This window comes from Oncorhynchus gorbuscha, linkage group LG10 (genome assembly GCF_021184085.1).
Source record: "Oncorhynchus gorbuscha isolate QuinsamMale2020 ecotype Even-year linkage group LG10, OgorEven_v1.0, whole genome shotgun sequence".
NCBI lineage: Eukaryota > Metazoa > Chordata > Actinopteri > Salmoniformes > Salmonidae > Oncorhynchus > Oncorhynchus gorbuscha.
The window spans coordinates 62544788-62616876 of NC_060182.1; the positions used below are offsets into that span (position 1 = coordinate 62544788).

The window sequence follows — 72089 nt, forward strand, 5'->3', positions numbered from 1 at the left end:
CACAGGAGACGTCTGACTGATGAACATCTTCGCTCGATACTGAGGATTTCTTCAGCTCAGAGCTTGAGCCCAGACATTGATGAACTAGCATCCAAGAAGAGATGCCAGGTATCTGGCTTGGGCACATCAGATTAGACCAGTGTGCAATAATTAACGTTTTCTTTATGCACTTTTTCTTGCTACAAGGCATGGGCTTGAATGGTTGATTGATTTATTATCATTTTATTTGTAAAATTATTAGCCAAAATTATTAGCCAGTATTTTGGTATTTAAATCAGAAGGCTGCAAATAGAAAAGAGGCATACAATTTTTATTTAAATTTTATTTATTTAATAAATGAATGCCATTGATGTGTTTTTTCATTTGAAATTTGATTTTCCATGTCTCCACTATTAAATTATATATTGTATGGGGCTTGTACCAGGCTTCCTGTGCGTGTCCTCGATCCAGTACCACCAGTTCCAGCACCACGCACCAGGCCTCCAGTGCGCCTCGTCTGTTCAGCGCAGCCAGCGCTTTTCTCCTCTCCTGCGCTGTCGGAGTCTCCCGCCTGTTTAGCGCAGCCAGAGCTTTTCTCCTCTCCTGCGCTGCCGGAGTCTCCCGTCTGCCCAGCGCCGCCAGTGCTCCCAGTCTGCCCAGCTCCACCAGTGCTCCCAGTCTGCCCAGCGCCGCCAGTGCTCCCAGTCTGCCCAGCGCGCCGCCAGTGCTCCCAGTCTGCCCAGCGCCGCCAGTGCTCCCAGTCTGCCCAGCGCCGCCAGTACCGCCAGTCTGCCCAGCGCCGCCAGTGCCGCCAGTCAGCCCAGCGCCGCCAGACAACCAGTCTCTTCCAGATCTGCCAGACAACCAGTCTCTTCCAGATCTGCCAGACAACCTGACTCTTCCAGTTCCGCCAGCCAGCCAGGATTTACCGGAGCCTACTACCTGCCTGAGCTTCCTCTCAGTACTGGGCTTCCTCTCAGTACTGGGCTTCCTCTCAGTACTGGGCTTCCTCTCAGTACTGGGCTTCCTCTCAGTACTGGGCTTCCCCTCAGTACCGGGCTTCCCCTCAGTACCGGTCTTCACCTCAGTACCGGGCTTCCCCTCAGTCCCGGGCTGCTTCGGCCCCGAGCTGCCCCTCTGTCCCGAGCTGCCCCTCTGTCCCGAGCTGCCCCTCTGTCCCGAGCTGCCCCTCTGTCCCGGGCTGCCCCTCTGTCCCGAGCTGCCCCTCTGTCCCGAGCTGCCCCTCTGTCCCGAGCTGCCCCTCTGTCACGAGCTGCTCCTCAGTTATGTGGGGATCTGGGTGAGGACTATTAGGCCATGGTCGGCGGAGAAGGTGGATTATCCCAGGATGCGAAGGGGAGGAAATAGGACATTAATGGAGTGGGGTCCACGTCCTGAGCCAGAACCGCCACCATGGACAGACGCCCACCCGGACCCTCCCTATGCTCTTGAGGTGCGTCCGGGAGTCCGCACCTTAGGGGGGGGTTCTGTCACGCCTTGGTCATTGTATTTTGTGTTTTTGTTATATGTTTGGGTAGGCCAGGGAGTGACATGGGTTTATATGTTGTTTTCGTATTGGGGTTTGTAGTATTTGGGATCGCGGCTAATTAGGGGTGTTGTATAGGCTTGGCTGCCTGAGGCGATTCTCAATTAGAGTCAGGTGCTTATCTTAGTCTCTGATTGGGAACCGTATTTAGGCAGCCTGAGTTTCGCTTTGTATTTCGTGGGTGTTTTTCCTGTCTCTGTGTTGTAGTCACCAGATAGGCTGTAATTAGTTTCACGTTCCGTTCTGTTGTTTTGTAGTTAGTATCAGTTATTTCATGTACCGCGTTTTCATTCATTAAAGGCATGAGTAACCAACACGCTGCATTTCGGTCCGACTCTCTTTCTTCAACAGACGAACGCCGTTACAATGTATATACTGTTCTATACCATCGACTGCATCTTGCCTATGCCTATCATTAGTGACTTTCAATAAGGCCACTTTAATAATGTTTACATATCCTTCATTACGCATCTCATATATATATAATGCTCTATACCATCTACTGCATCTTGCCTATGCCACACAGCTATCGCTCACCCATATATTTATATGTACAGTGGGGAGAACAAGTATTTGATACACTGCCGATTTTGCAGGCTTTCCTACTTACAAAGCATGTAGAGGTCTGTAATTGTCATGTTCTGACCATAGTTCTTGTGTGTTTTCCTTGTTTTAGTGATGGTCAGGATGTGAGCTGGGTGGGCATTCTATGTTGTTTGTCTAGTTTGTCTATTTCTATGTTTGGCCTGATATGGTTCTCAATCAGAGGCAGGTGTTAGTCATTGTCTCTGATTGGGAACCATATTTAGGTAGCCTGTTTTGTGTTGGGTATTGTGGGTGGTTGTTTCCTGTCTTTGTGTTTTCTGCACCAGATAGGGCTGTTTCGGTTTTCACGTTTATTGTTTTGTGTCCTGTTCACGGTTGAGTTACCTTATTAAATTACCATGAACGATAACCACGCTGCGTTTTGGTCTCCCTCTCCTTCCCAGGAAGAAAGACGTTACAGAACCACCCACCACAACAGGACCAAGCGGCGTGGTGACAGGCAGCGGCAGCAGGAGCAGCGCAAGGAGGAATGGACATGGGATGATGTGTTGGACGGCAAGGGCTGCTACACTTGGGAGGAGATCCTGGCGGGAAAGGATCGCCTCCCATGGGAACAGGTGGAGGCAGCTAGGAGAGAGGAGCCGGCGATACGAGGGGAACACGGCTGGCAATTTTTTACATTTATTTTACCTTTATTTAACTAGGCAAGTCAGTTAAGAACTGAATTATCAGCATACATGGACACATGCTTTGTTTAATGCCAGTGGCAGGTCATTAGTAAAAAGAGTACAGGGCCTAGAGAGCTGCGGTACAACACGCTTTACGTGCTTGCATTAGATAAGCTTCCATTAATGAAAATCTTTTGAGTTTCCTTTGAGTTTTATTAGATCGAAAGGTTCCCAATCTTCCAACCGAATTATCTACCTGGCTAGCTAAAGCCAACTTCATGAAATTGCTAGGCGGCTGGTATTACTGAGAAACAAAAAACATTGTTTTTGTATTTATTCATCAAGAAGAAATCAATAGCTTAATCAAATCAATTTACAAACATACCTCCTGCAAGGTCCTTCCCATCACCGGCAGCTACAAACACTCTACTGTAAGGCGTCTAGGTGTAGCAGGAAAGGCAGAGTCAGGCGCAGCACACAGAGATGAGTAATAAACGTACCTTTACTCAAAACAACGAATATTCCAAGAAGGAAAAATAAACAAGCTCACAAATGAGACCAACTTACAATGAACAAACACACACAAAACCATGGGGGAACTAAAGGGTAAAATAAGGAACATAATTATGGGAAGAGAAACCAGGTGTGTACAATGAAGACAAAACAAATGGAAAATGAAAAGTGGATCGGTGGCGGCTAGAAAACCGGTGACGTCGACTCCCGAATGCCGCCCGAACAAGGAGAGGGACCAACTTTGGCGGAAGTTGTGCCATTACACTCCCTCTCCTCCTCCACTGACGATACTGCACACACTAGAGTCTATCCAATGGCCTGCCTAGCATTTCTTTGCTCAGTGCAACTTGGAAATAATCACTTACTAGGGAGAATAGGGGGGTCCAGTTAGTGTGCCCCTCCAAAATAATTCTGATGAATTATGATAAAACGTGGACTTAAAAATTAAGTTTAGTAATTATTTTAACATAAACAGGACAAATCTGAGTGGGCACAATACTAGGGAGTGATTATAGTACACAATACTATAATCACTTACTAGGGAGAATAGGGGGGTCCAGTTAGTGTGCCCCCTACACAATAATTCTGATGAATTATGATAAAACGTGGACTTAAAAATTAAGTTTAGTAATTATTTTAACATAAACAGGACAAATCTGAGTGGGCACATGCCCTTGTGCCCCCTATGGGCATGACTCCACTGTCCATGCTAGATGCTGGGAGGATTCTATCCTCCCGGTCATGGACAGAGGACAGAGTCAAAGAGAAGGTGGCATAGCCGCGGGAAGTAGTTTTGAGCAGGGGGTGCTGACTGAAAAAAATGATTATCTTTATAATAAAGCACTGCATGCATGATGCATCTATGCCGGCTAACAAAATCAAATTCCTCATGTGATGAGTAGCTTAAGCATGGGACAAGATTCGGTAGCAGTATCACTGCAGTCTAAATACATGGAGAGCTGAGGGCAAGAGAATGCCATGTTCCTTACTTGATATTATTCCCATTCCCTTTTCTCCATGTTTATAATAGTAAATTCATAGAAAATCGAAGTGAGACTATTGCGAGCACTGGGGAGAGAAGAGAAAAGAGAGAGAGGGGGGAGAGAGGAGGGTGAGAAAGAGACCTGACTCAACTCAACCCCCCACAATTGAATAGATAAGAGCATAAATATCTATGCATAGTCACTTTACCCCTACCTACATGTACAAATGACCTCGACTAACCTGTACCCCTGCGCGTTGACTCGGTACCGGTAACCCCTGTACATCATCTAATTATTGTTATTTTATTGTGGGACTCACCAGTGTTTGTCAAACAAATGTCTCTTGACCGTAAAGTGTCTGATAACTCTTTCAACTCCTTTCATGCATCCATCATGAGACCCATATTCTTCATAAAATGACCAAATAAAATAAAATGTTACTTGTCACATGCGCCAAATACAAATGCTTACTTACAAGCACTTAACCAACAATGCAGTTCAAGAAACAGAGTTAATAAAATATTGACAAAATAAACAAAAGTTTAAAAAATCAAAAAGTAACACAAGATATTTACATAACAATTAGCGAGGCTCTATACAGGGGATACCGGTACCGCGTCAATGTGGGCGGGTACAGGTTAGTCAAGATAATTTGTAAAGTGACTATGCATAGATAATAAACAGCGAGTAGCAGCAGTGTTGATCTTCACTGGCAGTACACAAGTCATTGTAAAGTGTTCTATATGTAGTTCTATATGATGAAGCCACCCATCGTACCCCTAAGACATTATACTTGACATTAAACACTGTATAAAGACATTACAACTTGTCTATAAAACATGTTAAGTGATTGATTTCTGTACAACACTTCACTGCATCCCTAACAGACAACTCTTTCGACAATTTAAACAATGGCAGCCAATCAGATGTGGAAACTGGCCATATATCAGTTTCCAGTTGAGCGTTGCATTTGTGACTCTCCAGTTCCAGAACATCTGGGAAAAAGGTCAGTGGTTCTGAGTTGTGTGTGGATGTTCTAAGGTAGACAACCAAACAAGACCTCTTGCTAAGATAAGTGCTCTCATTGATGAGAACAGTGAGTTTTGGCCTAGTGCTTTTGATACTGGCCACCAAAGCCTGTCTCATCTCTTTTGAAATGAAATGTATATTGTCTGAACATGTCACGTTTGAATGTAGGACTCGACCCATGTTACCACCGTTGACCCTCTCTAGGTCTATCAGCCCAGGATGGTCCGTGAAGGGACGTTTTTTTTAGGTGACATAGTAAGCCGTTCTGAAGAGATTTGGTAGAAAAAATATACAAATCTGAGGGGGCACATACCCTTGTGCCCCATATGGGCATGATGCCACTGTCCACTCTAGCCACTGGGAGGATGCTCTTGTGCATCCTCTGCTGAAGTAGGTAATTAATGGGAGGAGGACACTCCTTTGTTCACCTACAATCATTTAAACTATCCTAGACCCCTCGACTACTTAGCGGTTTACGAGTTACGGAAGAGAGGAGCACGGAGGAGTCAAGGAGAGGAAGGCATAGCTGCGGGAAGATGTTTTGAGTAGGGCGTGCTGACTGAAAAAAAATCACCTTTATAATAAAGTTACTACTTTTCCAATATTTCTCTATTTTCTTTCTCTCTGCATTGTTGGGAATGGCCCGTAAGTTAGCATTTCACTGTCAGTTTACACCTGTTGTTTACGAAGCATGTGATGAATAAAATCTAATTTGATTTCAACTCCATCTCCACCGCAGCACCAGCACCCCTACTTCCTGCGGCTATGAAGGATGGGCTTTAGACCATGCCAACCATAAGAACACAGTGATAGACATTTTAAATGCTACTGCTCTTTCACAATTTCAGCTACAAACATTAAAACAACTTCAACATTTTCAAAACTTTATAAAAATTATAACTATTTAAATTTTCATTAATTAGCATAAATAACCCACCAACAGTAATATTATAGGCCTAACTCTAGAACCGTTCAAGCTAGAGAAACCCAACCAAATTTCACCAGTTCCAGCTATCCTTTCTATCAACCATATTACTTCAAGACAAGCTAGCAAGCACACATATTTTCTTTAGGAAATGTACTTTTCGAGTATTCAGTTGACCTTAGTCACCGCGGGTGAATTATAGCTTCCATGTAAGACCAATAGGTATAGTACTACGAACGGGGAATGGACATATGAACCGAATTGCGTTGTGGTTAAAAGCTTATATTTACCGCAAAAGGTCGCCATAAGAGCTGCTTATCTGTAAACCTTTTCTTTTCCATTTACCAGGCAAAATATCCCCGTAAATATATTATGAACAACATAAACTAGACTAACTGTATAATTATTATTGTTCGAAAAATGTTCCCATCGTGCTCATGGAATCAACCTCCTCTGAGGAGGAAGGTAGAGAGAATAATTGTCTCAAACTCTTCAAATTGTAAACCAGTGAATTCTTATCAAAAGACAATGATTATAAACACAAATGCTATTTGTATTGCTGACAGTCACACCCCAAAATCGTATAAGAATAGGTCTCAGAGGTGTAGTTTATGGGATGTTTCTGATAAACTGTAGGTTTCCATTTGATTGGAAGGCTGAACAGGTGGTTTGGGAGATGCGCAGTGTTGCCCGACGTCACACTCGGTGGTGGTATAAAAAACCCTGGGTTTCTCCTCCAGTCATTTATCTTGAGAAAAGCCTGAGACAGGATAGCTACATTACGAGCAATTGTTGCTGGGACAAGATGACTCAAATGTTGATGGCTTACATTGGATTTCTTCTCCTTGCCATGCATTTTTCATCACAGGTAGGAATTTTTCTTCTAATATGTACTTTTTTTTAACCATGTTTTGTTTCAGAATAACCCAGATTTTAATTAGACTACCCATTATTCTGGAGAGTAAATGTATTTCAACAGGACCAGTGCAACTTTCATTGTGGCTTATTAATCAGGCATTTGTTACCATAAATGTATGATTTTCGACATTGACAATCGAATGATGGCGCGTATAATTGACCGCAGATGTTTTCATTCAGTATGATTGACAACATGTTGGCAAAATCTAGTGTGCCAGCGCAATGTGGAACGGTGACGCCTCTTCAGATAGGTGACTGAGTCCTTGATGTGACGTTACTACGTCATGCGTAGGCTGGCTAATTGTATTTTAAGCGCGACGGTATTTTTTTTAAATTCTACCGTGCGCAATTCAAATGCAGGACGTTGCCCATTATCCTATAGGCTATGGAAACCGTTGTCCACAAGGTGATGGCACTTACAACCTGTCTTTATTAAGTTAAGGTGCATATTGTTGGAATATATTTCCAAAGAGCTGTTGTGTGTTTACTGCCTAGGCTACTCCGTGTGCCTAGATGAACGTTTGCCCTTTTAAAAAATTAGTCGGACGAAAGTGAAGTCCTATTGATAATTGTCTCGATTCGTCAAATGTTTCAGGTTTACCTGTTTCACATGTGACAAGCCCCTCTGCTCTCCCGTTTTAGGTCCACGCGCAAAATGCTACAACACAGTCCCCTGCCATGAATACTACAACACAGTCCCCTGCCATGAATACTACAACACAGTCCCCTGCCATGAATGCTACAACACAGTCCCCTGCCATGAATGCTACAACACAGTCCCCTGCCATGAATGCTACAACACAGTCCCCTGCCATGAATGCTACAACACAGTCCCCTGCCATGAATGCTATGACCAGAGCTGGCGGTGCGAGTTCCAACATGACAAAGATTCCCGATGTCACCAAGAACAACACCATTCCCAAAGGAGCCAGTGCATCCTTGCAGTCCAGCTCGGTTGCGCTCATCATACCCATCATGGTGGGGGGCTCACTACAGGGGCGCTTCTAGAGGGCTGTTGCGCAGTGAACTGACACCGGCAAGACTTAACCTCAGCGGCCGAGATGGGGCAAACTTTTTTACTAAGAGCACATTTTGTATATACTTTCCAGAAAGGCAGTCATGTGCACTCCTAACCGAAGAGATTCGATGGAGTTCCGTGCTGGACGAGAACCCACTTCAAACCAGTAGGCCTTCACACCTTGCACACTTTCCCCATGCCCATAGACCGAACGGTACGGTTCTCTCCATTGAGGCAGTCCATGATGAGGATGCACTCTGCTCTTTAAACCGTTTGGTCCCGTTGTTCCTGTGTAGACACCAGGTGGTAGTTTAGTAATTTGTTAAGAAGTTAACATATCTAAAGAAATGTTGGTTGAGGCACTTTGAAAATAAGGTATAGAATCTGGCACGTGCACGAACAGTGGCATTTCTACACCTGCAGTGAGTATTTTGTCAGAGGCTTGATGTACACTTGTGATTTATTTCTAGAATATGGAATTGTATGGGTTAGCATGTGAGATCTAATTGTTTAAATCATGATGTGATATGCTTAGATTTGTTTTTAAGGCCAGGTTCAATTAAACTTTAAAATTTAGCATACTTGTGACAATTTTCTTGTATAATAAAAATACTTTAACATGTTTCTTCTCCTGTCTCTAAATTCTAAAGCTTGACCTGACACATAATTTGCTCTGTTCCACTTGTGTCCAGCCCCTTTATTGATCACATAGCTAAACCCAGGGATTTCTTAAGGAAGACTTGGTTTGATGTGCCACAAATTAAATCCTTATTTTAGAATGGGGTATAGGAATGTTCAACTTTGAGTTGTAGCATTTATGCCATGTCAACTAGGACATGTCTTGTCTTAATTCCTTGTGGCCAAAAAGTTGGCTCACTTGCAGGCTGCTTTAATTAGATGTACTTTACCCTAGCTACATTGACTAACTAGCCTACAAAGATGTTCAGGGGAAGGCTGGCTGTAAAGCATATTTTAACTAACACCAGACTCTTGACACTGGGTCTTTGCTGGTTGGCTCTCAGCCAAAGGGATGCTTAACTTTTTAGACACATCATCCCATAAATATAAACCAGGGGTTTCTAAGCTATATTGTGTGGTTTAAGATCATACCAAGGATATTTTTCCATTTTCACACCTCACTTGACTACTAATGTAATTATTTACGATTAGCCCATAGTTTGTTCTGTCTGTCCTAGCTAGATCTGAGAGATCAGGATACTTTTCTGGCACTAAGTCTATTCAACTGATACTGTGGGACCTTCAAGCGATGTTTGAGTCTGACCTTTCCAGAGGAGTTGTGTGTAGACTGTTCATACGCTACAGACAAGTTAGGAATTTCAGACTAGTCCCAAGATGGTTGTAGAGAAAATGAATGTGTTTGCTAGTGAAGCGAGTAGACTGGTTTTTGGGGCGTCTCATGGTCTTACAACACACCTTAAACACAGGCAGATGCGTTGGATTGAGATGCAGTTTGGTGGGAATTTAATACTAATCGACGTTAGGGGGTTTGAAACGATGCTGTAGATTTGTTGTTTTCTATTTGTTTTTTTGGACTTACCTATTTTGCATGTTGGGCATTAATGTGTCGGTTTGTAAAAATAAATATTAATTTAAATAAGCTGCATACAAACGGTCTCTTTTGCTTTCTTGAGTAAGGCAGATTCAAAACGCAGGTGTTTCAGCCTAGCTCAGTGCTTTCTGTGGTGGGGTAGCCAGCGGAAATATGTAGTGCATGTCTAATGTTCTATAGTTGCACCATGATTATCTCTGTTCTGTCACTCGTGGGGAGGGGAGACCTTGAAAATTAAAGCACCTTTGGTGCTGCCATAGTTACATTAGTAGTGTCCATCTGAGAGGTGGCTGACAATACTTTTTTGACCCACTGTACTTCCTTCCTAGAAAAACGATACGAGGGGAAAAAGTCAGTCAAATCAAATCAACGTTTATTTGTCACGTGCCCCCAAAACAACAGGTGTAGTAGACCTTACAGTGAAATGCTTACTTACAGGTTCTAACCAATAGTGCCATTAAGTAAAAAAAGGTATTAGGTGAACAATAGATTAGTAAAGAAATAAAATCAGTAAAAGACAGTGGAAAATAACAGTGAGGCTATAGGCTATATACAGTAGCTAGGCTATATACAGTAGCTAGGCTATATACAGTAGCTAGGCTATATACAGTAGCTAGGCTATATACAGTAGGGAGGCTATAGGCTATATACAGTAGGGAGGCTATAGGCTATATACAGTAGAGAGGCTATAGGCTATATACAGTAGGGAGGCTATAGGCTATATACAGTAGGGAGGCTATAGGCTATATACAGTAGGGAGGCTATAGGCTATATACAGTAGGGAGGCTATAGGCTATATACAGTAGGGAGGCTATAGGCTATATACAGTAGAGAGGCTATAGGCTATATACAGTAGGGAGGCTATAGGCTATATACAGTAGGGAGGCTATAGGCTATATACAGTAGGGAGGCTATAGGCTATATACAGTAGGGAGGCTATAGGCTATATACAGTAGGGAGGCTATAGGCTATATACAGTAGCGAGGCTATAGGCTATATACAGTAGCGAGGCTATAGGCTATATACAGTAGCGAGGCTATAGGCTATATACAGTAGCGAGGCTATAGGCTATATACAGTAGCGAGGCTATAGGCTATATACAGTAGCGAGGCTATAGGCTATATACAGTAGCGAGGCTATAGGCTATATACAGTAGCGAGGCTATAGGCTATATACAGTAGCGAGGCTATAGGCTATATACAGTAGCGAGGCTATAGGCTATATACAGTAGCGAGGCTATAGGCTATATACAGTAGCGAGGCTATTGGCTATATACAGTAGCGAGGCTAAGGCTATATACAGTAGCGAGGCTATAGGCTATATACAGTAGCGAGGCTATAGGCTATATACAGTAGCGAGGCTATAGGCTATATACAGTAGCGAGGCTATAGGCTATATACAGTAGCGGGGCTATAGGCTATATACAGTAGCGGGGCTATAGGCTATATACAGTAGCGAGGCTATACATTTACATTTAAGTCATTTAGCAGACGCTCTTATCCAGAGCGACTTACAAATTGGTGCATTCACCTTAAGACATCCAGTGGAACAGTCACTTTACAATAGTGCATCTAAATCTTAAAGGGGGGGGGGTGAGAGGGATACTTATCCTATCCTAGGTATTCCTTAAAGAGGTGGGGTTTCAGGTGTCTCCGGAAGGTGGTGATTGACTCCGCTGTCCTGGCGTCGTGAGGGAGTTTGTTCCACCATTGGGGGCCAGAGCAGCGAACAGTTTTGACTGGGCTGAGCGGGAGCTGTACTTCCTCAGTGGTAGGGAGGCGAGCAGGCCAGAGGTGGATGAACGCAGTGCCCTTGTTTGGGTGTAGGGCCTGATCAGAGCCTGGAGGTACTGAGGTGCCGTTCCCCTCACAGCTCCGTAGGTAAGCACCATGGTCTTGTAGCGGATGCGAGCTTCAACTGGAAGCCAGTGGAGAGAGCGGAGGAGCGGGGTGACGTGAGAGAACTTGGGAAGGTTGAACACCAGACGGGCTGCGGCGTTCTGGATGAGTTGTAGGGGTTTAATGGCACAGGCAGGGAGCCCAGCCAACAACGAGTTGCAGTAATCCAGACGGGAGATGACAAGTGCCTGGATTAGGACCTGCGCCGCTTCCTGTGTGAGGCAGGGTCGTACTCTGCGGATGTTGTAGAGCATGAACCTACAGGAATGGGCCACCGCCTTGATGTTAGTTGAGAACGACAGGGTGTTGTCCAGGATCACGCCAAGGTTCTTAGCGCTCTGGGAGGAGGACACAATTGAGTTGTCAACCGTGATGGCGAGATCATGGAACGGGCAGTCCTTCCCCGGGAGGAAGAGCAGCTCCGTCTTGCCGAGGTTCAGCTTGAGGTGGTGATCCGTCATCCACACTGATATGTCTGCCAGACATGCAGAGATGCGATTCGCCACCTGGTCATCAGAAGGGGGAAAGGAGAAGATTAATTGTGTGTCGTCTGCATAGCAATGATAGGAGAGACCATGTGAGGTTGTGACAGACCCAAGTGACTTGGTGTATAGCGAGAATAGGTGAGGGCCTAGAACAGAGCCCTGGGGGACACCAGTGGGTGAGAGCGCGTGGTGAGGAGACAGATTCTCGCCACGCCACCTGGTAGGAGCGACCTGTCAGGTAGGACGCAATCCAAGCGTGGGCCGCGCCGGAGATGCCCAACTCGGAGAGGGTGGAGAGGAGGATCTGATGGTTCACAGTATCGAAGGCAGCCGATAGATCTAGAAGGATGAGAGCAGAGGAGAGAGAGTTAGCTTTAGCAGTGCGGAGCGCCTCCGTGATACAGAGGAGAGCAGTCTCAGTTGAATGACTAGTCTTGAAACCTGACTGATTTGGATCAAGAAGGTCATTCAGAGAGAGATAGCGGGAGAGCTGGCCAAGGACGGCACGTTCAAGAGTTTTGGAGAGAAAAGAAAGGCTATATACAGTAGTGAGGCTATAGGCTATATACAGTAGCGAGGCTATAGGCTGTATACAGTAGCGGGGCTATAGGCTATATACAGTAGCGAGGCTATACGCTATATACAGTAGCCAGGCTATATACAGGCACTGGTTAGTCAGGCTAATTGAGGTAGTATGTACATGTAGGTATGGTTAAATTGACTATGCATATATGATATTAAGAGGGGGTGGCGGGACACAATGCAGATAGTCCGGGTAGCCAATGTGTGGGGGCACTGGTTAGTCAAGCTAATTGAGGTAGTATGTACATTAATGGATAGTTAAAGTGACTATGCATATATAATAGACAGAGAGTAGCAGCAGCATAAAAGAGGGGTTGGGACACACACACAATGCAAATAGTCCGGGTAGCCATTTGATTCCCTTTTCAGGAGTTTTATGGCTTGGGGGTAAAAACTGTTGAGAAGCCTTTTGGTCCAGACTTGGTGCTCTGGTACCGCTTGCCATCAAATCAAATCAAATCAAATGTATTTATATAGCCCTTCGTACATCAGCTGATATCTCAAAGTGCTGTACAGAAACCCAGCCTAAAACCCCAAACAGCAAGCAATGCAGGTGTAGAAGCACGGTGGCTAGGAAAAACTCCCTAGAAAGGCCAAAACCTAGGAAGAAACCTAGAAAGGAACCAGGCTATGTGGGGTGGCCAGTCCTCTTCTGGCTGTGCCGGGTGGAGATTATAACAGAACATGACCAACATGTTCAAATGTTCATAAATGACCAGCATGTTCGAATAATAACAAGGCAGAACAGTTGAAACTGGAGCAGCAGCACAGTCAGGTGGACCGGGGACAGCAAGGAGTCATCATGTCAGGTAGTCCTTTGGCACGGTCCTAGGGCTCAGGTCCTCCGAGAGAGAGAAAGAAAGAGAGAATTAGAGAGAGCATATGTGGGGTGGCCCGTCCTCTTCTGGCTGTGCCGGGTGGAGATTATAACAGAACATGGCCAAGATGTTCAAATGTTCATAAATGACCAGCATGGTCGAATAATAGTAAGGCAGAACAGTTGAAACTGGAGCAGCAGCATGGCCAGGTGGACTGGGGACAGCAAGGAGTCATGTCAGGTAGTCCTGGGGCATGGTCCTATGGCTCAGGTCCTCCGAGAGAGAGAAAGAAAGAAGGAGAGAATTAGAGAACGCACACTTAGATTCACACAGGACACCGAATAGGACAGGAGAAGTACTCCAGATATAACAAACTGACCCTAGCCCCCCGACACAAACTACTGCAGAATAAATACTGAAGGCTGAGACAGGAGGGGACAGGAGACACTGTGGCCCCTTCCGAGGACACCCCCGGACAGGGCCAAACAGGAAGGATATAACCCCACCCACTTTGCCAAAGCACAGCCACCACACCACAAGAGGGATATCTTCAACCACCAACTTACCATCCTGAGACAAGGCTGAGTATAGCCCACAACGATCTCCTCCACGGCACAACCCAAGGGCGGGGCGCCAACCCAGACAGGATGACCACAACAGTGAATCAACCCACTCAGGTGACGCACGCCCTGCAGGGACGGCATGAGAGAGCCCCAGTAAGCCAGTGACTCAGCCCCTGTAATAGGGTTAGAGGCAGAGAATCCCAGTGGAAAGAGGGGAACCGGCCAGGCAGAGACAGCAAGGGCGGTTCGTTGCTCCAGAGCCTTTCCGTTCACCTTCCCACTCCTGGGCCAGAATACACTCAATCATATGACCCACTGAAGAGATGAGTCTTCAGTAAAGACTTAAAGGTTGAGACCGAGTTTGCTTCTCTGACATGGGTAGGCAGACCGTTCCATAAAAATGGAGCTCTATAGGAGAAAGCCCTGCCTCCAGCTGTTTGCTTAGAAATTCTAGGGACAATTAGGAGGCCTGCGTCTTGTGATTGTAGCGTACGTGTAGGTATGTACGGCAGGATCAAATCAGAGAGATAGGTAGGAGCAAGCCCATGTAATGCTTTGTAGGTTAGCAGTAAAACCTTAAAATCAGCCCTTGCTTTGACAGGAAGCCAGTGTAGAGAGGCTAGCACTGGAGTAATATGATCAAATTCTTTGGTTCTAGTCAGGATTCTAGCAGCCGTATTTAGCACTAACTGAAGTTTATTTAGTGCTTTATCCGGGTAGCCGGAAAGTAGAGCATTGCAGTAGTCTAACCTAGAAGTGACAAAAGCATGGATTAATTTTTCTGCATCATTTTTGGACAGAAAGTTTCTGATTTTTGCAATATTACATAGATGGAAAAAAGCTGTCCTCGAAATGGTCTTGATATGTTCTTCAAAAGAGAGATCAGGGTCCAGAGTAACGCCGAGGTCCGTCACAGTTTTATTTGAGACGACTGTACAACCATTAAGATGAATTGTCAGATTCAACAGAAGATCTCTTTGTTTCTTGGGACCTAGAACAAGCATCTCTGTTTTGTCTGAGTTTAATAGTAGAAAGTTTGCAGCCATGTCTGAAACACATGCAGCCATGTCTGAAACACATGCTTCTAGCGAGGGCAATTTTGGGGCTTCACCATGTTTCATTGAAATGTACAGCTGTGTGTCATCCGCATAGCAGTGAAAGTTAACATTATGTTTTCCAAAATCATCCCCAAGAGGTAAAATGTATAGTGAAAACAATAGTGGTCCTAAAACGGAACCATTGAGGAACACCGAAATTTACAGTTGGTTGCCATGCGGTAGTAGGAATGTTTCTCTCTGGGGTGGCTGGGGTCTTTGATGACTGGGGTGGCTGGGTTCTTTGACCGTGATGTATGTACTGACTGGTCGCTTTGGATAAAAGCGTCTGCTAAATGGCATATATTACTGGGCCTCTGTGGTGCCTTGGAGGCCGAGCATTTGCAGTACCAGGCAGTGATGCAACCATTCAGGATGCTCTCGATGTTGCAGCTGTAGACTCCTTTGAAGATCTGTGGGCCCATGCCAAATCTTTATAGTTTCCTCAGGGGGACTAGGTTTTGCCGTGCCCTCTTCACGACTGTCTTGGTGTGTTTGGATCATTCTAGTTTGTTGGTGATGTGGACACCAAGGAACTTGAAGCTCTCAACCTGCTCCACCACAGCCCAGTCGATGAGAATGAGGGCGTGCTCGGGTCTCCTTTTGCTGTAGTCCACAATCATCTCCTTAGTCTTGTTTACGTTGAGGGATAGGTTGTTATTCTGGCACCACCCGGCCAGGTCTCTGACCTCCTCACTATGGGCTGTTTTGTCGTTGTCGGTGATCAGGCCTATCGCTGTTGTGTCGTCTGTAAACTTAATAATGGTGTTGGAGTCGTGCCTGGCCACGTAGTCGTGGGTGAACAGGGAGTACAGGAGGGGACTGAGCAAGCACCCCTGCTGGGCTCCAGTGTTGAGGATCAGTGTGGCAGATGTGTTGCTACCTACCCTCACCACCTGGGAGCGGCCCGTCAGGAAGTCCAGGATCCAGTTGCAGAGGGAGGTGTTTAGTTCCAGGATCCTTAGTGATGATCTTTAGTGATGAGCATTGAGGGTACTATGGTGTTGAACGCTGAGCTGGAGTCAATGAATAGCATTCTAACATAGGTGTTTCTTTTGTCCAGGTGGGAAAGGACAGTGTGGAGTGCAATAGAGATTGCACCATCTGTGGATCTGTTTGGGCAGTATGCAAATTGGAGTGGTTCTAAGGTTCCTGGGATAATGGTGTTGATGTGAGCCATTACCAGCCTTACAAAGCACTTCTTGGCTACGGACGTGAGTGCTACGGGTCTGTAGTCATTGGAGCAAGTTGCCTTCGTGTTCTTGGGCACTGGGACTATGGTGGTCTGCATGAAACATGTTGGTATTACAGACTCAATCAGGGGCATGTTGAAAATGTCTGTGAAGACACCTGCCAGTTGGTCAGCACATGCCCGGAGCACACGTCCTGGTAATCCGTCTGGCCCAGCAGCCTTGGTAATGTTGACCTGTTGATCAATTCTATGCTCGCTTCGAGGCAAGCAACACTGAGGCATGCATGAGAGCATCAGCTGTTCCGGACGACTGTGTGATCACGCTCTCCATGGCCGACGTGAGTAAGACCTTTGAAGCAATGATGGTCTTACTCACGTCTGGTAGGCTCCTGTCACTGGGCAGCTTGTGGCTGTGCTTCCCTTTATAGTCTGTAATAGTTTGCAAGCCCTGTCACATAAGATGAGCGTCGGAGCCGGTGTAGTACAATTCAATCTTAGCCCTGTATTGATGCTTTGCCTGTTTGATGGTTCGTCTGTGGGCATAGCATGATTTCTTATAAGCTTCCGGGTTAGAGTCCTGCACCTTGAAAGCGGCAGCTCTAGCCTTTAGCTCAGTGCGAATGTTGCCTATCATCCATGGCTTCGGGTTGGGATATGTACGTACAGTCACTGTGGTGACGACGTCCTAGATGTACTTATTAATAAAGCCAGTGACTGATGTGGTGTACTCCTCAATGCCATCGGAAGAATCCCAGAACATGTTCCAGTCTGTGATAGCAAAACAGTCCTGTAGTTTAGCATCAGTTTCATCTGACCAATTTCTTTATAGACCGAGTCACTGGTGCTTCCTGCTTTAATGTTAGCTTGCAAGCAGGAATCAGGAGGATATAATTGTGGTCATATTACCAAATGGAGGTCGAGGGAGAGCTTTGTATGTGTCTCTGTGTGTGGAGTACAGGTGATCTAGATTTTTTCTCTCTGGTTGCACATTTAACATGTTGATAGAAATTAGGCAGAACTGATTTAAGTTTCCCTGCATTAAAGTCTCCGGACACTAGGGGCGATGCCTCTGGGTGAGCGGTTTCCTGTTTGCTTATTTCCTTGTACAGCTGACTGAGTGCGGTCTTCGTGCCAGCATACGTCTATGGTGGTAAATAAACAGCCAGGAAAAGTATAGATGAAAACTCTCTTGGCAAATAGTGTGGTCTGCAGTTTATCATAAGGTACTGTAGGCCTCCCGGGTGGCACAGTGGTTAAGGGTGCTGTACTGCAGCGCCAGCTGTGCCACCAGAGACTCTGGGTTCGTTTATCGTCGTCCGGGTTAGGGAGGGGTTGGCCGGTAGAGATGTCCTTGTCTCATTGCGCACCAGCGACTCCTGTGGCGGGCCGGGAGCAGTGCGCGCTAACACAAGGTTGCCAGGTGCACGGTGTTTCCTCCGACACATTGATGCTTCCGGGTTGGTTGGATGTTAAGAAGCAGTGCGGCTTGGTTGGGTTGTGTATCGGAGGACGCATGACTTTCAACCTTTGTCTCTCCCGAGCCCGTAAGGGAGTTGTAGCGATGAGACAAGATAGTAGCTCCTAAAACAACAATTGGATACCACGAAATTGGGGAAAAAATTTAATTTAAAAAAGGCACTGTACATTAGGCAATCTAGACATTTCATGCACCAGCTGTTGTTTACAAATATGCACAGACCATCGCCCCTCATTTTACCGGAGTGTGCTGTTCTATCTAGCCAGTGCAGCATATATCCCGCTAGCCGAATATCAATGTCGTCATTCAGACACGATTCCGTGAAACATAAGATGTTACAGTTTTTTATGTCCCGTTGGTAGTATATTCATGATTGTACCTCATCTAATTTAATGTCCAAAGTACAATGTACCAGGCCATCTGTGATTTACAACCTGATAGCAATATTTTTGGGATTACCAAGAAATATGCCCCCAATTTGTATTAATCATTCATTAATCAAACTTTTACAGATGCACAATCGAGAGCATCCTGTCGGGCTGTATCACCGCCTGGTATGGCAACTTCACCGCCCTCAACCGCAAGGCTCTCCAGAGGGTAGTGCAGTCTGCACAACACATTACCGGTTGTAAACTATCTGCCCTCCAGGACACCTACAGCCCCGATGTCACAGGAAGGCCTAAAAGATCATCAAGGACAACAACCACCTGAGACACTGCCTGTTCACCCCGCTATCATCCAGAAGGTGAGGTCAATATCTATCTAACCTCCAAACGAGCTTCAATGCCATACAACACTCTTTCCGTGGCCTCCAACTGCTCTTAAATGCTAGTAAAACCAAATGCATGCTTTTCAACCGTTCACTGCCTGCACCCGCACGCCCGACTAGCATCACCACCCTGGATGGTTCCGACCTTGAATATGTGGACATCTATAAGTACCTAGGTGTCTGGCTAGACTGTAAACTCTCCTTCCAGACTCATACCAAACATCTCCAATCGAAAATCAAATCAAGAGTCGGCTATCTATTCCGCAACAAAGCCTCCTTCTCTCACGCCGCCAAACTTACCCTAGTAAAACTGACTATCCTACCGATCCTTGACTTCGGCGATGTCATCTACAAAATAGCTTCCAACACTCTACTCAGCAAACTGGATGCAGTTTATCACAGTGCCACGCGTTTTGTCACTAAAGCACTTTATACCACCCACCACTGCGACCTGTATGCTCTAGTCGGCTGGCCCTCGCTACATATTCGTCGCCAGACCCACTGGCTCCAGGTCATCTACAAGTCCTTACTAGGTAAAGCTCCGCCTTATCTGAGTTCACTGGTCACGATGGTAACACCTACCCGTAGCACGTGCTCCAGCAGGTGTATCTCACTGATTATCCCTAAAGCCAACACCTCATTTAGCTGCCTGTGACTAGAACGAATTGCAAAATCGCTGAAGTTGGAGACTTTAACTCCCTCACCAACTTCAAACATCTGCTATCTGAGCAGCTAACCGATCGCTGCAGCTATACATAGTCTATCGGTAAATAGCCCACCCAATTTTACCTAACTCATCCCCATACTGTTTTTATTCATTTACTTTTCTGCTCTTTTGCACACCAATATCTCTACCTGTACATGACCATCTGATCATTTATCACTCCAGTGTTAATCTGCAAAACTGTAATTATTCGCCTACATCCTCATGCCTTTTGCACACAATGTATATAGACTCTCTTTTTTCTACTGTGTTATTGACTTGTTAAGTGTTTACTCCATGTCTAACTCTGTGTTGTCTGTTCATACTGCTATGCTTTATCTTGGCCAGGTCGCAGTTCTCAACTAGCCTACCTGGTTAAATAAAGGTGAAATATATATATTTTTTAAATAAACCATGACTGTATATTGCCTATCATTATTCAGGCCACTTTAATAATGTTTACATATCCTACATTACTCATTTCATATGTATGTCACGCCTTGGTCATTGTATTTTGTGTTTTTGGACATGGGTTTATATGTTGTTTTCGTATTGGGGTTTGTAGTATTTGGGATCGCGGCTAATTAAGGGTGTTGTATAGGCTTGGCTGCCTGAGGCGATTCTCAATTAGAGTCAGGTGCTTATCGTTGTCTCTGATTGGGAACCGTATTTAGGCAGCCTGAGTTTCGCTTTGTATTTCGTGGGTGTTTGTTCCTGTCTCTGTGTTGTAGTCAGCAGATAGGCTGTAATTAGTTTCACGTTCCGTTCTGTTGTTTTGTAGTTAGTATCAGATATTTCATGTAACGCGTTTTCATTCATTAAAGGCATGAGTAACCAACACGCTGCATTTCAGTCCGACTCTCTTTCTTCAACAGACAAACGCCGTTACAGAAACACCCACCGCTCACGGACCGAGCAGTGTGTAAACTGGCAGGATCTAAAGGAGGACGTTATGGACGGTAGAGGCATGGAGTATACGACGTGGGAAGAAATCGACAGGTGGGCGGCCGACCCAGAGAGAGTGCAGGCGCCCGCCTGGGATTTGTTTCAGCAGTGCGAAGAGGGATATAGACGAATGGAGTCTAAAAGGAAAACACGGCGACACAGAGCGAAAACCGAAAGTAACCCCCAAATATTTATTGGGGGAGAGCGCAGAGAGAGAGTGGCTGAGTCAGGAGTCAGACCTGAGCCTACTCTCCCTGTTAAGTGTGAGGAGCAGCAATATAAGGACTTCTGGTCTTGGGAGATGATATTAGACGGAAAAGGACCCTGGGCTCAGCCTGGAGAATATCGCCGTCCCAAGGAAGAAATAGATGCGGATAAAGCGGAGAGGCGCTGGTATGAGGAGGCAGCACGGCGACGCGGTTGGAAGCCGAAAAACAGCAGCCCAAAAAAATTATTGGGGGGGGCTAGAAGGGAGAATGGTTATGCCAGGTAGGAGACCTGCGCAAACTCCCTGTGCTCACCGTTGGGCTAGAGCATGGGTGTCAAACTCTGGCCCGTGGGCCAAATTTGGCCCGCGGGGTAATTATATTTGGCCCGCGAGACAATACCAAATTACTACTAGAGCAGGCCCGCCGGTATTATACAGCGCATTCACCACTAATACTACGAATCCCATAATGCTCTGCTGTTTTCGCACGCCAATCAGGACAGGACCCAGAAACGCTCTCTCCTCTGTGACAGTAGTCATAGCAACATAGACGCTACAACTGTCAGCGAGCTAACCCTTCCCAAAAATGGCGAAAAGAAAGGCAGAAAACAGGAGCTTTCTGGACAAGTGGGAGGCAGAATATCTGTTTACATATGTAAAAGACAAACCTGTTTGTCTTGTTTGTGGAGTCAACGTGGCTGTAAGTAAGGAGTACAACATTAGACGACACTATGAAACGAAACACCATGACAAATACAAGGACCTGGACATGACTCAAAGGAGCCAGAAAGTAGAGGAGATGAAAAGAAGTTTGGTTTCACAACAGAATATGTTTAAAAAAGCCACATCACAAAGCGAGGCTGCTGTAAAGGCTAGTTATATAGTGGCAGCAGAGATCGCAAAATCAGCCCGGCCCTTTAATGAGGGAGAGTTCATGAAAAAGTGCATGATGAAGGTTTGTGACCTCGTATGCCCAGAGAAAAAACAAGCATTTTCAAATGTGAGCCTGAGCAGGAACACTGTAGCTGATCGCACATGTGATCTTGCCACCAATCTGTATGACCAGCTGATGGAAAAGGGAAAAGATTTTGTTGCATTCTCCCTCGCTGTGGATGAGAGCTGCGACGCATCTGATACTGCTCAGCTGTCAGTCTTCATCCGTGGAGTGGACTCAAATCTGTGTTTTACGGAGGAGCTATTAGGATTCAAATCAATGCATGGCACAACCACAGGAAAGGAAATCTTTGAGGAGGTTTCCAAATGTGTAACTGAAATAAAGCTGCCGTGGGATAAACTCGTTGGATTAACGACAGATGGTGCGCCAGCGATGTGCGGTAAAAAGAGTGGACTGGTGGGCATGGTTCGGGAGAAGATGCGGGAAGAGAACTGTGCAGGTGAGCTAACTGTTTACCACTGCATCATACATCAGGAAGCACTGTGTGCCAAAGCCCTAAAGATGGAACATGTTATGACCACAGTAACACAGGTAGTTAACTTTATAAGAGCTAAAGGTCTAAATCACCGCCAGTTTAAATATTTTCTGGAGGAGTGTGGTTCGGAATACGCAGACGTGCCGTATCACACAGAGGTGAGATGGCTAAGCAGAGGAAAAGTACTGAACAGATGTTTCGAGCTGCGTGAGGAAATATGTCAATTCCTGGAAACCAAAGGGAGGGATACAGCAGAGCTCCGGGAGCAAAAGTTCCTGTGTGAGCTGGCCTTTCTCTGTGACATCACGAGCCATCTCGATGCGCTGAACCTGCAGCTTCAGGGGCGGGGGCGCATCATCACAGACATGTACGCTGCAGTGAGGGCCTTCAAAACTAAACTGTGCCTGTGGGAGAATCAGATGCTGCAAGGAAACCCTTGCCATTTTCCCCGCTGCCAATCCATAAAAGCGCAGATCTCTACCGCCGTGTTCCCATGCGCACAGTTTGCTGAAAAACTCAGTGTTCTCGCCGCTGAGTTTAGCCGGCGATTTGCCGACTTCGATGCCCAGAAATGCAAGTTTGAACTGCTTAGTAATCCCTTCGCAGTTGATGTGGAAAATGCACCAACCAACATCCAAATGGAGCTGATTGAACTCCAGTGCAACGACACGCTGAAGTCAAAGTATGATGCTGTGGGCGCCGCACAGTTTCCACGGTTCATTCCCAACTTCCGGGTTGGAGCGAGCGGTCGCATCGGCACTTCGCTCCGCAGGTAGTATAACTTTTTAATTACATTTAATTACATTTCATTATAGTACAATGGTTTGATTTGTCTAATCTTAGCAATTTCTTCTTAGCTAGCTACATAGCCGTCGTTGTATCAAAGATAATTGCATAATTATCGTATTTCGTCGTCCTAACGTAGTCTTCACTGCTATTTGCCCAGCAGCTAGCCAGCTAGCAAACGCCCACCGATTAGCAGCACTGTAGTAACTATTACACTCAACTGAACGACTTGATTAGTGTAGTGTTAGCTAGCTACATAGCTGTCTTTGCTGTCTTCGTATTCCAAGATAATTGTGTAGTTTAGAGTGTGTAGTCTTAGAGTGATTATCTTAATTTACCGAGGTTAGCTAGCCAGCTATTTGTCGTCCTTAACGTAGGAGACTCTGCTAGCTAGCCAACAGCTAGCCGACAGCTAGCCGACAGCTAGCCAACAGCTAGCCAACGTCTACCGAATAGACTCAACAACCCGGTCGCATTCACAGGTAGTATCACATTTTCATTTCATTTCATTACAGTACAACGGTTTGATTTGTTTGATCGTAGCTAGCTACATAGCTAGCTACATAGCCGTCTTTGTATCAAAGATAATTGTGTAGTCTAGAGCGATTTTCTAGGTTAGCTAGCCAGCTATTGTCGTTCTTCTAACGCAACGTAACGTAAACAACACTGCTAGCTAGCCAGCTAGCCCCCGAATAGCAGCACTGTAGAAACTATTACACTCAACGGAACGACTTGATTAGTGTAGTGTCAACAAGGCAGCCACTGCCAGCTAGCCTACAAAGTCAACAACGCAGCCACTGCCAGCTAGCCTACTTCAGCAGTACTGTATCATTTTAGTCAATAAGATTATTGCTACGTAAGCTTAACTTTCTGAACATTCGAGACGTTTAGTCCACTTGTCATTCCAATCTCCTTTGCATTAGCATAGCCTCTTCTGTAGCCTGTCAACTATGTGTCTGTCTATCCCTGTTCTCTCCTCTGCACAGACCATACAAACGCTCCACACCGCGTGGCCGCGGCCACCCTAATCTGATGGTCCCAGCGCGCACGACCCACGTGGAGTTCCAGGTCTCCGGTAGCCTCTGAAACTGCCGATCTGCGGCCAACAAGGCAGAGTTCATCTCAGCCTATGCCTCCCTCCAGTCCCTCGACTTCTTGGCACTGACGGAAACATGGATCACCACAGACAACACTGCTACTCCTACTGCTCTCTCTTCGTCCGCCCACGTATTCTCGCACACCCCGAGAGTTTCTGGTCAGCGGGGTGGTGGCACCGGGATCCTCATCTCTCCCAAGTGGTCATTCTCTCTTTCTCCCCTTACCCATCTGTCTATCGCCTCCTTTGAATTCCATGCTGTCACAGTTACCAGCCCTTTCAAGCTTAACATCCTTATCATTTATCGCCCTCCAGGTTCCCTCGGAGAGTTCATCAATGAGCTTGATGCCTTGATAAGCTCCTTTCCTGAGGACGGCTCACCTCTCACAGTGCTGGGCGACTTTAACCTCCCCACGTCTACCTTTGACTCATTCCTCTCTGCCTCCTTCTTTCCACTCCTCTCCTCTTTTGACCTCACCCTCTCACCTTCCCCCCCTACTCACAAGGCAGGCAATACGCTCGACCTCATCTTTACTAGATGCTGTTCTTCCACTAACCTCATTCCAACTCCCCTCCAAGTCTCCGACCACTACCTTGTATCCTTTTCCCTCTCGCTCTCATCCAACACCTCCCACACTGCCCCTACTCGGATGGTATCGCGCCGTCCCAACCTTCGCTCTCTCTCCCCCGCTACTCTCTCCTCTTCCATCCTATCATCTCTTCCCTCTGCTCAAACCTTCTCCAACCTATCTCCTGATTCTGCCTCCTCAACCCTCCTCTCCTCCCTTTCTGCATCCTTTGACTCTCTATGTCCCCTATCCTCCAGGCCGGCTCGGTCCTCCCCCCCGCCCCGTGGCTCGACGACTCATTGCGAGCTCACAGAACAGGGCTCCGGGCAGCCGAGCGGAAATGGAGGAAAACTCACCTCCCTGCGGACCTGGCATCCTTTCACTCCCTCCTCTCTACATTTTCCTCCTCTGTCTCTGCTGCTAAAGCCATTTTCTACCACTCTAAATTCCAAGCATCTGCCTCTAACCCTAGGAAGCTCTTTGCCACCTTCTCCTCCCTCCTGAATCCTCCTCCCCCTCCCCCCCTCCTCCCTCTCTGCAGATGACTTCGTCAACCATTTTGAAAAGAAGGTCGACGACATCCGATCCTCGTTTGCTAAGTCAAACGGCACCGCTGGTTCTGCTCGCACTGCCCTACCCTGTGCTCTGACCTCTTTCTCCCCTCTCTCTCCAGATGAAATCTCGCGTCTTGTGACGGCCGGCCGCCCAACAACCTGCCCGCTTGACCCTATCCCCTCCTCTCTTCTCCAGACCATTTCCGGAGACCTTCTCCCTTACCTCACCTCGCTCATCAACTCATCCCTGACCGCTGGCTACGTCCCTTCCATCTTCAAGAGAGCGAGAGTTGCACCCCTTCTGAAAAAACCTACACTCGATCCCTCCGATGTCAACAACTACAGACCAGTATCCCTTCTTTCTTTTCTCTCCAAAACTCTTGAACGTGCCGTCCTTGGCCAGCTCTCCCGCTAACTCTCTCTGAATGACCTTCTTGATCCAAATCAGTCAGGTTTCAAGACTAGTCATTCAACTGAGACTGCTCTTCTCTGTATCACGGAGGCGCTCCGCACTGCTAAAGCTAACTCTCTCTCCTCTGCTCTCATCCTTCTAGACCTATCGGCTGCCTTCGATACTGTGAACCATCAGATCCTCCTCTCCACCCTCTCCGAGTTGGGCATCTCCGGCGCGGCCCACGCTTGGATTGCGTCCTACCTGACAGGTCGCTCCTACCAGGTGGCGTGGCGAGAATCTGTCTCCTCACCACGCGCTCTCACCCACTGGTGTCCCCCAGGGCTCTGTTCTAGGCCCTCTCCTATTCTCGCTATACACCAAGTCACTTGGCTCTGTCATAACCTCACATGGTCTCTCCTATCATTGCTATGCAGACGACACACAATTAATCTTCTCCTTTCCCCCTTCTGATGACCAGGTGGCGAATCGCATCTCTGCATGTCTGGCAGACATATCAGTGTGGATGACGGATCACCACCTCAAGCTGAACCTCGGCAAAACGGATCTGCTCTTCCTCCCGGGGAAGGACTGCCCGTTCCATGATCTCGCCATCACGGTTGACAACTCAATTGGCGTGATCCTGGACAACACCCTGTCGTTCTCAACTAACATCAAGGCGGTGGCCCGTTCCTGTAGGTTCATGCTCTACAACATCCGCAGAGTACGACCCTGCCTCACACAGGAAGCGGCGCAGGTCCTAATCCAGGCACTTGTCATCTCCCGTCTGGATTACTGCAACTCGCTGTTGGCTGGGCTCCCTGCCTGTGCCATTAAACCCCTACAACTCATCCAGAACGCCGCAGCCTGTCTGGTGTTCAACCTTCCCAAGTTCTCTCACGTCACCCCGCTCCTCCGCTCTCTCCACTGGCTTCCAGTTGAAGCTCGCATCCTCTACAAGACCATGGTGCTTGCCTACGGAGCTGTGGGGGGAACGGCACCTCAGTACCTCCAGGCTCTGATCAGGCCCTACACCCAAACAAGGGCACTGCGTTCATCCACCTCTGGCCTGCTCGCCTCCCTACCACTGAGGAAGTACAGTTCCCGCTCAGCCCAGTCAAAACTGTTCGCTGCTCTGGCCCCCCAATGGTGGAACAAACTCCCTCACGACGCCAGGACAGCGGAGTCAATCACCACCTTCCGGAGACACCTGAAACCCCACCTCTTTAAGGAATACCTAGGATAGGATAAGTAATCCTTCTCACCCCCCCCTTTAAGATTTAGATGCACTATTGTAAGTGACTGTTCTACTGGATGTCATAAGGTGAATGCACCAATTTGTAAGTCGCTCTGGATAAGAGCGTCTGCTAAATGACTTAAATGTAAATGACACAATGCCTCAGCTCCGCACCCAAGCTGCTCAGATGCTCTCCATGTTCGGCAGCACTTATCTATGCGAGCAACTTTTCTCCTCGATGAAGATGACCAAAACAACTCACAGGAGACGTCTGACTGATGAACATCTTCACTCGATACTGAGGATTTCTTCAGCTCAGAGCTTGAGCCCAGACATTGATGAACTAGCATCCAAGAAGAGATGCCAGGTATCTGGCTTGGGCACATCAGATTAGACCAGTGTGCAATAATTAACGTTTTCTTTATGCACTTTTTCTTGCTACAAGGCATGGGCTTGAATGGTTGATTGATTTATTATCATTTTATTTGTAAAATTATTAGCCAAAATTATTAGCCAGTATTTTGGTATTTAAATCAGAAGGCTGCAAATAGAAAAGAGGCATACAATTTTTATTTAAATTTTATTTATTTAATAAATGAATGCCATATGTGTATTATTTCATTTGAAATTCGATTTTCCATGTCTCCACTATTAAATTATATATTGTATGGTAATAAGCGATGCTTGTTCCATATTCAATGTTAAAGCAAAACTTGTTTGGGTCCATATTAAAAGGTTAATTTGTTCAATGTTGGCCCGTGACTTTGTTCAGGTTTTACATTTTGGCCCACTGGGTATTTGAGTTTGACACCCCTGGGCTAGAGAGACCGGGCAGGCACCGTGTTATGCTATGGAGCGCACAGTGTTTTCAGTGCGGGAGCATAGCCCGGTGCGGCACATACCAGCCCTTCCTATTGGCCGGGCTAGAGTGGGCATCGAGCCAGGTAAGCTTGGGCAGGCTCGGTGCTCAAGAGCTCCAGTGCGCCTGCACGGTCCGGTCTATCCAGAGCCACCTCTACACACCAGTCCTCCGGAAGCAGCTCCCCGCACCAGGCTTCCTGTGCGTGTCCTCGATCCAGTACCACCAGTTCCAGCACCACGCACCAGGCCTCCAGTGCGCCTCGCCTGTTCAGCGCAGCCAGCGCTTTTCTCCTCTCCTGCGCTGTCGGAGTCTCCCGCCTGTTTAGCGCAGCCAGAGCTTTTCTCCTCTCCTGCGCTGCCGGAGTCTCCCGTCTGCCCAGCGCCGCCAGTGCTCCCAGTCTGCCCAGCTCCACCAGTGCTCCCAGTCTGCCCAGCGCCGCCAGTGCTCCCAGTCTGCCCAGCGCGCCACCAGTGCTCCCAGTCTGCCCAGCGCCGCCAGTGCTCCCAGTCTGCCCAGCGCCGCCAGTACCGCCAGTCTGCCCAGCGCCGCCAGTCAGCCCAGCGCCGCCAGACAACCAGTCTCTTCCAGATCTGCCAGACAACCAGTCTCTTCCAGATCTGCCAGACAACCTGACTCTTCCAGTTCCGCCAGCCAGCCAGGATTTACCGGAGCCTACTACCTGCCTGAGCTTCCTCTCAGTACTGGGCTTCCTCTCAGTACTGGGCTTCCTCTCAGTACTGGGCTTCCTCTCAGTACTGGGCTTCCCCTCAGTACCGGGCTTCCCCTCAGTACCGGTCTTCCCCTCAGTACCGGGCTTCCCCTCAGTCCCGGGCTGCTTCGGCCCCGAGCTGCCCCTCCGTCCCGAGCTGCCCCTCTGTCCTGAGATGCCCCTCTGTCCTGAGATGCCCCTCTGTCCTGAGATGCCCCCTGTCCCGAGCTGCCCCTCTGTCCCGAGCTGCCCCTCTGTCCCGGGCTGCCCCTCTGTCCCGAGCTGCCCCTCTGTCCCGGGCTGCCCCTCTGTCCCGAGCTGCCCCTCTGTCCCGAGCTGCCCCTCTGTCACGAGCTGCTCCTCAGTTATGTGGGGATCTGGGTGAGGACTATTAGGCCATGGTCGGCGGAGAAGGTGGATTATCCCAGGATGCGAAGGGGAGGAAATAGGACATTAATGGAGTGGGGTCCACGTCCCGAGCCAGAACCGCCACCATGGACAGACGCCCACCCGGACCCTCCCTATGCTCTTGAGGTGCGTCCGGGAGTCCGCACCTTAGGGGAGGGTTCTGTCACGCCTTGGTCATTGTATTTTGTGTTTTTGTTATATGTTTGGGTAGGCCAGGGAGTGACATGGGTTTATATGTTGTTTTCGTATTGGGGTTTGTAGTATTTGGGATTGCGGCTAATTAGGGGTGTTGTATAGGCTTGGCCGTTACAATGTATATACTGTTCTATACCATCGACTGCATCTTGCCTATGCCTTTCATTAGTGACTTTCAATAAGGCCACTTTAATAATGTTTACATATCCTTCATTACGCATCTCATATATATATAATGCTCTATACCATCTACTGCATCTTGCCTATGCCACACAGCTATCGCTCACCCATATATTTATATGTACAGTGGGGAGAACAAGTATTTGATACACTGCCGATTTTGCAGGCTTTCCTACTTACAAAGCATGTAGAGGTCTGTAATTGTCACGTTCTGACCATAGTTCTTGTGTGTTTTCCTTGTTTTAGTGTTGGTCAGGATGTGAGCTGGGTGGGCATTCTATGTTGTGTGTCTAGTTTGTCTATTTCTATGTTTGGCCTGATATGGTTCTCAATCAGAGGCAGGTGTTAGTCATTGTCTCTGATTGGGAACCATATTTAGGTAGCCTGTTTTGTGTTGGGTATTGTGGGTGGTTGTTTCCTGTCTTTGTGTTTTCTGCACCAGATAGGGCTGTTTCGGTTTTCACGTTTATTGTTTTGTGTCCTGTTCACGTTTGAGTTACCTTATTAAATTACCATGAACGATAACCACGCTGCGTTTTGGTCTCCCTCTCCTTCCCAGGAAGAAAGACGTTACAGAACCACCCACCACAACAGGACCAAGCGGCGTGGTGACAGGCAGCGGCAGCAGGAGCAGCGCAAGGAGGAATGGACATGGGATGATGTGTTGGACGGCAAGGGATGCTACACTTGGGAGGAGATCCTGGCGGGAAAGGATCGCCTCCCATGGGAACAGGTGGAGGCAGCTAGGAGAGAGGAGCCGGCGATACGAGGGAACACGGCTGGCAAGGAAGCACGAGAGTCAGCCGCAAAAAAAATCTTGGGGGGGCACACAGGGAGTATTGCGAAGCCAAGTAGGAGACCTGCACCAACTTCCTGTGCTTACCGGAGGGCGAGAGAGACCGGGCATACAATGCTCTTAGAGATGTTGAGCGGCAGTTAATTATTGGCCACCCATTCCTAAACAGACTGCAACTCTTAAGGGTTTCATTTGACTTCAATAGCTGTGGTTGCTGATGTGTATATAGTGGAATTTTTTTACATTTATTTTACCTTTATTTAACTAGGCAAGTCAGTTAAGAACTGAATTATCAGCATACATGGACACATATGCTTTGTTTAATGCCAGTGGCAGGTCATTAGTAAAAAGAGTACAGGGCCTAGAGAGCTGCGGTACACCACGCTTTACGTGCTTGCATTAGATAAGCTTCCATTAATGAAAACCTTTTGAGTTTCCTTTGAGTTTTATTAGACCGAAAGGTTCCCAATCTTCCAACCGAATTATCTACCTGGCTAGCTAAAGCCAACTTCATGAAATTGCTAGGCGGCTGGTATTACTGAGAAACAAAAAACATTGTTTTTGTATTTATTCATCAAGAAGAAATCAATAGCTTAATCAAATCAATTTACAAACATACCTCCTGCAAGGTCCTTCCCATCACCGGCAGCTAAAATCAAATCATACGCTGTGTGTGACACTCTACTGTAAGGCGTCTAGGTGTAGCAGGAAAGGCAGAGTCAGGCGCAGCACACAGAGATGAGTAATAAACGTACCTTTACTCAAAACAACGAATATTCCAAGAAGGAAAAATAAACAAGCTCACAAATGAGACCAACTTACAATGAACAAACACACACAAAACCATGGGGGAACTAGAGGGTAAAATAAGGAACATAATTATGGGAAGAGAGACCAGGTGTGTACAATGAAGACAAAACAAATGGAAAATGAAAAGTGGATCGGTGGCGGCTAGAAAACCGGTGACGTCGACTGCCGAATGCCGCCCGAACAAGGAGAGGGACCAACTTTGGCGGAAGTTGTGCCATTACACTCCCTCTCCTCCTCCACTGACGATACTGCACACACTAGAGTCTATCCAATGGCCTGCCTAGCATTTCTTTGCTCAGTGCAACTTGGAAATAATCACTTACTAGGGAGAATAGGGGGGTCCAGTTAGTGTGCCCCTCCACAATAATTCTGATGAATTATGATAAAACGTGGACTTAAAAATTAAGTTTAGTAATTATTTTAACATAAACAGGACAAATCTGAGTGGGCACATGCCCTTGTGCCCCCTATGGGCATGACGCCACTGTCCATCCTAGACGCTGGGAGGATTCTATCCTCCCGGTCATGGACAGAGGACAGAGTCAAGGAGAAGGTGGCATAGCCGCGGGAAGTAGTTTTGAGCAGGGGGTGCTGACTGAAAAAAATGATTACCTTTATAATAAAGCACTGCATGCATGATGCATCTATGCCGGCTAACAAAATCAAATTCCTCATGTGATGAGTAGCTTAAGCATGGGACAAGATTCGGTAGCAGTATCACTGCAGTCTAAATACATGGAGAGCTGAGGGCAAGAGAATGCCATGTTCCTTACTTGATATTATTCCCATTCCCTTTTCTCCATGTTTATAATAGTAACTTCATAGAAAATCGAAGTGAGACTATTGCGAGCACTGGGGAGAGAAGAGAAAAGAGAGAGAGGGGGGAGAGAGGAGGGTGAGAAAGAGACCTGACTCAACTCAACCCCCCACAATTGAATAGATACGAGCATAAATATCTATGCATAGTCACTTTACCCCTACCTACATGTACAAATGACCTCGACTAATCTGTACCCCTGCGCGTTGACTCGGTACCGGTACCCCCTGTACATCATCTAATTATTGTTATTTTATTGTGGGACTCACCGTGTTTTTCAAACAAATGTCTCTTGACCGTAAAGTGTCTGATAACTCTTTCAACTCCTTTCATGCATCCATCATGAGACCCATATTCTTCATAAAATGACCAAATAAAATAAAATGTTACTTGTCACATGCGCCAAATACAAATGCTTACTTACAAGCACTTAACCAACAATGCAGTTCAAGAAACAGAGTTAATAAAATATTGACAAAATAAACAAAAGTTTAAAAAATCAAAAAGTAACACAAGATATTTACATAACAATTAGCGAGGCTCTATACAGGGGATACCGGTACCGCGTCAATGTGGGCGGGTACAGGTTAGTCAAGGTAATTTGTAAAGTGACTATGCATAGATAATAAACAGCGAGTAGCAGCAGTGTTGATCTTCACTGGCAGTACACAAGTCATTGTAAAGTGTTCTATATGTAGTTCTATATGATGAAGCCACCCATCGTACCCCTAAGACATTATACTTGACATTAAACACTGTATAAAGACATTACAACTTGTCTATAAAACATGTTAAGTGATTGATTTCTGTACAACACTTCACTGCATCCCTAACAGACAACTCTTTCGACAATTTAAACAATGCCAGCCAATCAGATGTGGAAACTGGCCATATATCAGTTTCCAGTTGAGCGTTGCATTTGTGACTCTCCAGTTCCAGAACATCTGGGAAAAAGGTCAGTGGTTCTGAGTTGTGTGTGGATGTTCTAAGGTAGACAACCAAACAAGACCTCTTGCTAAGATAAGTGCTCTCATTGATGAGAACAGTGAGTTTTGGCCTAGTGCTTTTGATACTGGCCACCAAAGCCTGTCTCATCTCTTTTGAAATGAAATGTATATTGTCTGAACATGTCACGTTTGAATGTAGGACTCGACCCATGTTACCACCGTTGACCCTCTCTAGGTCTATCAGCCCAGGATGGTCCGTGAAGGGACGTTTTTTTTAGGTGACATAGTAAGCCGTTCTGAAGAGATTTGGTAGAAAAAATATACAAATCTGAGGGGCACATACCCTTGTGCCCCATATGGGCATGATGCCACTGTCCACTCTAGCCACTGGGAGGATGCTCTTGTGCATCCTGTGCTGAAGTAGGTAATTAATGGGAGGAGGACACTCCTTTGTTCACCTACAATCATTTAAACTATCCTAGACCCCTCGACTACTTAGTGGTTTACGAGTTACGGAAGAAAGGAGCACGGAGGAGTCAAGGAGAGGAAGGCATAGCTGCGGGAAGATGTTTTGAGTAGGGCGTGCTGACTGAAAAAAAATCACCTTTATAATAAAGTTACTACTTTTCCAATATTTCTCTATTTTCTTTCTCTCTGCATTGTTGGGAATGGCCCGTAAGTTAGCATTTCACTGTCAGTTTACACCTGTTGTTTACGAAGCATGTGATGAATAAAATCTGATTTGATTTCAACTCCATCTCCACCGCAGCACCAGCACCCCTACTTCCTGCGGCTATGAAGGATGGGCTTTAGACCATGCCAACCATAAGAACACAGTGATAGACATTTTAAATGCTACTGCTCTTTCACAATTTCAGCTACAAACATTAAAACAACTTCAACATTTTCAAAACTTTATAAAAATTATAACTATTTAAATTTTCATTAATTAGCATAAATAACCCACCAACAGTAATATTATAGGCCTAACTCTAGAACCGTTCAAGCTAGAGAAACCCAACCAAATTTCACCAGTTCCAGCTATCCTTTCTATCAACCACATTACTTCAAGACAAGCTAGCAAGCACACATATTTTCTTTAGGAAATGTACTTTTCGAGTATTCAGTTGACCTTAGTCACCGCGGGTGAATTATAGCTTCCACGTAAGACCAATAGGTATAGTACTACGAACGGGGAATGGACATATGAACCGAATTGCGTTGTGGTTAAAAGCTTATATTTACCGCAAAAGGTCGCCATAAGAGCTGCTTATCTGTAAAACTTTTCTTTTCCATTTACCAGGCAAAATATCCCCGTAAATATATTATGAACAACATAAACTAGACTAACTGTATAATTATTATTGTTCGAAAAATGTTCCCATCGTGCTCATGGAATCAACCTCCTCTGAGGAGGAAGGTAGAGAGAATAATTGTCTCAAACTCTTCAAATTGTAAACCAGTGAATTCTTATCAAAAGACAATGATTATAAACACAAAGGCTATTTGTATTGCTGACAGTCACACCCCAAAATCGTATAAGAATAGGTCTCAGAGGTGTAGTTTATGGGATGTTTCTGATAAACTGTAGGTTTCCATTTGATTGGAAGGCTGAACAGGTGGTTTGGGAGATGCGCAGTGTTGCCCGACGTCACACTCGGTGGTGGTATAAAAAACCCTGGGTTTCTCCTCCAGTCATTTATCTTGAGAAAAGCCTGAGACAGGATAGCTACATTACGAGCAATTGTTGCTGGGACAAGATGACTAAAATGTTGATGGCTTACATTGGATTTCTTCTCCTTGCCATGCATTTTTCATCACAGGTAGGAATTTTTCTTCTAATATGTACCTTTTTTTTTTTTTTACCATGTTTTGTTTCGGATTAACCCACTACCCATTATTCTGGAGAGCAAATGTATTTCAACAGGACCAGTGCAACTTTCATTGTGGCTTATTAATCAGGCATTTGTTACCATAAATGTATGATTTTCGACATTGACAATCGAATGATGGCGCGTATAATTGACCGCAGATGTTTTCAGTCAGTATGATTGACAACATGTTGGCAAAATCTAGTGTGCCAGCGCAATGTGGAACGGTGACGCCTCTTCAGATAGGTGACTGAGTCCTTGATGTGACGTTACTACGTCATGCGTAGGCTGGCTAATTGTATTTTAAGCGCGACGGTATTTAAAAAAATTCTACCGTGCGCAATTCAAATGCAGGACGTTGCCCATTATCCTATAGGCTATGGAAACCGTTGTCCACAAGGTGATGGCACTTACAACCTGTCTTTATTAAGTTAAGGTGCATATTGTTGGAATATATTTCCAAAGAGCTGTTGTGTGTTTACTGCCTAGGCTACTCCGTGTGCCTAGATGAACGTTTGCCCTTTTAAAAATTAGTCGGACGAAAGTGAAGTCCTATTGATAATTGTCTCGATTCGTCTAATGTTTCAGGTTTACCTGTTTCACATGTGACAAGCCCCTCTGCTCTCCCGTTTTAGGTCCACGCGCAAAATGCTACAACACAGTCCCCTGCCATGAATGCTACAACACAGTCCCCTGCCATGAATGCTACAACACAGTCCCCTGCCATGAATGCTACAACACAGTCCCCTGCCATGAATGCTACAACACAGTCCCCTGCCATGAATGCTACAACACAGTCCCCTGCCATGAATGCTACAACACAGTCCCCTGCCATGAATGCTACAACACAGTCCCCTGCCATGAATGCTACAACACAGTCCCCTGCCATGAATGCTACAACACAGTCCCCTGCCATGAATGCTACAACACAGTCCCCTGCCATGAATGCTACAACACAGTCCCCTGCCATGAATGCTACAACACAGTCCCCTGCCATGAATGCTACAACACAGTCCCCTGCCATGAATGCTACAACACAGTCCCCTGCCATGAATGCTACAACACAGTCCCCTGCCATGAATGCTACAACACAGTCCCCTGCCATGAATGCTACGACCAGAGCTGGCGGTGCGAGTTCCAACATGACAAAGATGCCCGATGTCACCAAGAACAACACCATTCCCAAAGGAGCCAGTGCATCCTTGCAGTCCAGCTCGGTTGCGGTCATCATACCCATCATGGTGGGGGGCTCACTACAGGGGCGCTTCTAGAGGGCTGTTGCGCAGTGAACTGACACCGGCAAGACTTAACCTCAGCGGCCGAGATGGGGCAAACTTTTTTACTAAGAGCACATTTTGTATATACTTTCCAGAAAGGCAGTCATGTGCGCTCCTAACCGAAGAGATTCGATGGAGTTCCGTGCTGTATGAGAACTCACTTCAAACCAGTAGGCCTTCACTTTGAAAATAAGGTATAGAATCTGGCACATGCACGAACAGTGGCATTTCTACACCTGCAGTGAGTATTTTGTCAGAGGCTTGATGTACACTTGTGATTTATTTCTAGAATATGGAATTGTATGGGTTAGCATGTGAGATCTAATTGTTTAAATCATGATGTGATATGCTTAGATTTGTTTTTAAGGCCAGGTTCAATTAAACTTTAAAATTTAGCATACTTGTGACAATTTTCTTGTATAATAAAAATACTTTAACATGTTTCTTCTCCTGTCTCTAAATTCTAAAGCTTGACCTGACACATAATTTGCTCTGTTCCACTTGTGTCCAGCCCCTTTATTGATCACATAGCTAAACCCAGGGATTTCTTAAGGAAGACTTGGTTTGATGTGCCACAAATTAAATCCTTATTTTAGAATGGGGTATAGGAATGTTCACCTTTGAGTTGTAGCATTTATGCCATGTCAACTAGGACATGTCTTGTCTTAATTCCTTGTGGCCAAAAAGTTGGCTCACTTGCAGGCTGCTTTAATTAGATGTACTTTACCCTAGCTACATTGACTAACTAGCCTACAAAGATGTTCAGGGGAAGGCTGGCTGTAAAGCATATTTGAAGTAACACTAGTTTCTTGACACTGGGTCTTTGCTGGTTGGCTCTCAGCCAAAGGGATGCTTAACTTTTTAGACACATCATCCCATAAATATAAACCAGGGGTTTCTAAGCTATATTGTGTGGTTTAAGATCATACCAAGGATATTTTTACATTTTCACACCTCACTTGACAACTAATGTAATTATTTACAATTAGCCCATAGTTTGTTCTGTCTGTCCTAGCTAGATCTGAGAGATCAGGATACTTTTCTGGCACTAAGTCTATTCAACTGATACTGTGGGACCTTCAAGTGATGTTTTGAGTCTGACCTTTCCAGAGGAGTTGTGTGTAGACTGTTCATACGCTACAGGCAAGTTAGGAATTTCAGACTAGTCCCAAGATGGTGGTAGAGAAAATGAATGTGTTTGCTAGTGAAGCGAGTAGACTGGTTTTTGGGGTGTCTCATGGTCTTGCAACACACCTTAAACACAGGCAGATGCGGTGGATTGAGATGCAGTTTGGTGGGAATTTAATACTAATCGACGTTAGGGGGTTTGAAACGATGCTGTAGATTTGTTGTTTTCTATTTGTTTTTTTGGACTTACCTATTTTGCATGTTGGGCATTAATGTGTCAGTTTGTAAAAATAAATATTAATTTAAATAAGCTGCATACAGTCTCTTTTGCTTTCTTGAGTAAGGCAGATCCAAAACGCAGGTGTTTCAGCCTAGCTCAGTGCTTTCTGTGGTGGGGTAGCCAGCGGAAATATGTAGTGCATGTCTAATGTTCTGTAGTTGCACCATGATTATCTCTGTTCTGTCACTCGTGGGGAGGGGAGACCTTGAAAATTAAAGCACCTTTGGTGCTGCCATAGTTACATTAGTATTGTCCATCTGAGAGGTGGCTGACAATACTTTTTTGACCCACTGTACTTCCTTCCTAGAAAAACGATACGAGGGGAAAAAGTCAGTCAAATCAAATCAATGTTTATTTGTCACGTGCCCCCAAAACAACAGGTGTAGTAGACCTTACAGTGAAATGCTTACTTACAGGTTCTAAACAATAGTGCCATTAAGTAAAAAAAGGTATTAGGTGAACAATAGATTAGTAAAGAAATAAAATCAGTAAAAAAAGACAGTGGGAAAATAACAGTAGTGAGGCTATAGGCTATATACAGTAGTGAGGTTATAGGCTATATACAGTAGCGAGGCTATAGGCTATATACAGTAGCGAGGCTATAGGCTATATACAGTAGCGAGGCTATAGGCTATATACAGTAGCGGGGCTATAGGCTATATACAGTAGCGAGGCTATAGGCTATATACAGTAGCGAGGCTATACATTTACATTTACATTTAAGTCATTTAGCAGACGCTCTTATCCAGAGCGACTTACAAATTGGTGCATTCACCTTAAGACATCCAGTGGAACAGTCACTTTACAATAGTGCATCTAAATCTTAAAGGGGGGGGGGTGAGAGGGATACTTATCCTATCCTAGGTATTCCTTAAAGAGGTGGGGTTTCAGGTGTCTCCGGAAGGTGGTGATTGACTCCGCTGTCCTGGCGTCGTGAGGGAGTTTGTTCCACCATTGGGGGGCCAGAGCAGCGAACAGTTTTGACTGGGCTGAGCGGGAGCTGTACTTCCTCAGTGGTAGGGAGGCGAGCAGGCCAGAGGTGGATGAACTCAGTGCCCTTGTTTGGGTGTAGGGCCTGATCAGAGCCTGGAGGTACTGAGGTGCCGTTCCCCTCACAGCTCCGTAGGCAAGCACAATGGTCTTGTAGCGAATGCGAGCTTCAACTGGAAGCCAGTGGAGAGAGCGGGGTGACGTGAGAGAACTTGGGAAGGTTGAACACCAGACGGGCTGCGGCGTTCTGGATGAGTTGTAGGGGTTTAATGGCACAGGCAGGGAGCCCAGCCAACAGCGAGTTGCAGTAATCCAGACGGGAGATGACAAGTGCCTGGATTAGGACCTGCGCCGCTTCCTGTGTGAGGCAGGGTCGTACTCTGCGGATGTTGTAGAGCATGAACCTACAGGAACGGGCCACCGCCTTGATGTTAGTTGAGAACGACAGGGTGTTGTCCAGGATCACGCCAAGGTTCTTAGCGCTCTGGGAGGAGGACACAATGGAGTTGTCAACCGTTATGGCGAGATCATGGAACGGGCAGTCCTTCCCCGGGAGGAAGAGCAGCTCCGTCTTGCCGAGGTTCAGCTTGAGGTGGTAATCCGTCATCCACACTGATATGTCTGCCAGACATGCAGAGATGCGATTCGCCACCTGGTCATCAGAAGGGGGAAAGGAGAAGATTAATTGTGTGTCGTCTGCATAGCAATGATAGGAGAGACCATGTGAGGTTATGACAGAGCCAAGTGACTTGGTGTATAGCGAGAATAGGAGAGGGCCTAGAACAGAGCCCTGGGGGACACCAGTGGGTGAGAGCGCGTGGTGAGGAGACAGATTCTCGCCACGCCACCTGGTAGGAGCGACCTGTCAGGTAGGACGCAATCCAAGCGTGGGCCGCGCCGGAGATGCCCAACTCGGAGAGGGTGGAGAGGAAGATCTGATGGTTCACAGTATCGAAGGCAGCCGATAGATCTAGAAGGATGAGAGCAGAGGAGAGAGAGTTAGCTTTAGCAGTGCAGAGCGCCTCCGTGATACAGAGGAGAGCAGTCTCAGTTGAATGACTAGTCTTGAAACCTGACTGATTTGGATCAAGAAGGTCATTCAGAGAGAGATAGCGGGAGAGCTGGCCAAGGACGGCACGTTCAAGAGTTTTGGAGAGAAAAGAAAGGCTATATACAGTAGTGAGGCTATAGGCTATATACAGTAGCGAGGCTATAGGCTGTATACAGTAGCGGGGCTATAGGCTATATACAGTAGCGAGGCTATAGGCTATATACAGTAGCCAGGCTATAGGCTATATACAGTAGCGAGGCTATATACAGGCACTGGTTAGTCAGGCTAATTGAGGTAGTATGTACATGTAGGTATGGTTAAATTGACTATGCATATATGATATTAAGAGGGGGTGGCGGGACACGGGACACAATGCAGATAGTCCGGGTAGCCAATGTGTGGGGGCACTGGTTAGTCAAGCTAATTGAGGTAGTATGTACATTAATGGATAGTTAAAGTGACTATGCATATATAATAGACAGAGAGTAGCAGCAGCATAAAAGAGGGGTTGGGACACACACACAATGCAAATAGTCCGGGTAGCCATTTGATTCCCTTTTCAGGAGTTTTATGGCTTGGGGGTAAAAACTGTTGAGAAGCCTTTTGGTCCAGACTTGGTGCTCTGGTACCGCTTGCCATCAAATCAAATCAAATCAAATGTATTTATATAGCCCTTCGTACATCAGCTGATATCTCAAAGTGCTGTACAGAAACCCAGCCTAAAACCCCAAACAGCAAGCAATGCAGGTGTAGAAGCACGGTGGCTAGGAAAAACTCCCTAGAAAGGCCAAAACCTAGGAAGAAACCTAGAAAGGAACCAGGCTATGTGGGGTGGCCAGTCCTCTTCTGGCTGTGCCGGGTGGATATTATAACAGAACATGGCCAAGATGTTCAAATGTTCATAAATGACCAGCATGGTCGAATAATAGTAAGGCAGAACAGTTGAAACTGGAGCAGCAGCATGGCCAGGTGGACTGGGGACAGCAAGGAGTCATGTCAGGTAGTCCTGGGGCATGGTCCTAGGGCTCAGGTCAGTTGAAACTGGAGCAGCAGCATGGCCAGGTGGACTGGGGACAGCAAGGAGTCATCATGTCAGGTAGTCCTGGGGCATGGTCCTTTGGCTCAGGTCCTCCGAGAGAGAGAAAGAAAGAAAGAAGGAGAGAATTAGAGAACGCACACTTAGATTCACACAGGACACCGAATAGGACAGGAGAAGTACTCCAGATATAACAAACTGACCCTAGCCCCCCGACACAAACTACTGCAGCATAAATACTGAAGGCTGAGACAGGAGGGGACAGGAGACACTGTGGCCCCTTCCGAGGACACCCCCGGACAGGGCCAAACAGGAAGGATATAACCCCACCCACTTTGCCAAAGCACAGCCCCCACACCACAAGAGGGATATCTTCAACCACCAACTTACCATCCTGAGACAAGGCTGAGTATAGCCCACAACGATCTCCTCCACGGCACAACCCAAGGGCGGGGCGCCAACCCAGACAGGATGACCACAACAGTGAATCAACCCACTCAGGTGACGCACGCCCTGCAGGGACGGCATGAGAGAGCCCCAGTAAGCCAGTGACTCAGCCCCTGTAATAGGGTTAGAGGCAGAGAATCCCAGTGGAAAGAGGGGAACCGGCCAGGCAGAGACAGCAAGGGCGGTTCGTTGCTCCAGAGCCTTTCCGTTCACCTTCCCACTCCTGGGCCAGACTACACTCAATCATATGACCCACTGAAGAGATGAGTCTTCAGTAAAGACTTAAAGGTTGAGACCGAGTTTGCTTCTCTGACATGGGTAGGCAGACCGTTCCATAAAAATGTAGCTCTATAGGAGAAAGCCCTGCCTCCAGCTGTTTGTTTAGAAATTCTAGGGACAATTAGGAGGCCTGCGTCTTGTGACTGTAGCGTACGTGTAGGTATGTACGGCAGGATCAAATCAGAGAGATAGGTAGGAGCAAGCCCATGTAATGCTTTGTAGGTTAGCAGTAAAACCTTAAAATCAGCCCTTGCTTTGACAGGAAGCCAGTGTAGAGAGGCTAGCACTGGAGTAATATGATCAAATTCTTTGGTTCTAGTCAGGATTCTAGCAGCCGTATTTAGCACTAACTGAAGTTTATTTAGTGCTTTATCCGGGTAGCCGGAAAGTAGAGCATTGCAGTAGTCTAACCTAGAAGTGACAAAAGCATGGATTAATTTTTCTGCATCATTTTTGGACAGAAAGTTTCTGATTTTTGCAATATTACGTAGATGGAAAAAAGCTGTCCTCGAAATGGTCTTGATATGTTCTTCAAAAGAGAGATCAGGGTCCAGAGTAGCAACGCCGAGGTCCGTCACAGTTTTATTTGAGACGACTGTACAACCATTAAGATTAATTGTCAGATTCAACAGAAGATCTCTTTGTTTCTTGGGACCTAGAACAAGCATCTCTATTTTGTCTGAGTTTAATAGTAGAAAGTTTGCAGCCATCCACTTCCTTATGTCTAAAACACATGCTTCTAGCGAGGGCAATTTTGGGGCTTCACCATGTTTCATTGAAATGTACAGCTGTGTGTCATCCGCATAGCAGTGAAAGTTAACATTATGTTTTCCAAAATCATCCCCAAGAGGTAAAATGTATAGTGAAAACAATAGTGGTCCTAAAATGGAACCTTGAGGAACACCAAAATCAAGCAACACTGAGGCATGCATGAGAGCATCAGCTGTTCCGGACTACTGTGTGATCATGCTCTCCATGGCCGACGTGAGTAAGACCTTTGAAGCCATGAAGGTCTTACTCACATCTGGTAGGCTCGTGTCACTGGGCAGCTTGTGGCTGTGCTTCCCTTTATAGTCTGTAATAGTTTGCAAGCCCTGTCACATAAGACGAGCGTGGGAGCCGGTGTAGTGCAATTCAATCTTAGCCCTGTATTGATGCTTTGCCTGTTTGATGGTTCGTCGGTGGGCATAGCATGATTTCTTATAAGCTTCCGGGTTAGAGTCCTGCACCTTGAAAGCGGCAGCTCTAGCCTTTAGTTCAGTGCGAATGTTGCCTATCATCCATGGCTTCGGGTTGGGATATGTACGTACAGTCACTGTGGTGACGACGTCCTCGATGTACTTATTAATAAAGCCAGTGACTGATGTGGTGTACTCCTCAATGCCATCGGAAGAATCCCAGAACATGTTCCAGGCTGTGATAGCAAAACAGTCTTGTAGTTTAGCATCAGTTTCATCTGACCAATTTCTTTATAGACCGAGTCACTGGTGCTTCCTGCTTTAATGTTTGCTTGCAAGCAGGAATCAGGAGGATATAATTGTGGTCATATTACCAAATGGAGGACGAGGGAGAGCTTTGTATGTGTCTCTGTGTGTGGAGTACAGGTGATCTAGATTTTTTTCTCTCTGGTTGCACATTTAACATGTTGATAGAAATTAGGCAGAACTGATTTAAGTTTCCCTGCATTAAAGTCTCCGGACACTAGGGGCGCTGCCTCTGGGTGAGCGGTTTCCTGTTTGCTTATTTCCTTGTACAGCTGACTGAGTGCGGTCTTCGTGCCAGCATACGTCTATGGTGGTAAATAAACAGCCAGGAAAAGTATAGATGAAAACTCTCTTGGCAAATAGTGTGGTCTGCAGTTTATCATAAGGTACTGTAGGCCTCCCGGGTGGCACAGTGGTTAAGGGCGCTGTACTGCAGCGCCAGCTGTGCCACCAGAGACTCTGGGTTCGTTTAGCGTCGTCCGGGTTAGGGAGGGGTTGGCCGGTAGGGATGTCCTTGTCTCATCGCGCACCAGCGACTCCTGTGGCGGGCCGGGAGCAGTGCGCGCTAACACAAGGTTTCCAGGTGCACGGTGTTTCCTCCGACACATTGATGCGGCTGGCTTCCGGGTTGGATGGATGTTAAGAAGCAGTGCGGCTTGGTTGGGTTGTGTATCGGAGGATGCATGACTTTCAACCTTTGTCTCTCCCGAGCCCGTAAGGGAGTTGTAGCGATGAGACAAGATAGTAGCTCCTAAAAAAACAATTGGATACCACGAAATTGGGGAGAAAATTTAAATTTAAAAAAGGCACTGTACTTTAGGCAATCTAGACATTTCGTGCACCAGCTGTTGTTTACAAATATGCACAGACCGTCACCCCTCATTTTACCGGAGTGTGCTGTTCTATCTAGCCAGTGCAGCATATATCCCGCTAGCCGAATATCAATGTCGTCATTCAGACACAATTCCGTGAAACATAAGTTACAGTTTTTTTATTTCCCGTTGGTAGTATATTCATGATTGTACCTCATCTAATTTAATGTCCAATGTACAATGTACCAGGCCATCTGTGATTTACAACCTGATAGCAATATTTTTGGGATTACCAAGAAATATGCCCCCAATTTGTATTAATCATTCATTAATCAAACTTTTACAGATGCACAATCGAGAGCATCCTGTCGGGCTGTATCACCGCCTGGTATGGCAACTGCACCGCCCTCAACCGCAAGGCTCTCCAGAGGGTAGTGCAGTCTGCACAACACATTACCGGTTGTAAACTATCTGCCCTCCAGGACACCTACAGCCCCGATGTCACAGGAAGGCCTAAAAGATCATCAAGGACAACAACCACCCGAGACACTGCCTGTTCACCCCGCTATCATCCAGAAGGCGAGGTCAGTACAGGTGCATCAGTACAGGTGCATCAAAGCTGGGAGCGAGAGACTGAAAAACAGCTTCTATCTCAAGGCCTTCAGACTGTCAAATCTCTGGCCACTTTAACAAATGGTCTTAATAAAGGTATCACTAGTCACCTTAAATAACGCCACTTTAATAATGTTTACATATCGTACATTACTCATTTCATATGTTTAAACTGTTCTATACCACCATTTCTTTCCAAGATGGCGTAGCAGTCAGACGTCTTGCCGTGTCCCTTGTATATATCGTTTTTTCCCCATATTTTTCTTTGCATATCTTTTAAAAAACATTTTGCTAAACCTCAACATCTAAATACTTTCCTGCAACCCGCCTCACCCAATGTAGCGTGGATCTGCTTTTTTTTCGAAAGTATTTATATTTACTTCGGATCCGGAACCCCTCAACTGAAGCTAGCCAGCTTACTACCAGCTATCAGGCAGCAAACCATTGCTAGTGGTCATCAGCTTACCTTTAGCTCAGAAAGCTCTCGCCAGGTAGAACAACGTGACTCTAACCAGAGCATAACGGACCTATTATTTTTATCCCCGGATTCCCACCGCAAACTGAACATTTTCATCTGGATCTTCACAACTAGCTAACTAGCTAACCGCAACCCCGGATGATTACTCCTGGCTAGTTTTTCCATCCACTTAGCTTGAAGCTAGCCCGGCCAGAGCTCCTGTGCTACCACCGAAGCATACTCCTGGGCTACAATATCCGGACCCACGACCGGTCTATCGATATCACCGCATGAAGAGGCATAAACAGACTTAACCCCATCGCGACGTCCCCCAAAGGCTAACTTTCTAGCCCTTGCTATCTGCTTGCTTGCTAATTCGGCCTGCTAACTGCTAGCTTGTTTAGCCCCGGTCTGCTAACTGCTAGCTTGTTTAGCCCCGGCCTACTAACCGTTAGCTTGTTAGCACAGGCCTGCTAACTGTCTGAATCGCCGCGTCCCCAGTCAGCCCAACCACTCACTGGACCCATATTTACTTTCAATCTCTTTTCGATTTTTAATTCGATTATACCTTCCAGTAACCTGCCTCACCCAATGTGATATGGAATCGCTATTATTTTTCATTTTTAGAACACATTCAAGAACCTCCAGAAGCTAACCAGCTAACTAGCTACAAGCTATTTAGTCATTGTTAGCCACTGCTAGCGGATTTTACCTTCTGTACAGCCAGCCAGTTTTTTAAAACCTGGATAATATTCACCAGTCTAGCTTCCCTGTCCCATCCACCGCTGCCCCCTGGACACTGATCACTTGGCTACATAGCTGATGCATGCTGGACTGTCCATTAGTCACGGTACTCCATTCTGCTTGTTTATGTTTTATCTGTCTGCCCCTGTCTGTGTTTTAGTTAATCCGACCCGCCTAGTCAACGCCCTTTTACCTGCTGTTGTTGTGCTAGCTGATTAGCTGTTGTTGTCTCACCTACTGTTTTAGCTAGCTCTCCCAATCAACACCTGTAATTATTGTATGCCTCGCTGTATGTCTCTCTCAAATGTCAATATGCCTTGTATACTGTTGTTCAGGTTTGTTATCATTGTTTTAGTTTACAATGGAGCCCCTAGTTCCACTCTTCATACCCCTGATACCTCCTTTGTCCCACCTCCCAAACATATGCGGTGACCTCACCCATTACAACCAGCATGTCCAGAGATACAACCTCTCTTATCATCACCCAGTGCCTGGGCTTACCTCCGCTGTACCCGCACCCCACCATACCCCTGTCTGTGCATTATGCCCTGAATATATTCTACCATGCCCAGAAATCTGCTCCTTTTATTCTTTGTCCCCAACGCTCCAGGCGACCAGTTTTGATAGCATTTAGCCGCACCCTCATACTACTCCTCCTCTGTTCCGCAGGTGATGTGGAGGTAAACCCAGGCCCTGCATGTCCCCAGGCACCCTCATTTGTTGACTTATGTGATCGAAAAAGCCTTGGTTTCATGCATGTCAACATCAGAAGCCTCCTCCCTAAGTTTGTTTTACTCACTGCTTTAGCACACTCTGCTAACCCTGATGTCCTTGCAGTGTCTGAATCCTGGCTCAGGAAGGCCACCAAAAATTCTGAGATTTCCATACCCAACTATAACATTTTCCGTCAAGATAGAAGATACTGCCACCCCGGCAGTCCTACAATCTAAACTAGATTCCCTCAATCTCACACAAATCATCAAGGAACCCACCAGGTACAACCCTAAATCTGTAAACAAGGGCACCCTCATAGACGTCTTCCTGACCAACTGGCCCTCCAAATACACCTCCGCTGTCTTCAACCAGGATCTCAGCGATCACTGCCTCATTGCCTGTATCCGCTACGGATCCGCAGTCAAACGACCACCCCTCATCACTGTCAAACGCTCCCTAAAACACTTCTGTGAGCAGGCCTTTCTAATCGACCTGGCCCGGGTATCCTGGAAGGACATTGACCTCATCCCGTCAGTTGAGGATGCCTGGTCATTCTTTAAAAGTAACTTCCTCACCATTTTAGATAAGCATGCTCCGTTCAAAGAATGCAGAACTAAGAACAGATATAGCCCTTGGTTCACTCCAGACCTGACTGCCCTCGACCAGCACAAAAACATCCTGTGGCGGACTGCAATAGCATCGAATAGTCCCCGCGATATGCAACTGTTCAGGGAAGTCAGGAACCAATACACGCAGTCAGTCAGGAAAGCTAAGGCCAGCTTCTTCAGGCAGAAATTTGCATCCTGTAGCTCCAACTCCAAAAAGTTCTGGGACACTGTGAAGTCCATGGAGAACAAGAGCACCTCCTCCCAGCTGCCCACTGCACTGAGTCTAGGTAACACGGTCACCACCGATAAATCCATGATTTTCGAAAACTTCAACAAGCATTTCTCAACGGCTGGCCATGCCTTCCGCCTGGCTACTCCAACCTCGGCCAACAGCTCCGCCCCCCCCCGCAGCTACTCGCCTAAGCCTCTCCAGGTTCTCCTTTACCCAAATCCAGATAGCAGATGTTCTGAAAGAGCTGCAAAACCTGGACTCGTACAAATCAGCTGGGCTTGACAATCTGGACCCTCTATTTCTGAAACTATCCGCCACCATTGTCGCAACCCCTATTACCAGTCTGTTCAACCTCTCTTTCATATCGTCTGAGATCCCCAAGGATTGGAAAGCTGCCGTAGTCATCCCCCTCTTCAAAGGGGGAGACACCCTGGACCCAAACTGTTACAGACCTATATCCATCCTGTCCTGCCTATCTAAGGTCTTCGAAAGCCAAGTCAACAAACATGTCACTGACCATCTCGAATCCCACCGTGCCTTCTCCGCTGTGCAATCTGGTTTCCGAGCCGGTCACGGGTGCACCTCAGCCACGCTCAAGGTACTAAACGATAGTGTGTCAAATCGGAGGGCATGCTGTCCGGTCCTCTGGCATTCTCTATGGGGGTGCCACAGGGTTCAATTCTCGGGCCGACTCTTTTCTCTGTATATATCAATGATGTTGCTCCTGCTGCGGGCGATTCCCTGATCCACCTCTACGCAGACGACACCATTCTGTATACTTCCGGCCCGTCCTTGGACACTGTGCTATCTAACCTCCAAACGAGCTTCAATGGCATACAACACTCCTTCCGTGGCCTCCAACTGCTCTTAAATGCTAGTAAAACCAAATGCATGCTTTTCAACAGTTCGCTGCCTGCACCCGCACGCCCGACTAGCATCACCACCCTGGATGGTTCCGACCTTGAATATGTGGACATCTATAAGTACCTAGGTGTCTGGCTAGACTGTAAACTCTCCTTCCAGACTCATACCAAACATCTCCAATCGAAAATCAAATCAAGAGTCGGCTATCTATTCCGCCACAAAGCCTCCTTCTCTCACGCCGCCAAACTTACCCTAGTAAAATTGACTATCCTACCGATCCTCGACTTCGGCAATGTCATCTACAAAATAGCTTCCAACACTCTACTCAGCAAAATGGATGCAGTTTATCACAGTGCCATCCGTTTTGTCACTAAAGCACTTTATACCACCCACCACTGCGACCTGTATGCTCTAGTCGGCTGGCCCTCGCTACATATTCGTCGCCAGACCCACTGGCTCCAGGTCATCTACAAGTCCTTACTAGGTAAAGCGCCGCCTTATCTCAGTTCACTGGTCACGATGGTAACACCCACCCGTAGCACGTGCTCCAGCAGGTGTATCTCATTGATCATCCCTAAAGCCAACACCTCATTTGGCTACCTGTAACTGGAACGAATTGCAAAATCGCTGAAGTTGGAGACTTTAACTCCCTCACCAACTTCAAACATCTGCTATCTGAGCAGATAAACGATCACTGCAGCTGTACATAGTCTATCGGTAAATAGCCCACCCAATTTGACCTACCTCATCCCCATACTGTTTTTATTTATTTACTTTTCTGCTCTTTTGCACCCCAGTATCTCTGTACATGACCATCTGATCATTTATCACTCCAGTGTTAATCTGCAAAACTGTAATTATTCGCCTACATCCTCATGCCTTTTGCACACAATGTATATAGACTCTCTTTTTTCTACTGTGTTATTGACTTGTTAAGTGTTTACTCCATGTCTAACTCTGTGTTGTCTGTTCATACTGCTATGCTTTATCTTGGCAAGGTCGCAGTTGCAAATGAGAACTTGTTCTCAACTAGCCTACCTGGTTAAATAAAGGTGAAATATATATATTTTTTAAATAAACCATTGACTGTATCTTGCCTATCATTATTCAGGCCACTTTAATAATGTTTACATATCCTTCATTACGCATCTCATATATATATAATGCTCTATACCATCTACTGCATCTTGCCTATGCCACACAGCTATCGCTCACCCATATATTTATATGTACAGTGGGGAGAACAAGTATTTGATACACTGCCGATTTTGCAGGCTTTCCTACTTACAAAGCATGTAGAGGTCTGTAATTGTCACGTTCTGACCAGAGTTCTTGTGTGTTTTCCTTGTTTTAGTGTTGGTCAGGACGTGAGCTGGGTGGGCATTCTATGTTGTGTTTCTAGTTTGTCTATTTCTATGTTTGGCCTGATATGGTTCTCAATCAGAGGCAGGTGTTAGTCATTGTCTCTGATTGGGAACCATATTTAGGTAGCCTGTTTTGTGTTGGGTTTTGTGGGTGGTTGTTTCCTGTCTTTGTGTTTTCTGCACCAGATAGGGCTGTTTCGGTTTTCACGTTTATTGTTTTTTATCCTGTTCACGTTTGAGTTACCTTATTAAATTACCATGAACGATAACCACGCTGCGTTTTGGTCTGCCTCTCCTTCCCAGGAAGAAAGCCGTTACAGAACCACCCACCACAACAGGACCAAGCGGCGTGGTGACAGGCAGCGGCAGCAGGAGCAGCGCAAGGAGGAATGGACATGGGATGATGTGTTGGACGGCAAGGGTTGCTACACTTGGGAGGAGATCCTGGCAGGAAAGGATCGCCTCCCATGGGAACAGGTGGAGGCAGCTAGGAGAGAGGAGCCGGCGATACGAGGGAACACGGCTGGCAAGGAAGCATGAGAGTCAGCCGCAAAAAAATCTTGGGGGGGGCACACAGGGAGTATTGCGAAGCCAAGTAGGAGACCTGCACCAACTTCCTGTGCTTACCGGAGGGCGAGAGAGACCGGGCATACAATGCTCTTAGAGATGTTCAGCGGCAGTTAATTATTGGCCACCCATTCCTAAACAGACTGCAACTCTTAAGGGTTTCATTTGACTTCAATACCTGTGGTTGCTGATGTGTATATAGTGGAATCTTTTACATTTATTTTACCTTTATTTAACTAGGCAAGTCAGTAAGAACTGAATCATCAGCATACATGGACACATATGCTTTGTTTAATGCCAGTGGCAGGTCATTAGTAAAAAGAGTACAGGGCCTAGAGAGCTGCGGTACACCACGCTTTACATGTTTAACATTAGAGAAGCTTCCATTAATGAAAACCTTTTGAGTTTCCTTTGAGTTTTATTAGATCGAAAGGTTCCCAATGTCACGCCTTGGTCATTGTATTTTGTGTTTTCGTTATATATTTGGTCAGGCCAGGGTGTGACATGGGTTTATGTTATTGTATTTTCGTATTGGGGTTTGTAGTATTTGGGATCGCGGCTGATTAGGGGTGTTGTATAGGCTTGGCTGCCTGGGGCGGTTCTCAATCAGAGTCAGGTGATTCTTGTTGTCTCTGATTGGGAACCGTATTTAGGTAGCCTGGTTTTGCTCTGTATTTCGTGGGTGATTGTTCCTGTCTCTGTGTAGTTTCACCAGATAGGCTCGGTCTGTCATGTTTGTCATTTATTATCATGTCTTGTCCCTGTGCTCCCCATTCTATTCGTTTCCCTCTGCTGGTCTTATTAGGTTCTTTCCCTCTTTCTATCCCTCTCTCTCCCCCTCCCTCTCTCACTCTCTCGCTCTCTCTTCTCTCTATCGTTCCGTTCCTGCTCCCAGCTGTTCCTATTCCCCTAATCATCATTTAGTCTTCCCACACCTGTTCCCGATCCTTTCCCCTGATTGGAGTCCCTATTTATTCCTTTGTGTTCCGTTCCTGTCCTGTCGGTTCCTTGTTTAGAATTCACCGTGCTGTGATTGTGTATCGCCCTGTCCTGTCGTGTTTTTTGCCTTCATCAGATGCTGCGTGTGAGCAGGTGTCTCTGTCAACTACGGCCTGCGCCTACCCGAAGCGACCTGCAGTCTGTGGCCGCTTCTCCTGTTATTCCCCTCTACAGACTAGAGGATTTCTGTTATTCCCTGTTTGGACTTGAATAAACTCTGTTTCTGTTAAGTCGCTTTTGGGTCCTCTTTCACCTGCATGACACGGTCACTTTGGTTTTTCTTTTTACTTGTTTTGGAAGAAGAGAACGAGCGCCATTCTCCTTGCGGAGATGGTGCTAAATACATCAACACGGTCGGTCCCTGGGATTGGGCTGGCCAACCCGATTCGGTTTGCTTGGAAGGAAAAGGAGTTGGAGCCTTTAGGACGGGAATCTTTTGGAAGGATAATATTGATGGGGATTCTAAAGCTGACGGTGAAGGATGTGTTTTGTTTCCAAGTCAACTCGTTGGAGGGAGCATACGACGTGGCACTATATACAGAGGAAAAACACGATGATATCCTGAGAAGGGCAAGAGCAGTGGGAGGTGAGAGGCCGATGTGCCACTACGATATAACAAGCCTGGCGAAGAATAACTTTAGGGTTGTAACTGTCAACATTTACAACCCTTACGTTAACGACGAAGAGATGAGGGCTTTTCTGGGGAGATACATGGATAACGTCTCCTCAGCAAGGCACCTCAAAGACTCCCTTGGGTTTTGGAATGGGAGGAGAGGCTTCCAGGTCCTCCTCAGAGAGGACCCAAAGGGACATGGTGGCTACCTCCATCCTCCTGCTATGTTCTCCCTAGGGGCTGACAGGGGGATGTTGTTTTATGCACGTCAGCCCCCATTTTGCAGGCGCTGTATGGCCTACGGTCACATATTCGCCTCGTGCAGTACACGAAAATGCAGATTTTGTGCATCTGAGGATCACGAGGCGAGAGATTGTGACAAGCCTAAGACATGCCATGGGTGTGGCTCGTCAGCACACCTGTGGCGGGGGTGCCCGGCCCTTCAGAGGTCATATGCGTCTGCGGCTGGGGGGAGCAGGAGTGGGGGATGGGGGAAGAAGAGGAGGAGAAGGAAGCACGCCTCATGACCAGAGTACAGGTCCAGAGGGGAAGGCCACAAGGAAGGAGGAGGAGCCAGAAGCGGCGGATGGAAGAGAGAAGGAAACGGAAGGCACGGGAGTAGGAGAACCAGGAAAAGCGGCGGAAGAAGGCAACCGAGTGGAGGAGCATCAGAGAGAAGAAAGCGAGGGAGGAGTGGTGGAGAAGGAGACGGTGGAAGAGCAAGTGGACTGGGGGGAAAGTGCCCTGGTGGAAGAGATGAGGGGTATGGTGGAGGAGCTGGCGGGGGGGGGAGGGTGGTATCTCTCCACTGCCGCCATCCATCACCAAAGAAGAGTATGAAGAGGAGGGGGCGATTGGCCGACAGTGAGGGGGAGGGGATGGCCAAGAGAGTGATGGGGGTGGGAGAAACCTCTGGGTTGCTGCTGGTTTCTCCAGGCCCTCAACTTCTGTTGGGTGGAGACACACCTAACAAGAGTCAGGACTGGGTACAAGAGGAGGTGGGGAGTTTTTTGTTTGGGGACTCAGCCTCCCCAATTTTTTTCCAAACCAGCTGCAACACTGGGGAGGGGGTGGATTGTGGGGGTAGACCCAGGGTGCAGGGCACCCCGGAGCCAAACACTATTCCTGCATCCTGAGATGATGAGATGGAGGAAGAGGGGGGGATGTCGGGATTACGGATGGTGTTCTCACCGGTAGATATGGAGCAGGGGAGCATCGGGTGAGTCTCCTGTTTTTTTTTCTGTCTGGGTTTATAATTTGAGTGTATTACATGTTTTTATTTTTTCATGGGGTCTAATTTTACTTTTGTTAGTTTAAATGTAAGGGGTTTAAGGGATTTTGTTAAGAGGAGGGCGGTTTTTAGTTATTTGGAGGGTGTGGGGTTTGATTTTTGTTTTTTTACAGGAGGTTCACCTGAGGGATGGAGGGGATGTTAGTAGGTTTAAGAGGGAGTGGGACAAGGGGGAGTCGGTTTGGGGTGTTGGGGGGGTGCACTCATCGGGGGTAGGGATTTTGGGTGGGCACAGGGAGGTAAAAGTGGAGGCTTCTTTTGTGGTAATGCAGGGGAGGGTTATAGGGGTGGATGTCACGATAAGGGATTGTAAATTTAGATTAGTGGTGGTGTATGGGCCACAGGTGGTGGCAGACAGGAGGGAGATGGTGGACTGTCTGACGCCCCTGTGTGTCACAAATAGGAAATTAGTGATAGGGGGGGGATTTTAATACAGATTTAGGAAGAGGGGGCGCCATTTTAGCAGTGCGGGCGCCATTGCCAGGCTAATGGCTTGCCATGGTCTGGTAGATGGTGGTCTGCACACTACTCCGAAAATGGACGGTCCTACATGGCGCAACTCCAGGGGGGTTGAGCGGAGGCTCGACTATATTTTTGTACCCAGGTCTTTGGGTAAGTTGTCTGGGCGGCTGTTGCCTGTCTTCTTTTCGGATCACGACGGGGTGCTCCTGCAGGTGGGGTCGCCAGTCTGCCTCTTTGGTAGGGGGTACTGGAAGCTAGATCGGGATGTGCTGGAGGATCAGGCTTTTGTTGACAGGTTTTATGGTTTCTTTTGGAGGCTTGAGGGCCTCCGGTCCATGTGCGAGGGGTTGTTAGAGTGGTGGGAATTAGTTAAGGTGAGGATTAGGGCTTTTATAATAGGGTATTGCAAGAGGGAAAAAAGGGAGGAGAGGAGGGAGGTGGATCGTATCCAGAGGTTAATTGAACTCGAATACGAGGCAGGCAACCTCGGCGGGTCGTTTGACTGGGAGAGATCTGCAACCCTAAAGGCTCAGCTCAGGGAGTTGCAGGGGCGGAAGGCTCGAGCTTTCCTTGAGCGTGCGCATAGTGGCTTTCTAGAACATAATGAGACTTGTTCTGCTATGTTCTTTAAGTTGGTTAGGGCAAGACAGAGTAGGAAGGTAATGCATGGTGTTAGGGAAGAAAATGATAGTATAGTTAGAGAACCAGAGGATATGGTCAGGGTGACAACTGATCATTTCCAAGGTTTATTTAAGGAAAGGGAAATGGATGTAGAGCAGGGAAATGTGTTTTTAGAACACTTGTCCAGGACGGTTGCCGGAGGACATTAGAGAAGTGATGGAGACCCAGATCTCACTAGAAGAGGTTGAGAGCGCTCTTAGGATGATGGGAAAAGGGAAGGTGCCTGGGATGGATGGGCTGCCGGCTGAGTTTTATCTAAAGTTTTGGGGTATACTTGGACCAGTGGTCCTCGAAGTCTTGAAGGCCATCCTTGAGACGGGGGTCCCGGGGGGATCAATGGCTGTTGGTGTGCTGTCACTTTTATATAAGAAGGGGGAAGTAACAGACCTTGGCAACTGGCGGCCGTTGACCATGCTGTGTGTAGATTACAAGCTACTTGCAAAGGTTTTAGCAGACCGGTTGCGCACAGCCCTTCCCTACGTCGTTCATGAGGATCAGACGTGCGGGGTAGAGGGCCGCTCTATTAGATGGAACCTACAGTTAATCAGGGACTCCATCGCTTGGGTTGAAGATAGAGGTCTGCCTTTAATGGTAGCAGCGCTAGATCAGGCGAAAGCCTTTGATCGCGTGAATAGATCCTTTTTATTCAGAGTGTTAGGTCGAGTAGGATTTGGGGAGAAGTTTATAGGATGGATTTGTACATTATATGTCGAAGCCGGGTGCCGAGTTAGTGTAAATAGTCACTTGGGTGACGTTTTTGACCTCTCGTCTGGGGTCAGGCAGGGGTGCCCACTCTCGGCTCTCCTCTTTGTTCTGTACATGGAGCCTCTGGGGGCTGCCATTAGGGCAGACACAGGGTTGTAAGGTTTGCTGATCCCTGGAAGTGGTGGGCTGCGTGTTAAGATGACGCAGAACGCCGACGACACTTCCTTGCTGTTGTGCAAGGACTCGTGCCTGACAAGGTCCCTTGCCATCTTTGGGGATTTCACCCGAGCGTCGGGAGCAGTTCTGAACCATGCAAAGTCTTCCGTCAAGTTTTTCGGAAGATGGCGCGGTAGAACGGATGTGCCTGGGGGGGTTATCTCTCTGTGAGGGGGCCCTGAGGATTCTCGGGGTCCATTTTGAGACCTCTGGCTCAGCGACGCTAAACTGGAACATGCGTATCGCAGTGGTACAGAGGAAGCTAGCAATGTGGAAAGCTAGGTATTTGTCTTTTATGGGCAAAGTCCTGGTCCTAAAGGTGGATGTGTTGCCGTCTCTTTTGTATTTGGCATACATCTACCCATTGCCGGCTTGTCTGAGGAGGCGTCTAGTGAGGCTTGTGTTTCAGTTCATGTGGAGTGGCAAGTGCGAGTGGGTCGCCAGGGCACGCATGATATGTCCCATCAGGGAGGGAGGTAGGGGGGTACCACATTTCCCCCTCATGCTGGACACAATTTTTGTTTCTTTCTTGTTAACGGAGCTTGCTCAGCCAGTGATACACCCGTCCGGTTACCTCCTGCGGGTGTTTTTCTCGTATCAGGCGAGAAGCATAATGGTGTGGTCTAACACGGGTCCTCGGGCGGAACAGCTGCTGTGGCACTTTGGTCATGCGGCCAAGTGGCTGCGTGCGCACCCTGAGGTTGAAGTTGCCCGAGTAGGTTTAGATCATAGGCACCTGTACGAGGAGGTCAGAAAGGCAGGGAGTCCGGCGCTTGTAGTGGGCATCTCGGAAGTGGTCTGGGAGGGAGTGCAGGTGTGGGGTCTGGACAACAGGCTCAAGGACCTGAATTGGTTGAGCCTTCATAAGTGTTTGCCGGTACGTTCCATCTTGTACCGGTATAATTTGGTGCAATCCCCCACCTGTCCAAGATCCTCTTGTGGCAGGGAGGAGACTGTGCGCCATGTCTTTTGGGACTGTGCCTTTGCCGGAGTAGTATGGGCTAGGGCACGGGTGTTGTTAGGTTTGGTAAAGGGGGATTTTGTATTGACGTGGGCCAGGTTAGAGAGGGGTGTAGGGAGAGCGAGAGGGACGGATAGGGACAGGTTTCTGCTCTGGCTTCTCATGAGTCTCTTTAAACGGGGGCTGTGGGAAGCAAGGCAGAACATGGTGAAGACAGGGAGAGATTGGGGGGTGGAAGGGATAGTGAGGAGGGTGGAAGGAGATTTGAGGGGGAGGATGAAGAGGGAGGAGAGGAAGTAGGGGCAGCATGCTGCTCGGGGGAGGTGGAAGGGGGGTTTAGGGCTGGGTGTCATTTAGATTTGTAAGAGGATAGATTAGGGACGGGGAGATAGGGAGAGGTATTCTGTAGGGTGACGGGGAGGGAAGATGCTCCCCTGAGGTTTTGTTTGGGGTTTATGTTTAGTTTAATTAGTTTATTTAAAATACAATTTTTTGTGTATTTATGTAAATTATGAGTTGTAAAGAATGAATGGTATTGAAGATAAAAAAATATTTTTATAAAAAATTTAAAAAAATAGGCTGTAATTAGGTTTTACGTTCCGTTTGTTGTTTTGTATTTTTGTAATAGTTATTTCATGTGTCACTTTTTCCAATAAAGTCATGAGTAACCACCACGCTGCATTTCGGTCCGACTCTCTTTCTACAAACGAAGAACGCCGTTACACCCAATCTTCCAACTGAATTATCTACCTGGCTAGCTAAAGCCAACTTCATGAAATTGCTAGGGGGATCGTATTACTGAGAAACAAAAAAACATTTTTTTTTGTATTTATTCATCAAGAAGAAATCAATAGCTTAATCAAATCAATTTACAAACATACCTCCTGCAAGGTCCTTCCCATCACCGGCAGCTAAAATCAAATCAAACGCTGTGTGTGACACTCTACTGTAAGGCGTCTAGGTGTAGCAGGTAAGGCGGAGTCAGGCGCAGCACACAGAGATGAGTAATAAACGTACCTTTACTCAAAACAACGAATATTCCAAGAAGTAAAAATAAACAAGCTCACAAATGAGACCAACTTACAATGAACAAACACACACAAAACCATGGGGGAACTAGAGGGTAAAATAAGGAACATAATTATGGGAAGAGAAACCAGGTGTGTACAATGAAGACAAAACAAATGGAAAATGAAAAGTGGATCGGTGGCGGCTAGAAAACCGGTGACGTCGACTCCCGAATGCCGCCCGAACAAGGAGAGGGACCAACTTTGGCGGAAGTTGTGCCATTACACTCCCTCTCCTCCTCCACTGACGATACTGCACACACTAGAGTCTATCCAATGGCCTGCCTAGCATTTCTTTGCTCAGTGCAACTTGGAAATAATCACTTACTAGGGAGAATAGGGGGGTCCAGTTAGTGTGCCCCTCCACAATAATTCTGATGAATTATGATAAAACGTGGACTTAAAAATTAAGTTGAGTAATTATTTTAACATAAACAGGACAAATCTGAGTGGGCACATGCCCTTGTGCCCCCTATGGGCATGACGCCACTGTCCATGCTAGATGCTGGGAGGATTCTATCCCGGTCATGGACAGAGGACAGAGTCAAGGAGAAGGTGGCATAGCCGCGGGAAGTAGTTTTGAGCAGGGGGTGCTGACTGAAAAAAATGATCACCTTTATAATAAAGCACTGCATGCATGATGCATCTATGCCGGCTAACAAAATAAAATTCCTCATGTGATGAGTAGCTTAAGCATGGGACAAGATTCGGTAGCAGTATCACTGCAGTATAAATGCATGGAGTGCTGAGGGCAAGAGAATGACATGTTCCTTACTTGATATTATTCCCATTCCATTTTCTCCAAGTTTAGAATAGTACATTCATAGAAAATCGAAGTGAGACTATTGCGAGCACTGGGGAGAGAAGAGAAAAGAGAGAGAGGGGGGAGAGAGGAGGGTGAGAAAGAGACCTGACTCAACTCAACCCCCCACAATTGAATAGATACGAGCATAAATATCTATGCATAGTCACTTTACCCCTACCTACATGTACAAATGACCTCGACTAATCTGTACCCCTGCGCGTTGACTCGGTACCGGTACCCCCTGTACATCATCTAATTATTGTTATTTTATTGTGGGACTCACCGTGTTTTTCAAACAAATGTCTCTTGACCGTAAAGTGTCTGATAACTCTTTCAACTCCTTTCATGCATCCATCATGAGACCCATATTCTTCATAAAATGACCAAATAAAATAAAATGTTACTTGTCACATGCGCCAAATACAAATGCTTACTTACAAGCACTTAACCAACAATGCAGTTCAAGAAACAGAGTTAATAAAATATTGACAAAATAAACAAAAGTTTAAAAAATCAAAAAGTAACACAAGATATTTACATAACAATTAGCGAGGCTCTATACAGGGGATACCGGTACCGCGTCAATGTGGGCGGGTACAGGTTAGTCAAGGTAATTTGTAAAGTGACTATGCATAGATAATAAACAGCGAGTAGCAGCAGTGTTGATCTTCACTGGCAGTACACAAGTCATTGTAAAGTGTTCTATATGTAGTTCTATATGATGAAGCCACCCATCGTACCCCTAAGACATTATACTTGACATTAAACACTGTATAAAGACATTACAACTTGTCTATAAAACATGTTAAGTGATTGATTTCTGTACAACACTTCACTGCATCCCTAACAGACAACTCTTTCGACAATTTAAACAATGCCAGCCAATCAGATGTGGAAACTGGCCATATATCAGTTTCCAGTTGAGCGTTGCATTTGTGACTCTCCAGTTCCAGAACATCTGGGAAAAAGGTCAGTGGTTCTGAGTTGTGTGTGGATGTTCTAAGGTAGACAACCAAACAAGACCTCTTGCTAAGATAAGTGCTCTCATTGATGAGAACAGTGAGTTTTGGCCTAGTGCTTTTGATACTGGCCACCAAAGCCTGTCTCATCTCTTTTGAAATGAAATGTATATTGTCTGAACATGTCACGTTTGAATGTAGGACTCGACCCATGTTACCACCGTTGACCCTCTCTAGGTCTATCAGCCCAGGATGGTCCGTGAAGGGACGTTTTTTTTAGGTGACATAGTAAGCCGTTCTGAAGAGATTTGGTAGAAAAAATATACAAATCTGAGGGGGCACATACCCTTGTGCCCCATATGGGCATGATGCCACTGTCCACTCTAGCCACTGGGAGGATGCTCTTGTGCATCCTGTGCTGAAGTAGGTAATTAATGGGAGGAGGACACTCCTTTGTTCACCTACAATCATTTAAACTATCCTAGACCCCTCGACTACTTAGTGGTTTACGAGTTACGGAAGAAAGGAGCACGGAGGAGTCAAGGAGAGGAAGGCATAGCTGCGGGAAGATGTTTTGAGTAGGGCGTGCTGACTGAAAAAAAATCACCTTTATAATAAAGTTACTACTTTTCCAATATTTCTCTATTTTCTTTCTCTCTGCATTGTTGGGAATGGCCCGTAAGTTAGCATTTCACTGTCAGTTTACACCTGTTGTTTACGAAGCATGTGATGAATAAAATCTGATTTGATTTCAACTCCATCTCCACCGCAGCACCAGCACCCCTACTTCCTGCGGCTATGAAGGATGGGCTTTAGACCATGCCAACCATAAGAACACAGTGATAGACATTTTAAATGCTACTGCTCTTTCACAATTTCAGCTACAAACATTAAAACAACTTCAACATTTTCAAAACTTTATAAAAATTATAACTATTTAAATTTTCATTAATTAGCATAAATAACCCACCAACAGTAATATTATAGGCCTAACTCTAGAACCGTTCAAGCTAGAGAAACCCAACCAAATTTCACCAGTTCCAGCTATCCTTTCTATCAACCACATTACTTCAAGACAAGCTAGCAAGCACACATATTTTCTTTAGGAAATGTACTTTTCGAGTATTCAGTTGACCTTAGTCACCGCGGGTGAATTATAGCTTCCACGTAAGACCAATAGGTATAGTACTACGAACGGGGAATGGACATATGAACCGAATTGCGTTGTGGTTAAAAGCTTATATTTACCGCAAAAGGTCGCCATAAGAGCTGCTTATCTGTAAAACTTTTCTTTTCCATTTACCAGGCAAAATATCCCCGTAAATATATTATGAACAACATAAACTAGACTAACTGTATAATTATTATTGTTCGAAAAATGTACCCATCGTGCTCATGGAATCAACCTCCTCTGAGGAGGAAGGTAGAGAGAATAATTGTCTCAAACTCTTCAAATTGTAAACCAGTGAATTCTTATCAAAAGACAATGATTATAAACACAAAGGCTATTTGTATTGCTGACAGTCACACCCCAAAATCGTATAAGAATAGGTCTCAGAGGTGTAGTTTATGGGATGTTTCTGATAAACTAGGTTTCCATTTGATTGGAAGGCTGAACAGGTGGTTTGGGAGATGCGCAGTGTTGCCCGACGTCACACTCGGTGGTGGTATAAAAAACCCTGGGTTTCTCCTCCAGTCATTTATCTTGAGAAAAGCCTGAGACAGGATAGCTACATTACGAGCAATTGTTGCTGGGACAAGATGACTAAAATGTTGATGGCTTACATTGGATTTCTTCTCCTTGCCATGCATTTTTCATCACAGGTAGGAATTTTTCTTCTAATATGTACCTTTTTTTTTTTTTACCATGTTTTGTTTCGGGATTAACCCACTACCCATTATTCTGGAGAGCAAATGTATTTCAACAGGACCAGTGCAACTTTCATTGTGGCTTATTAATCAGGCATTTGTTACCATAAATGTATGATTTTCGACATTGACAATCGAATGATGGCGCGTATAATTGACCGCAGATGTTTTCAGTCAGTATGATTGACAACATGTTGGCAAAATCTAGTGTGCCAGCGCAATGTGGAACGGTGACGCCTCTTCAGATAGGTGACTGAGTCCTTGATCTGACGTTACTACGTCATGCGTAGGCTGGCTAATTGTATTTTAAGCGCGACGGTATTTAAAAAAAATTCTACCGTGCGCAATTCAAATGCAGGACGTTGCCCATTATCCTATAGGCTATGGAAACCGTTGTCCACAAGGTGATGGCACTTACAACCTGTCTTTATTAAGTTAAGGTGCATATTGTTGGAATATATTTCCAAAGAGCTGTTGTGTGTTTACTGCCTAGGCTACTCCGTGTGCCTAGATGAACGTTTGCCCTTTTAAAAATTAGTCGGACGAAAGTGAAGTCCTATTGATAATTGTCTCGATTCGTCTAATGTTTCAGGTTTACCTGTTTCACATGTGACAAGCCCCTCTGCTCTCCCGTTTTAGGTCCACGCGCAAAATGCTAACAGTCCCCTGCCATGAATGCTACAACACAGTCCCCTGCCATGAATGCTACAACACAGTCCCCTGCCATGAATGCTACAACACAGTCCCCTGCCATGAATGCTACAACACAGTCCCCTGCCATGAATGCTACAACACAGTCCCCTGCCATGAATGCTACAACACAGTCCCCTGCCATGAATGCTACAACACAGTCCCCTGCCATGAATGCTACAACACAGTCCCCTGCCATGAATGCTACAACACAGTCCCCTGCCATGAATGCTACAACACAGTCCCCTGCCATGAATGCTACAACACAGTCCCCTACAACACAGTCCCCTGCCATGAATGCTGAATGCTACACAGTCCCCTGCCATGAATGCTACGACCAGAGCTGGCGGTGCGAGTTCCAACATGACAAAGATGCCCGATGTCACCAAGAACAACACCATTCCCAAAGGAGCCAGTGCATCCTTGCAGTCCAGCTCTGTTGCGGTCATCATACCCATCATGGTGGGGGGCTCACTACAGGGGCGCTTCTAGAGGGCTGTTGCGCAGTGAACTGACACCGGCAAGACTTAACCTCAGCGGCCGAGATGGGGCAAACTTTTTTACTAAGAGCACATTTTGTATATACTTTCCAGAAAGGCAGTCATGTGCGCTCCTAACCGAAGAGATTCGATGGAGTTCCGTGCTGTATGAGAACTCACTTCAAACCAGTAGGCCTTCACTTTGAAAATAAGGTATAGAATCTGGCACATGCACGAACAGTGGCATTTCTACACCTGCAGTGAGTATTTTGTCAGAGGCTTGATGTACACTTGTGATTTATTTCTAGAATATGGAATTGTATGGGTTAGCATGTGAGATCTAATTGTTTAAATCATGATGTGATATGCTTAGATTTGTTTTTAAGGCCAGGTTCAATTAAACTTTAAAATTTAGCATACTTGTGACAATTTTCTTGTATAATAAAAATACTTTAACATGTTTCTTCTCCTGTCTCTAAATTCTAAAGCTTGACCTGACACATAATTTGCTCTGTTCCACTTGTGTCCAGCCCCTTTATTGATCACATAGCTAAACCCAGGGATTTCTTAAGGAAGACTTGGTTTGATGTGCCACAAATTAAATCCTTATTTTAGAATGGGGTATAGGAATGTTCACCTTTGAGTTGTAGCATTTATGCCATGTCAACTAGGACATGTCTTGTCTTAATTCCTTGTGGCCAAAAAGTTGGCTCACTTGCAGGCTGCTTTAATTAGATGTACTTTACCCTAGCTACATTGACTAACTAGCCTACAAAGATGTTCAGGGGAAGGCTGGCTGTAAAGCATATTTGAAGTAACACTAGTTTCTTGACACTGGGTCTTTGCTGGTTGGCTCTCAGCCAAAGGGATGCTTAACTTTTTAGACACATCATCCCATAAATATAAACCAGGGGTTTCTAAGCTATATTGTGTGGTTTAAGATCATACCAAGGATATTTTTACATTTTCACACCTCACTTGACAACTAATGTAATTATTTACAATTAGCCCATAGTTTGTTCTGTCTGTCCTAGCTAGATCTGAGAGATCAGGATACTTTTCTGGCACTAAGTCTATTCAACTGATACTGTGGGACCTTCAAGTGATGTTTTGAGTCTGACCTTTCCAGAGGAGTTGTGTGTAGACTGTTCATACGCTACAGGCAAGTTAGGAATTTCAGACTAGTCCCAAGATGGTGGTAGAGAAAATGAATGTGTTTGCTAGTGAAGCGAGTAGACTGGTTTTTGGGGCGTCTCATGGTCTTGCAACACACCTTAAACACAGGCAGATGCGCTGGATTGAGATGCAGTTTGGTGGGAATTTAATACTAATGACGTTAGGGGGTTTGAAACGATGCTGTAGATTTGTTTTCTATTTGTTTTTTTGGACTTACCTATTTTGCATGTTGGGCATTAATGTGTCAGTTTGTAAAAATAAATATTAATTTAAATAAGCTGCATACAGTCTCTTTTGCTTTCTTGAGTAAGGCAGATCCAAAACGCAGGTGTTTCAGCCTAGCTCAGTGCTTTCTGTGGTGGGGTAGCCAGCGGAAATATGTAGTGCATGTCTAATGTTCTGTAGTTGCACCATGATTATCTCTGTTCTGTCACTCGTGGGGAGACCTTGAAAATTAAAGCACCTTTGGTGCTGCCATAGTTACATTAGTATTGTCCATCTGAGAGGTGGCTGACAATACTTTTTTGACCCACTGTACTTCCTTCCTAGAAAAATGATACGAGGGGAAAAAGTCAGTCAAATCAAATCAACGTTTATTTGTCACGTGCCCCCAAAACAACAGGTGTAGTAGACCTTACAGTGAAATGCTTACTTACAGGTTCTAACCAATAGTGCCATTAAGTAAAAAAGGTATTAGGTGAACAATAGATTAGTAAAGAAATAAAATCAGTAAAAAAAGACAGTGGAAAATAACAGTAGTGAGGCTATAGGCTATATACAGTAGCGAGGCTATAGGCTATATACAGTAGTGAGGCTATAGGCTATATACAGTAGCGAGGCTATAGGCTATATACAGTAGCGAGGCTATAGGCTATATACAGTAGCGAGGCTATAGGCTATATACAGTAGCGAGGCTATAGGCTATATACAGTAGCTAGGCTATAGGCTATATACAGTAGCGAGGCTATAGGCTATATACAGTAGCGAGGCTATAGGCTATATACAGTAGCCAGGCTATAGGCTATGTACAGTAGCGAGGCTATATACAGGCACTGGTTAGTCAGGCTAATTGAGGTAGTATGTACATGTAGGTATGGTTAAATTGACTATGCATATATGATATTAAGAGGGGGTGGCGGGACACGGGACACAATGCAGATAGTCCGGGTAGCCAATGTGTGGGGGCACTGGTTAGTCAAGCTAATTGAGGTAGTATGTACATTAATGGATAGTTAAAGTGACTATGCATATATAATAGACAGAGAGTAGCAGCAGCATAAAAGAGGGGTTGGGACACACACACAATGCAAATAGTCCGGGTAGCCATTTGATTCCCTTTTCAGGAGTTTTATGGCTTGGGGGTAAAAACTGTTGAGAAGCCTTTTGGTCCAGACTTGGTGCTCTGGTACCTCTTGCCATCAAATCAAATCAAATCAAATGTATTTATATAGCCCTTCGTACATCAGCTGATATCTCAAAGTGCTGTACAGAAACCCAGCCTAAAACCCCAAACAGCAAGCAATGCAGGTGTAGAAGCACGGTGGCTAGGAAAAACTCCCTAGAAAGGCCAAAACCTAGGAAGAAACCTAGAAAGGAACCAGGCTATGTGGGGTGGCCAGTCCTCTTCTGGCTGTGCCGGGTGGAGATTATAACAGAACATGACCAACATGTTCAAATGTTCATAAATGACCAGCATGGTCGAATAATAACAAGGCAGAACAGTTGAAACTGGAGCAGCAGCACAGTCAGGTGCACCGGGGACAGCAAGGAGTCATCATGTCAGGTAGTCCTTTGGCACGGTCCTAAGGCTCAGGTCCTCCGAGAGAGAGAAAGAAAGAGAGAATTAGAGAGAGCATATGTGGGGTGGCCCGTCCTCTTCTGGCTGGGTCGGGTGGAGATTATAGCAGAACATGGCCAAGATGTTCAAATGTTCATAAATGACCAGCATGGTCGAATAATAGTAAGGCAGAACAGTTGAAACTGGAGCAGCAGCATGGCCATGTGGACTGGGGACAGCAAGGAGTCATGTAATAATAATAATAATAATATATGCCATTTAGTAGACGCTTTTATCCAAAGCGACTTACAGTCATGTGTGCATACATTCTACGTATGGGTGGTCCCGGGGATCGAACCCACTACCCTGGCGTTACAAGCGCCATGCTCTACCAACTGAGCTACAGAAGGACCATGTCAGGTAGTCCTGGGACATGGTCCTATGGCTCAGGTCCTCCGAGAGAGAGAAAGAAAGAAGGAGAGAATTAGAGAACGCACACTTAGATTCACACAGGACACCGAATAGGACAGGAGAAGTACTCCAGATATAACAAACTGACCCTAGCCCCCCGACACAAACTACTGCAGCATAAATACTGAAGGCTGAGACAGGAGGGGACAGGAGACACTGTGGCCTCATCCGAGGACACCCCCGGACAGGGCCAAACAGGAAGGATATAACCCCACCCACTTTGCCAAAGCACAGCCCCCACACCACAAGAGGGATATCTTCAACCACCAACTTACCATCCTGAGACAAGGCGGAGTATAGCCCACAACGATCTCCTCCACGGCACAACCCAAGGGCGGGGCGCCAACCCAGACAGGATGACCACAACAGTGAATCAACCCACTCAGGTGACGCACGCCCTGCAGGGACGGCATGAGAGAGCCCCAGTAAGCCAGTGTCTCAGCTCCTGTAATAGGGTTAGAGGCAGAGAATCCCAGTGGAAAGAGGGGAACCGGCCAGGCAGAGACAGCAAGGGCGGTTCGTTGCTCCAGAGCCTTTCCGTTCACCTTCCCACTCCTGGGCCAGACTACACTCAATCATATGACCCACTGAAGAGATGAGTCTTCAGTAAAGACTTAAAGGTTGAGACCGAGTTTGCTTCTCTGACATGGGTAGGCAGACCGTTCCATAAAAATGGAGCTCTATAGGAGAAAGCCCTGCCTCCAGCTGTTTGCTTAGAAATTCTAGGGACAATTAGGAGGCCTGCGTCTTGTGACCGTAGCGTACGTGTAGGTATGTACGGCAGGATCAAATCAGAGAGATAGGTAGGAGCAAGCCCATGTAATGCTTTGTAGGTTAGCAGTAAAACCTTAAAATCAGCCCTTGCTTTGACAGGAAGCCAGTGTAGAGAGGCTAGCACTGGAGTAATATGATCAAATTCTTTGGTTCTAGTCAGGATTCTAGCAGCCGTATTTAGCACTAACTGAAGTTTATTTAGTGCTTTATCCGGGTAGCCGGAAAGTAGAGCATTGCAGTAGTCTAACCTAGAAGTGACAAAAGCATGGATTAATTTTTCTGCATCATTTTTGGACAGAAAGTTTCTGATTTTTGCAATATTACGTAGATGGAAAAAAGCTGTCCTCGAAATGGTCTTGATATGTTCTTCAAAAGAGAGATCAGGGTCCAGAGTAACGCCGAGGTCCGTCACAGTTTTATTTGAGACGACTGTACAACCATTAAGATTAATTGTCAGATTCAACAGAAGATCTCTTTGTTTCTTGGGACCTAGAACAAGCATCTCTGTTTTGTCCGAGTTTAATAGTAGAAAGTTTGCAGCCATCCACTTCCTTATGTCTGAAACACATGCTTCTAGCGAGGGCAATTTTGGGGCTTCACCATGTTTCATTGAAATGTACAGCTGTGTGTCATCCGCATAGCAGTGAAAGTTAACATTATGTTTTCCAAAATCATCCCCAAGAGGTAAAATGTATAGTGAAAACAATAGTGGTCCTAAAACGGAACCATTGAGGAACACCGAAATTTACAGTTGGTTGCCATGCGGTAGTAGGAATGTCTCTCTATGACTGGGGTGGCTGGGTTCTTTGACCGTGATGTACTGGGTCGTACGCACTACCCTCTGTGGTCGGAGGCCGAGCATTTGCAGTACCAGGCAGTGATGCAACCAGTCAGGATGCTCTCGATGTTGCAGCTGTAGACCCCTTTGAGGATCTGTGGGCCCATGCCAAATCTTTATAGTTTCCTCAGGGGGACTAGGTTTTGCCGTGCCCTCTTCACGACTGTCTTGGTGTGTTTGGATCATTCTAGTTTGTTGGTGATGTGGACACCAAGGAACTTGAAGCTCTCAACCTGCTCCACCACAGCCCAGTCGATGAGAATGAGGGCGTGCTCGGGTCTCCTTTTGCTGTAGTCCACAATCATCTCCTTAGTCTTGTTTACGTTGAGGGATAGGTTGTTATTCTGGCACCACCCGGCCAGGTCTCTGACCTCCTCACTATGGGCTGTTTTGTTGTTGTCGGTGATCAGGCCTATCGCTGTTGTGTCGTCTGCAAACTTAATAATGGTGTTGGAGTCGTGCCTGGCCACGTAGTCGTGGGTGAACAGGGAGTACAGGAGGGGACTGAGCAAGCACCCCTGCTGGGCTCCAGTGTTGAGGATCAGTGTGGCAGATGTGTTGCTACCTACCCTCACCACCTGGGAGCGGCCCGTCAGGAAGTCCAGGATCCAGTTGCAGAGGGAGGTGTTTAGTTCCAGGATCCTTAGTGATGATCTTTAGTGATGAGCATTGAGGGTACTATGGTTTTGAACGCTGAGCTGGAGTCAATGAATAGCATTCTCATATAGGTGTTTCTTTTGTCCAGGTGGGAAAGGACAGTGTGGAGTGCAATAGAGATTGCACCATCTGTGGATCTGTTTGGGCAGTATGCAAATTGGAGTGGTTCTAGGGTTCCTGGGATAATGGTGTTGATGTGAGTCATTACCAATCTTTCAAAGCACTTCATGGCTACGGACGTGAGTGCTACGGGTCTGTAGTCATTAGAGCAAGTTGCCTTCGTGTTCTTGGGCACTGGGACTATGGTGGTCTGCTTGAAACATGTTGGTATTACAGACTCAATCAGGGGCATGTTGAAAATGTCCGTGAAGACACCTGCCAGTTGGTCAGCACATGCCCGGAGCACACGTCCTGGTAATCCGTCTGGCCCAGCAGCCTTGGGAACGTTGACCTGTTGATCAATTCTATGCTCGCTTCGAGGCAAGCAACACTGAGGCATGCATGAGAGCATCAGCTGTTCCGGACGACTGTGTGATCACGCTCTCCATGGCCGACGTGAGTAAGACCTTTGAAGCCATGAAGGTCTTACTCACATCTGGTAGGCTCGTGTCACTGGGCAGCTTGTGGCTGTGCTTCCCTTTATAGTCTGTAATAGTTTGCAAGCCCTGTCACATAAGACGAGCTTCGGAGCCGGTGTAGTGCAATTCAATCTTAGCCCTGTATTGATGCTTTGCCTGTTTGATGGTTCGTCGGTGGGCATAGCATGATTTCTTATAAGCTTCCGGGTTAGAGTCCTGCACCTTGAAAGCGGCAGCTCTAGCCTTTAGTTCAGTGCGAATGTTGCCTATCATCCATGGCTTCGGGTTGGGATATGTACGTACAGTCACTGTGGTGACGACGTCCTCGATGTACTTATTAATAAAGCCAGTGACTGATGTGGTGTACTCCTCAATGCCATCGGAAGAATCCCAGAACATGTTCCAGTCTGTGATAGCAAAACAGTCCTGTAGTTTAGCATCAGTTTCATCTGACCAATTTCTTTATAGACCGAGTCACTTGTGCTTCCTGCTTTAATGTTTGCTTGCAAGCAGGAATCAGGAGGATATAATTGTGGTCATATTACCAAATGGAGGGCGAGGGAGAGCTTTGTATGTGTCTCTGTGTGTGGAGTACAGGTGATCTAGATTTTTTTTCTCTCTGGTTGCACATTTAACATGTTGATAGAAATTAGGCAGAACTGATTTAAGTTTCCCCGCATTAAAGTCTCCGGACACTAGGGGTGCTGCCTCTGGGTGAGCGGTTTCCTGTTTGCTTATTTCCTTGTACAGCTGACTGAGTGCGGTCTTCGTGCCAGCATACGTCTATGGTGGTAAATAAACAGCCAGGAAAAGTATAGATGAAAACTCTCTTGGCAAATAGTGTGGTGTGCAGTTTATCATAAGGTACTGTAGGCCACCCAGAGTCTCTGGTGGCACAGCTGGCGCTGCAGTACAGCGCCCTTAACCACTGTGCCACCAGAGACTCTGGGTTCGTTTAGCGTCGTCCGGGTAAGGGAGGGGTTGGCCGGTAGGGATGTCCTTGTCTCATCGCGCACCAGCGACTCCTGTGGCGGGCCGGGAGCAGTGCGCGCTAACACAAGGTTGCCAGGTGCACGGTGTTTCCTCCGACACATTGATGCGGCTGGCTTCCGGGTTGGATGGATGTTAAGAAGCAGTGCGGCTTGGTTGGGTTGTGTATCGGAGGACGCATGACTTTCAACCTTTGTCTCTCCCGAGCCCGTAAGGGAGTTGTAGCGATGAGACAAGATAGTAGCTCCTAAAAAAACAATTGGATACCACGAAATTGGGGAGAAAATTTAAATTTAAAAAAGGCACTGTACTTTAGGCAATCTAGACATTTCGTGCACCAGCTGTTGTTTACAAATATGCACAGACCGTCGCCCCTCATTTTACCGGAGTGTGCTGTTCTATCTAGCCAGTGCAGCATATATCCCGCTAGCCAAATATCAATGTCGTCATTCAGACACAATTCCGTGAAACATAAGATGTTACAGTTTTTTATGTCCCGTCTAATTTAATGTCCAATGATTGCACTTTGGTGAGTAATATTGACGGTGATGGCAGCTTTCTCACTCGCATTCTGCGGATCCTTACTAGGCACTCCGCTCTGTGTCCTGTGTACTTGCATCGGATCCTCACCCACTCCTAACATTATGCTGTTTTTAGCTTGCTACATAAATATATATGCCAGCCTATTAGCCACATTATGACTGACTTGTGATCATTGCCCTTGCTAGTTTGATTGTATTGACATTTTTGTCCAGAATATTCTGTAATTGAAACTGAAACATTGTAACCTGAATGGAGGCAGCAAACAATGTACCAGGCCATCTGTGATTTACAACCTGATAGCAATATTTTGGGGATTACCAAGAAATATGCCCCCAATTTGTATTAATTAATCAAACTTTTACCGATGCACAATCGAGAGCATCCTGTCGGGCTGTATCACCGCCTGGTATGGCAAATGCACCGCCCTCAACCGCAAGGCTCTCCAGAGGGTAGTGCAGTCTGCACAACAGTTTACAACCGGTAATGTATCTGCCCTCCAGGACACCTACAGCCCCGATGTCACAGGAAGGCCTAAAAGATCATCAAGGACAACAACCACCCGAGACACTGCCTGTTCACCCCGCTATCATCCAGAAGGCGAGGTCAGTACAGGTGCATCAAAGCTGGGAGCGAGAGACTGAAAAACAGCTTCTATTTCAAGGCCATCAGACTGTTAAACAGCCACCAATAACATTGAGAGACTGCTGTCAACATACAGACTCAAATCTCTGGCCACTTTAACAAATGGACTTAATAAAGGTATCACTAGTCACCTTAAATAACGCCACTTTAATAATGTTTACATGTCTTCCATTACTCATTTCATATGTTTAAACTGTTCTATACCTCCATTTCTTTCCAAGATGGCGTAGCAGTCAGACGTCTTGTCGTGTCCCTTGTATATATCGTTTTTTCCCCATATTTTTCTTCGCATATCTTTAAAAAAACATTTTGCTAAACCTCAACATCTAAATACTTTCCTGCAACCCGCCTCACCCAATGTAGCGTGGATCTGCTTTTTTTTCTAAAGTATTTATATTTACTTCGGATCCGGAACCCCTCAACTGAAGCTAGCCAGCTTACTACCAACTATCAGGCAGCAAACCATTGCTAGCGGTCATCAGTTAACCTTTAGCTCAGAAAGCTCTCGCCAGGTAGAACAACGCGACTCTAACCAGAGCATAACCGACCTATTATTTTTATCCCCGGATTCCCACCGCAAACTGAACATTTTCATCTGGATCTTCACAACTAGCGAACTAGCTAACCGCAACCCCGGATGATTACTCCTGGCTAGCATTTCCATCCACTTAGCTTGAAGCTAGCCCGGCCAGAGCTCCTGTGCTACCACCGAAGCATACTCCTGGGCTACAATATCCGGACCCACGACCGGTCTATCGATATCACCGCATGAAGAGGCATAAACAGACTTAACCCCATCGCGACGGCCCCCAAAGGCTAACTTTCTAGCCCTTGCTATCTGCTTGCTTGCTTATTCGGCCTGCTAACTGCTAGCTTGTTTAGCCCCGGCCTACTAACTGTTAGCTTGTTAGCACAGGCCTGCTAACTGTCTGAATCGCCGCGTCCCCAGTCAGCCCAACCACTCACTGGACCCATATTTACTTTCAATCTCTTTTTGATTTTTAATTCGATTATACCTTTCAGTAACCTGCCTCACCCAATGTGATATGGAATCGCTATTATTTTTAATTTTTAGAACACATTCAAGAACCTCCAGAAGCTAACTAGCTACAAGCTATTTAGTCATTGTTAGCCACTACTAGCGGCTTTTACCTTCTGTACAGCCAGCCAGTTATTTTTAAACCTGGATAATACTCACCAGTCTAGCTTCCCTGTCCCATCCACCGCTGCCCCCTGGACACTGATCACTTGGCTACATAGCTGATGCATGCTGGACTGTCCATTAATCACAGTACTCCATTCTGTTTGTTTATGTTTTATCTGTCGGCTCCAGCCGCACTCAGGCTCTGTGTGTAGTTAATCCGACCCTCTCTGCCTAGTCAACGCCATTTTAACTGCTGTTGTTGTGCTAGCTGATTAGCTGTTGTTGTCTCACCTACTGTTTTAGCTAGCTCTCCCAATCAACACCTGTGACCCTGGACCCAAACTGTTACAGACCTATATCCATCCTGCCCTGCCTATCTAAGGTCTTCAAAAGCCAAGTCAACAAACATGTCACTGCCCATCTCGAATCCCACCGTACCTTCTCCGCTGTGCAATCTGGTTTCCGAGCCGGACACAGGTGCACCTCAGCCACGCTCAAGGTACTAAACGATATCATAACCGCCAATGATCAAAGACAGTACTGTGCAGCTATCTTCATCGGCCTTGCCAAGGCTTTCGACTCTGTCAATCACCATATTCTTATCGGCAGACTCAGTAGCCTCGGTTTTTTTGATGACTGCCTTGCCTGGTTCACCAACTACTTTGCAGACAGAGTTCAGTGTGTCAAATCGGAGGGCATGCAGTCCGGTCCTCTGGCCTTCTCTATGGGGCGCCACAGGGTTCAATTCTCGGGCCGACTCTTTTCTCTGTATATATCAATGATGTTGCTCTTGCTGTGGGCGATTCCCTGATCCACCTCTACGCAGACGACACCATTCTGTATACTTCCGGTCCGTCCTTGGACACTGTGCGATCTAACCTCCAAACGAGCTTCAATGCCATGCAACACTCCTTCCGTGGCCTCCAACTGCTCTTAAACACTAGTAAAACCAAATGCATGCTCTTCAAACGCCTGCACCCGCACGCCGGACTAGCATCACCACCCTGGATGGTTCAGACCTTGAATATGTGGACATCTAGGTGTCTGGCTAGACTGTAAACTCTCCTTCCAGACTCATATCAAGCATCTCCAATCGAAAATCAAATCTAGAGTAGGCTATCTATTCCGCAACAAAGCCTCCTTCTCTCATGCTGCCAAACTTACCCTAGTAAAACTGACTATCCTACCGATCCTCGACTTCGACGATGTCATATACAAAATAGCTTCTAACACTCTATTCAGCAAACTGGATGCAGTTTATCACAGTGCCATCCGTTTTGTCACTAAAGCACCTTATACCACCCACCACTGCGACCTGTATGCTCTAGTCGGCTGGCCCTCGCTACATATTCGTCGCCAGACCCACTGGCTCCAGGTCATCTACAAGTCCTTACTAGGTAAAGCTCCGCCTTATCTCAGTTCACTGGTCACGATGGTAACACCCACCCGTAGCACGTGCTCCAGCAGGTGTATCTCCCTGATCATCCCTAAAGCCAACACCTCATTTGGCTGCCTGTGACTGCAACGAATTGCAAAAATCGCTGAAGTTGGAGACTTTTATCTCCCTCACCAACTTCAAACATCTGCTATCTGAGCAGCTAACCGATCCCTGCAGCTGTACATAGTCTATCGGTAAATAGCCCACCCAATTTTACCTACCTCATCCCCA

General features: G+C 46.3%; 1 protein-coding gene across 3 annotated transcripts; it reads left to right on the forward strand.

The window, feature by feature from the left end:
- Nucleotides 1–6911: 6911 nt before the first annotated feature.
- Nucleotides 6912–35805, forward strand: LOC124046329 (transcription elongation factor spt5-like). 3 transcript variants are annotated; one of them, XM_046366592.1, is made up of 3 exons: nt 6912–7057; nt 7750–7951; nt 34736–35805. In XM_046366592.1, exons 1-3 carry the CDS (start codon nt 6995–6997, stop codon nt 35356–35358), a joined length of 888 nt encoding a protein of 295 aa, XP_046222548.1. In that variant the 5' UTR covers nt 6912–6994; the 3' UTR covers nt 35359–35805. The 3 variants fall into 3 exon arrangements, with proteins under 3 accessions (XP_046222548.1, XP_046222549.1, XP_046222550.1); XM_046366593.1 differs by having other exon boundaries at nt 7750–7924; XM_046366594.1 differs by lacking the exons at nt 6912–7057; nt 7750–7951 and adding an exon at nt 33885–34039 and having other exon boundaries at nt 34723–35805.
- Nucleotides 35806–72089: the final 36284 nt, after the last annotated feature.

What these genes read in the sequence shown, in the direction of transcription:
- LOC124046329 (XM_046366592.1), top strand. Translation starts at nt 6,995, where the DNA reads ATGACTCAAATGTTGATGGCTTACATTGGATTTCTTCTCCTTGCCATG. An exon ending in CCATGCATTTTTCATCACAG is followed by an intron (nt 7,058 to 7,749) that starts GTAGGAATTTTT and finishes CTCCCGTTTTAG; the next exon opens with GTCCACGCGCAAAATGCTAC. An exon ending in AACACAGTCCCCTGCCATGA is followed by an intron (nt 7,952 to 34,735) that starts ATGCTATGACCA and finishes TCCACGCGCAAA; the next exon opens with ATGCTACAACACAGTCCCCT.